The sequence below is a fragment of a genome, unplaced genomic scaffold, assembly GCF_019419815.1.
Source record: "Pyrus x bretschneideri cultivar Hongxiangsu unplaced genomic scaffold, Pyrus_bretschneideri_v1 Contig63, whole genome shotgun sequence".
Taxonomy (NCBI): Eukaryota; Viridiplantae; Streptophyta; class Magnoliopsida; order Rosales; family Rosaceae; genus Pyrus; species Pyrus x bretschneideri.
The window spans coordinates 2,045,144-2,096,450 of NW_025999802.1; the positions used below are offsets into that span (position 1 = coordinate 2,045,144).

A 51,307-nucleotide genomic window follows, 5' to 3' on the forward strand; every position below is an offset into this window, starting at 1 on the left:
AATCATTGTCTTTTATACACGCCTTAAAAGTTCAAAGTTCATAATTCAATTATTAACTAGTGAAGAAACACATAGAGCTAGCGAGGAAACTCTGACTAAATCCCAATATCTCATCCGTTAATTGCAGGGGAACATGTATAAATACATATTCTTTCAACACTTTCTAACCTCAGCAGTACGAGAGAGTTTATTTGATATAAAATATTTTTTACACCTAGTCACAAGAACATAAATTTTACCTCTCATAACAAAAGAAAACCAAAATACCAAAAAAAAAAAAAAAAAAAAAAAATATGAAGAACATAAACCTTATCCCTTACAAAGCAAAACAAAATGGAAAATTCCAAAAGGATAATGAGAGGATTAAGTTAGGATTTCAACTAACATCTTGTTAATAAGTTTTTCAATTTCAAAATCGTCATATGCTAACATGTAAATAATTTAATATTAAAATAATGATACTAATATTTGGATATTTTAAAAGGAATTTTAACGAAAAACTTCTGGTATTGTTCACTTCAACGAAAAACCATATTTTTACACTAAAAAATTAATCATGATACTATTCATTTTATCCTTTATTTTGTACTTATTATTAAAACTCAAAATTTTCAAATTTTTTTCATTAGTTTTTTTAATTTTAAAATAAGACGGCTAGAATATTTGATAATATAAAAGTTTGTGATGGTATAATGTCATCTAATTAATTAATTCGTGAAATGTTGAAAATTCAGTAGGATTCAGGTTCAGAGATACAGACAAAGAGAAGCACAAAACGAAAAATGAAATCTTTGGGAGGCCTAGAGATCATTCTTTCAAGCCTTCTGTGTCTGCTCCTTCTCTTAGCTCTCATCAAGATCTTTCACAAACTATGGTGGTCTCCCATTCGACTACAGAATCTGGTGGCTATGCAGGGAATCAAAGGCCCTTCTTACCGATTCGTCCATGGAAACACCAAAGAGATCTCCAGCATGCAAGAGGAAGCCATGAGCAGGCCCAAAAGCTTATCACATGACATATTTTCTCGAGTTCAACCTCACATCCACTTGTGGACCAAGACATATGGTAAACGAACTTTTACCCGTTGATAGTTTTTAAATCTTTGTTCTAATCAAAACTTTTATCTGTTGAGTTAACGGAAGACTTAAGCGCAAAACCGTGTATAATGGCGTTCTAGATTCATGCTGCCGATCCCACTTAGTGTGGGATAAAGCTTGTTGATTGTTGCTGTTGTAATCTAAATTTATTTCGTCTTTGGCAACAGGAGCAAATTTTCTTCAATGGTATGGTTCTCAAGCCCAGTTGGTCATCACAGAGCCAGAACTGTGCAAAGAGATACTTACTAACAAAGATAGAGCTTATCCCAAAAGCGAGCCGAAAAGCTTTCTGAGAAGGCTATTAGGAGATGGACTTGTGGTAAGTGATGGTGAAAAATGGGCTAAGATGAGAAAGTTAGCCAACTATGCCTTCCACGGAGAGATCTTAAAGGTAATATTACTTATATATATGGATTAAATTAGTTGGTCAAGGCAGTGTGCCCTTCTCTTGCACTTGATTTTGAATTCTTCTCATCGTACAATAATCTAAGAGCAAATAGGGAACACATATGCTAATTGCTTTTGCTAGGGTATGGCTCCAACAGTGATAGCTAGTGCTGAGACGATGCTAGAAACTTGGAAAGAACACGACGGGCAAGAGATCGATGTGTTTGAAGAATTTAGGTTGTACACCTAAGAAGTGATTTACCAAGACGGCCTTTGGCAGCAGCTACTTAGAAGGGAAGAACATTTTCGAGATTCTGGACAAGTTAGGTCACTTATCATTCAAAAATGCGTTCAAGCTCAGGTTTCCCGGCATCAGGTAATTACTTCCTTTTAGCTAATTCATCATGAATTGGAACATTGCATTACTTAGGTTCTGATGTTTAATCTGTCGTTGATCAATGCTGCAGTATGTTTATTAAATCCAATGATGAGATCGAATCAGCAAAGCTCGAGAAAAGTATACGCGACTCCATCATGGAGATGATCAAGAATAGAGAAAATAAGGCAATGGCTGGAGAAGAAGACAGCTTTGGGAATGATTTTCTTGGGGTACTTTTAAAAGCTCATCAGGACACCGACGAGAGAAAGAGGATTTCGATTGATGAAATTGTTGACGAGTGCAAGACATTTTACTTTGCTGGACAAGAAACCACTAATAGTGCACTTGCTTGGACTGTGTTTCTTCTAGCAATCCATACCGATTGGCAAGAGGATGCAAGAAAGGAGGTGATCCAAATATTTGGGAAACAAAATCCGAATCTTGATGGCATTGCCAAGCTAAAAACTGTAAGAATGTCAACAGCTCAATCAATTTTTGTCTTTGTTATGGCATATAGGTTCTCTCGCACTCAAGGTTATGTGTTCGATTATTCATTTTCATGCAGATGAGTATGATATTCAACGAGTCGCTAAGGTTATATCCACCGGTAGTTACCATTGAGAGGAAAATTGGAAGGGAAGTTAAGCTGGGAAAACATGTTCTTCCTGCTAATGTTGAAATAACCATTCCATGCTTAGCCCTTCAGCACGAGCCTCAAATTTGGGGAGAAGATGTGCTACTTTTCAAACCGGAGCGATTCTCAGAAGGGGTTGCTAAGGCTACAAAGAACAACATAGCCGCATTCTTACCATGGGGATTGGGACCTCGGAGTTGTGTGGGATCAAATTTTGCAGCCATTGAAACAAAGATTGTTCTGTCGATGATTCTACAACGCTTCTCTTTCACACTTTCCCCAGCCTACATCCACTCCCCCTATCGGCTTCTTACAGTTCGGCCGCAACATGGAGTTCAAGTAATGCTACACTCGCTCACATTATGATCAATGTATCAGCACTGCGGTTTAGGTTACAAGTAATCCAAGCGCTGCTTTGAGCTTCAGTTAAAAGGGAAAAATAAGAGTTGCAATGGTAAATAGCCACAATATTTTTCTTTTCCTGTCAGTTTTTGGAGAATGTGGAGATCAAAAGTGATGGCTCATTTGGAACAACATCTGTAAAAGTACTTTTGTTTAGAAGTGCGATTGCTAGAAGTGATTTTACTAAAATATGTTGAAATGTTTACTAAACATCCAAGTGTTCTAATGAAAAAAAAAAAACTAAAAAATGCCTCTTGAAGAAGCATCTGACGCTTGCCTAAAAACGCTTTTATATTAGCGGTTAATCCTTCACTGCTGAAAAACTGAAGTCAGTTCTTGCCCAACCATAGTGGGCCTATATAAATTTTCCCGCCGAACCAGGGAAGGTGTGGTCCAGACTCGGGGCACAGACAGATGTTATATTGGCTTTTTTATTCTTTCAATTTTATGAATATTATCAAAGAAAATCCTTTTGACCTTCTTCCTCCTTCCAACAATAATGCGATGCAAAAGTTTAAACTATATCTGGGAAAACAAGAAATCTGTAAATAATATATAATAACTTATACAAATGATAATATATATTTATAAACAATTCACGTTTTGGTAAATTGGTAAGTTGGTAACGTCAAAAGCAAGTGACCATTAGACATTACGGACAGCCCCGTGTTTAGACACATTGAAAATTTTCTTTAATTACGGGTATATTATTATATTATAATAAACCATGAATACATGAATTATGAAGGTCGGGAACAATGGTCGATTTTTTGCCCTTTATGTATAAGATACATTTTTCTGTTTTTGGAATGGACAAAAATACGCTTCTAGCGATCTCGCAATTTTCGCCCAAGATCTGGATTATCATTATATTTGGTAAAATTACAAAATTTTAGCCAAAACCCGAACTTATTTAAAGTAATCAACGATTAATTATCAAAGTATCAAAGTGCAGAAAAGGGAAAGGGAAAGCATGGAATTTCCATGCTGTCATGCTTTCAGAGAATTCAGATTCTACTTTGAATCAGCATCTAGCTAGAACAAGAGAGACAACACCAGAAACAAAAAGGGAAAAGAAGGTTAAAGAGGGAGAGAGACAAAAGATCGAGAAGAAAATTAAAGTTCTTAATTCTTGATAACAAACCAAATTACATGATAGGTGTAAGTGATGCATGCCCAGCAGCTTTACAAACAAACAAGAACAACGTAATTAAACAGACTGGCTACCTCGTATGCATCTCTTACATCCCATGTTTTATAACATTAAGCATGCAAAAAAAAGAAAAATAAAAAGAGAACTAATCGAGAGCAAATACTTACATATTCAAGCACAAAGAGGCCAAAGTTAAGTAAGTAATAAAAGAAAAATTAAAGACCTAAGTTGTTAAGGTAAACTCGGACCGCTACCCTCAATTCCCCGCAATGCAATAATACCCGCTCTCCCGACTCTACCCGGCACTTTGGTGCTAGCAGGCTAGAGATTCAGGAGAGCGCGCAATTGCAAAGCCTGTTTTGTATGTTGTTCTTTCGTCACTTTTCATTTATATTTACAGCACAACCCTTCTCCTCCACGCTGCTGCCGCTGCCAACCGGCACCACCTTCACGCACTTCACCCAAGTAGACGAAATCCCACTGGTGGCAGCTGGCCATCATGGTCGATTTTGCTTCGTAAATTGCCAATGAGGTGAAATTTTATGGGTAGCAAGAATGGAGGACTAAAAGAGACTGATGAGTATAGAGCTGAGGGGACATGGTAGGTCGTATATAAAGACGAGACTGTAAGCTTTTTGTTGAAACATGAGTGTCACGGTATTTTTTGTTTTTTTATTTATTTGATAAAATTTAATTTTCGTAAAGTGAGGTTGAAATTCTTGGTCCAAACTGGTTAAGGCACGTTTGTGGGGAATGCAAATAACTCCACTAACTCGGTTTCCAAGGCTCTCGGAATTTTCATATTATTCTCTCATGGGAGAGAAAAAAAAAAAAAGAGTAACGTCAAGGGGACTCAATATAAATTTTTGGATATTTCACAGTTAATGTTAATTTTTATGTTAATGTTATAACCATTATCCTAAAAATATGAGATGATAAAAAGTTGAGTTTCACTTTTGCAATAATCTTCTTAACTTTTGGATGGGGTTGATTTGTCTGGGTGTGTAAACGTGGCTTGTTTTGCTGCATACAAAAGTTGGGAATAGAATCCTATTTGGATTCTCTTTGTGAGGATTCAGATGATCAATCATTTATGTTTGTTCATTATCTATCGTGCGATAAAATATTATTTTTAAATTTATTATTTAAAATTAAATATAAACAATAATAATAAAACTAACAGCATGATATATGATAACGATACATAATTGATTCATATTTCAGATCCTAAGAGAATTCAGATAGAATCCTCAACCCAAAAGTTGCAAATTTTCCACAGAGCTCAAGACAAAAAATTAAATAAAATAAACTAAGGGACAACTTTATGGATTTATTACCTTATTATTGTTTAGATAGGGTTAGGGTTTAGGGAGGAGGAGGTGAGTGCGTGGTGGTGGGTCATTTGCATGGAACCGTGTGCATGCATGGAACTTCGAAGCGGACAAATGGGCCGGATAAATTTCAGCCGAATCCGACCTGTCTGTCGAAGTAAAAGGCTGGATGATTTAGAGCAATAAAACACCGTCAGTTTAAAACATGTATTTAACGTTAATTATATAAGAAAACTAACGTTTTTAAAATTTTTAGTTTTTAATCAAAATAACAAAATAAAGGTGTAAATAAATAATATCATAAGTAACTTTTCAAGCTAAAAATATCATTAACGTTAAAAATGAATAATATCAGAAGTTTTTCATTAAGATTTCCTAATTATATTCATCAAGATAAATGAAGCTAATTAAGAATGAAATAATAATAAACAAGGGAAGGAAAAGAAAGGGTTCCCAACTTAAGCAACGTTAAGATGATCCTTTCTGTAGAGTTAGCATGCATATTCCTACCCCCATCATCAAACCGTATCACACACACACACACACATATATAAATATATATATATTTCGTTTTGCCCATGCACGTTTGATGCTTCAAACTTTATAGCCAAATCATTATATTTTCAATTTCAGTGGGTTTAATGATATAGACCTTTTCTAATCAAATGTCCTAGGTTTTCCTCTTTTCACACTGTTTTAGCAAGGAATGAGGTATAAATGTCTTTTCACACTATGCATTTTTCTCACTGCTCACAAGCAATGGTAATACTCATCACTCTACTTAGTATTATTAAATGAGTTTAAATTTTGAGATTTGTGTCTATCCATTACACAAAAATCTCACAACTCTTGAAAAATTAAACTTGTCCAACGTTAATAAATACGGTGGTAAAAACTACCATCACTCAAAGGTGGTGAGCAAATAGATATCCATAAAAATATCTTCCAATTAGTGATGGTTTGTATGGGTGCAACTTGGGTTGGATCAACTCGAATCCACCATGCCTAACTCGATTTCAAATCCGACCGGAAGGTTAAAATATAAAATAAATAAATAAATAAACTCGCCCAAACCCAACCAGATCTCAACCCAATCATTATTGAGTTGGGTTGGGATGATGCATTGTCTGCCCATGTGTTTGGCCCCAAAATATTGGTGTGGGCCAAGTTAGGAGTTGTTCTCTACCCGGCAGTATGTTTCTAGAATCATCATGGGCTGCTTGGTTAAGATCGGCCGAGTTCAAGTATGAGGCGGATTGATGGGGTGAGTCGAATTCTAGTATAATAAGGAGTCTCAATGGAATGAGGATGCTGAGATCTGAGAAGTGAATGTGGCCGGATAAAGAGGTTGGTTCAAAGTCCTAATAGAGGAAGGATTGGCCGAGATCTGGTTAGATTAGGATGAAGAATCCTAATATGAGTGTAGTTCTGGTTCGGTCATATCGAGTATGGATGCTATAAATACAGAGTCGTAGGCAACATTTCAAGCCTCTCGAATTCAACACACAAACTGCACTGTGCAAACCCTCGCTCTACGTGAAACCTCTCAAACATCTTGAGATTTTTTATTTTCTTTTTCGCCAACACATCTTCAGTTTGGATAAACAGCACTGTGAAGGCAACCGGCGACATCTTCAGTTTGGATAAACATTATTGTTGTCGTAAAATCAGCCGACCCCGGAGCACCTTCAGTTTGGATAAATAACACTACGTCGAGGCCGATTGGTTACCTATCCAAGTCTCAGCCAAGAAGGATTTTCGAGTTCTTATTGGCAGAGGTCATCTCATTAGTCTTCTCGGCGAAGTGAGGTGTTACATATTATTGGGCTTGGCACATTGAAAACCTAGTTGTTTATGATTGGATATTCACAAGTAAGTTTTAGAGTTCGGCATTCTGACGGCCTAATGACATTCACTATCAAGACATACATCTCTTTTGAGTACTTGTGTCCGTATAGTTTGATGCCAATTTTGCGTGCTTATACTCTCATAAATATAATCACCGCAACCGAACCCAGCACCGACGATCTGTGAACTTCGTAAGACTAGCAGCCTTGTCTTCAGACTCTCAAACCCAAAGGCCGAAACGTGTTCCTTCCTCGGTCGCAGTTGCAAGATCAAGAAGTCAGCAGCGCACTCAACACAACATCAACACATTTTACTCCTCGGTCGACGAGTTGGCAATCCCCGCATCAACCGAATGACGTAGTTAGCTTATTAATTACTCGGCATGTGCGCCACGTAGGCTTTGTAGTTTTTAGGGTCAACACGATGTCAACCCAAATTGATTTTAGCCCCAATTCGCTCATGCACATATTACCAATCCCACTTCATACTATATGAGTTATGTATAAGTTATGGAATGACTATATACTAGAAGTTTATTGTCGGTTTTCATATGGATAATGAATTTTAATGTTACTTTTTTATATTTCTTTTGGTTGAAGCTTTGTATACGTCATGTAGTTTAATTTCAAGTTTGCATTGTTGAAATATAGTCTCCAAGTTGGTTGTTTAACTTTTGTGTACATGACGATGTGTACATGGAACTTTAATTAACTAATATTGATGTTGTTTGGTTTGAAATTTGAAAAGTTATGCTTATAAGATTGAACATGATAAAGTTGGTTGAACCCAAACCTAGACCCAATCCGAATAAGTCCGAACTCAACTCAAATTTGAATTGGGAAGGTTGGATTAAAATTGTGTTGACGATCGATCCAACCTGCCAATCCGCGGAGTTGCCCCCTAATGGTTTGTCAAAGGCTGATCGTGTAAGTGGTTTGAACAAATGCTTGCATTATTAGATCAGTTGATTACCTTAATGCAAACGGAAGCGAACATTTGAGTTTGGCTTATACAATGGGGTAATTTAAGTAAACCAACCGACAAAGAAAATGGATACACACGGACATGATAAGGCAAAAGTCTATGAAGACGAAACATTAGTCAGCGCTCAGATTCTCTTTCTTTTTATAAATTTTTAATTATGATAGAAATACAGGTGGTACATTACGTGTTTATATAAGTGATGAAAACTTTTACTTTTTAAGTTATTAATCTTTTAACACATAAATCTCATTATTTATATAATAATACATTATATACCACCTTATATAACGATCATACTGAAAAATCTTTCACCTCTTCCACTTTGCCTATTATTTCCTCTATTAATTGTATAAAACAAATATTTCGTATTTTGAATTGTCAAGGAACAGGTGGATAAGTTGGTGGAAGTTGATATTGATTAAACGACTTGTGTTTTGACAACAAATATGTCTGGTAATTGTCGAGAAAGTTGACAATATGATCCATCATGGAGCAATAGTAGATGGGACCCATTACGCATTAGGGTTGGGGGCCCCAGCTCCTACTCGTAGAATTTGTGGCCTAGCATTTTTTTATGCTCTGCCTCACTGAGTGGCCTCCTACAGTCCTACTACATCTGGGCCGTCAAAATACATTTAAAAGTTGATCATCGTCATTAATTAAATTATTAAACAACACCATGTTTTACGTCTTGATTACGTCATTTTTACATCAATTGAACACTGATAACCTTTAAAAAAATTATTGTGAATGTAATTATGGTATTTACTCACACAAAATTAATCATATTGTCGATCAATTTACTAAAAGTATAACTTATAGATAATATGGAGAACGTAACTGTATTAGGAGAAAAGAGAGTTGATCAAGAATTTAGTTAATTTTCTGCATCTAAACACCGTACATATATTCAAACCCACTACACGAAATTCATGTTTAAGATTTCAGATTTAAGTTGCAAGGCAAATGAATAATGTGAATATGATTATAAGAGAAATGCTAGTAGTACTATCTCAAAAGTGAAACTCTCTATAGATTTTTTGTAATATTTATAACACAACGTTTTATAATGTTGGCACGAGATTTAAAGTTAACTTTGACAAAGAGTTCATAAAGAGTCGCCGTTCTGAGAGAATCCCTTAGCATTCCTCCGTCTATATTTAAGGAAGTAAAACGCTAAGGAGACTTTGTTAAGTAAAGCCGGATTCTTCATGGAGTCTCTGCCACCTCATATTTTTTGCATAATATTTTATATTATTAGCACGTGAATTATGCAAAATACATGAAGTGGAGAAGAATCGCAATTTTGAGAAAGTATTCTTAACAGAAAACTAGATAACAAATTAAGATTATCCATCAACATCCCGAGTCCCAACCCCAATTTCAGGATTCAACATCATTCCAACCAGAAAAAGGAGGAGAGAAAGCAAGCAACATCCATAAGGAGTTAATAAAAGGAAGTGTTATTGACACTTTAAAATTTTCATTTTACACTACTTACAAGTGTATTTTTCTTTCCAAATATAAAAAATTTGAAGTGTAAAATAAGATTTTTGAAGTGCTAATAACAATTCCCTTAATAAAAAAGAAAATAAAATTACAATCATTGGATACTCGAGATATATCGAGTTGCCGTCGTCCTCGTGAGGAAAAACCAATAAAGCGCCATGTGTCCCTTGACTGTCCAGTGATTGGTGGACAGGAAGCGGCGCGTGAGGCCTCGATAGTCCATTTCATCTAGCACGGCGTGGGTTTCCACTCCCCAATCCCCCGATTTAGCCGTTTCCGGTCAAATACGGCGCCATATTGGACCAGAAAGCAGCGTCCAACCGAGCCAACACCCACGCTTCCGCATTGGATCCCTCGTAGGCTCATAGATCATAGGCATGTAAAAGCCAAAATAAACAAAGGAAAAGAGTTACTTTTCTTCTTTTTTTAACTATGGTTAATGGATGCCACGTAACACTGCCCACCAAAAACTCAACGGTGATAATGCATGTGTCTTTTTGTACTAATTTGTGCGTTAAATATTGTGACACGTTTTATAATTATTTTTTGTTACAGTAATTAATTAAGTATCTATTTAATTTAAAGAGTTTTAACGTAATCTCACATTTTCATCTTTTAATCTTTTACTGATACTAATATTTTTATTTGTCATTTTTCATTAAAATTAAAGTTTTTTTTTTTTTTAACATTTTATTAGTTTTCCTTTTAATTTAATGTACAAACTTGATTGTTGTCACATTATTTCTTGCACAAATTCAATGTAAAATTTTGATGCGTCTAATATTATTCAATCAATGAATTAGAGTATTTTTGTTATTTTAATTCATACTTAATAGAAATTTTTTATGAAATGATCCAAATAAATGATAATGGACAAATTCAGTCACCACTTTTATTAATTTCAAATATCAAGATCAAAGTACGGAATTATATCTATCTCATAAACTATTTTAGCTAAAATACTGTTTATCAATGTGTAGTGGTTAAGAAGAGAGATTGGCCAAGATTAAAATTTAAAGGACAAGTAACAATAAACTGTAAGTTCTTGATGTGTTTTTGTAAGATTTGGATGAAGTCTCTTTCTCATGCATCATCATATCATGTACTAAAATATAAATGTTTTAATATTTTAATAGAACTGGATTCAAAGCATTTTCTATGAATTTATCATCTTGGATTCTTAGGCTTGGAAGAATGATTGGCTTGATTATAAATCCCATCTTAAAAATATATTTACTTTACTTGGCCTTCCCCTTTCTTTTGTGGGGCCGTATATTTATTCGTTTGTCTTGTCTTGGATTGAATTGTCATCTTTGATATGTCATTGGAGGATACTCAAACATGATTCGCATCAAGTGCCATAATAAAATTGATGGCATTTTTTAATTTTTAGTCGTAAATTAATTGTATTATAACATTTATTTATCTTTGAAACAAAAAAATAATTGGCAACTAACGGGAGCAATTTGTGTGAAATTAGTTCACTGCCATTGTGTGGTTTCATCCAGAACATGATGTAACACTAAGGGCTGGTTTGGAACTGAGGTGCTTTTATAAAAAGTGAGTATAAAAAAAAACTGAGCTCAAAAACATGTTTGGTAAAAACTTAAAAATAACTTATTTTCATAGGTTTTGGTGAAAAGAAAGTTGAAAACGTGAAGTAGTAAAAATGAGTTTATTCTCACAGCACACTAAAAACAATTTTTTTTTAAAAACACAACAATACCAAACCAGCCCTAACCTCTTTCCATATAAGTCATACTTGAGGCTAATTGGCACCGCTCAAAACCCTTGGTCCAAGGATTGTTTGCCCTTCCACTTCCGGTGCCCTTCTGTACCATCCTATTTGTATGGTCACGGTTAAACCATGTCAACATTTTATATTACTATTCATTTTTGTCTTATTATCTCTATAAAAAAATATATAATATTGATGTGACTTAACTGTAACCACACAAAACGGGAAAACATCGAAAGTAGGAAGATAGACAAAACTGAAACCCGGTCTTTGGATTCGTATAAACTCACCTAGCAACCAGTAATTAGTTTTTCTCCGGAAAATAAGAAATGATTTCAGAAAGCCTTAAAATAACAAATAATAAAATTAGAGGGTTAAAAAAAAAAAAAAAAAAAAAAAAAAAAGGTATGAAACAATTATGAAACGCGAAGAATATATGTAAAGCTATAAAAGTTCAAAATGAACATTTAAATCTGAAAACTAGCTCATAGTAGGGATGACAATTCTAACCATTAAACTCGATAACCGTGGATAATTGTGAATGGATTGGATTTGGATATGAAAATTCAGGTATGGTTTGGATATGGGGAAAAACCGTTAACTTTATTCGATTATGGTTTTGGATATGGTTATAGAGGTACCTAATTCATATCCGTACCCGAATCCGATCGGAATATTATATATATGTATATATTTGATATATATTATATTTTATTCAATTATGCCTTTCGAAATCTTGGAATCATGCCCACAACGTATTCAATTATTCCTATCCCTATATTACTAATTCATTATATATGCATCAAACCCTATACTATCTTTATTATGCATTAAACATCATACATGGGGCATACCAACAACCTTATCAATTCAATACTCTTATTGTTATACTCAACCCAATTAATTCATTGAATCATTTTATATATCAATTATCAAATGTTCCAAGGTTATCAGATTCATCTCTCTTCAAAAGTCCCACTGTCAAGAAATTGATGCATGTTGTAAGCTCAATAGGTAATCTTTCATTCTTTTTCATGTTATTTGATTCATGCAAATTATCAATTAGCGTCAGTTTTTCAGTTTATTACATATGTTATGAGCCCATAGAATTATGCAAAATTAAATCAATAATTGTCTTCTTGTTTGTTGTCATATATTTAGTTTACATGTTTATCTTCCCTTCATATTTGTTTATGTCCTATTTTTCTTTTTTATTGGACCAATGTATCATATTGGCTTATCATGAACAACTTCAAATATATATTGTTATGTTTTTTGTAATTGGATGTGGCTATTTAATGGCAAAATTAGTATCTACTAAAATTTATAGTGTGTCAATTGGATGAATATAATTTTTTTAATTTTTTTTTTACGAAGATGGATATAACCGATAACCGATTGAAAATCCGTTACTCGGTGGATATGGTTATGGATAATCCCCGATGGTTATTTTGCGGTTATGGGTATGGTTAATTTTCATGGTTATGGGATGAATATAACATTTTTGTCCCCAAACCAAACCGTTGCCATCCTCATAGTCACCTATAGCATTTCAGCACGCAAGTTGTTGATGGAACAAGTAGGAAAAGATACAAAAAGAGGGAAAAGGATCTTGTCGGATCTTTTTTTTGGGGATCTTGAGAATTTAGTGATAGTGATTATTAATCGTACATCGTACAATCATAAATTATTTTAAAATTTAAAATTAAATATAGGTAGTACCTAACGAAAACTGATACAATGGATCATCATCATGGAATTCTCAAGATTCTCATAAAAATAGATTAGGCGACAATCCTTTTTGCAAAAAGAGATAAAAAGACAAGAAATCACCAGCTTTCGTGATTTCAAAGAGAGGAGAAAACCCTATTATATCAGAAATTTAAAATATTAGGATTTTCCTTCTTTTTTTTTTGATAAAAAGTAATGAAAATGATTTAAAAACATTGAATTTTAACCATAAGGATAGAATAAAGGATAAAATAAATAGTACTATAATTAACTTTTTAATATAAAGATATAGTATTTCGTTAAAATGAATAATACCGAAATTTTTTTGTTAAAGTACTTTTCTATCCTACCAAAGCCGATAACTTCCTGTCATTTCCATTTTTCACCCCTTGCTCCTTGCTCTGTACTACTTTCCCTCACACGACCGGCCTAATTATTAATAGAACAAGCTAAAGCAGGAAAAGTTAAGGCGTTCAAAAAAAAAAAAAAAAAAAGCAGGAAAAGTTAAGGAAAGTGACGAAAAGGCATGAAATCATTGGCCTCGATGGTTTTGGGAAGAGGAGAATAACCCATTATATAGTAAATAGTAAGTTTTCTCTTCTTCTTAACCCACACAGGCCGATAACTCCATGCCATTTCTGTCTTTCCTCTTACTCCTTTCTCTCTATTTTACTACCCACTTTTTTTCTAGAGTAATTTTATTCATACTATATTTTTATACCACATTTCTATACAACCTTAGGTGATATCTGATGTGGACAACCACATCGTTTAAAAAATACGGTACAAAAACATGGTATGAATAAAATTACTTTTTTTCCTAAGCATGAAAAGTTAGTGAAAGAGACGGAAAGGCAAGAAGTCATTGACCTGAGTGGTTACGGAGAGGAGGAGGAGAGACATGGAGTTATTTGGTTTAGTGAATTGAGAAGAAAAAACAATCCATCTTGACTCTTCTCTCTTGCTAATTTACCAGAGCATGGGCTTTCTGTTTTAAAAATAACAAAAGATAGGCCCATATACTGTTGGTATTGGGGAGAAGCAGACTATATTTCTCTCTTTTTTTATGGAAATAAAATCATTTAGTACTATATAACTTATTTTCCAGGTATGATTTTTAATGGTCTAATGGTTTTGGCCATTTGTTATCGAACGTTTTTGACATAAGGCTATCGATCCCCCTTCTTCTTTTGGTTCCCGCCCTCCGGACCTGGTTTTATATGGCGTTTTCTTTACGTTTTACTTGATATGATTCGAAAATGTTTCTCATTTTCGTGCTCGATTGACAAAAGAAAAAAGGAAAACAAAAGTAAATGGGTAAAACGCAACACAATACGACACCACATATTGTCAAATTTATAACTAGGCACGATAAGTTAACATATTCGTTTGACTTAAGCATAATCTCACCTAACAATATGACGAGTCATATTGTTAGCTATGAAGATTTTATGAAATCCACTGTCTGCTAAAGCCCATAATCTCATGGAATTGGAAATTTTTTAGGGCTAAACTACCAATTTGCCCCTCGAACTATCACTCAACTTTCGATTTCCTCTTGAACTTTTTAATTGGAAAATTAAGGACTTAAACTAATTTTTTTGGCCAATTTCCCCCTACCGTTAGTTTTTCATCGATTTTATCCAATTTAACGTTAACTCTTATCATGTGCACACTACGTAACTCTCCTTTGTGGACAAAAGTGTCACTTCACTAGACCTTTAAACACAAAAGTTATAGAATCACACATATTTGCATAGGTTTATACTTTAGAAATCTAAGGTTTTCAATTATTTTAAAGAATGAAGCGACCAAACTACCCACACTTGTTATGCACATGCTTCCATTTAACAGAAATTTGGATGGAATGAATGAAGATTAACAGTAGGGGGTAAATCGGCCAAAAAAATTAGTTTAAGTCCTTAATTTTTCAATTAAAAAGTTCAGGGAGGAAATTGAAAGTAAGGTGATAGTTCAAGAGGCATATCGGCAGTTTACTCAAATTTTTAGTGTATCCGTAAACTGATGCAAAAATATCAAAAATCATAATATAATTAGTTAACATCTTTTATTTCAAGTTTCTAATTAATTATATTATTACTCTATGCAACCTCACCGAATAACAATAACTAAGGAAAAAAAATGGTTTTGCGGTGTGGTGGAGGATCTTTTAGGGTCAAATTCAATGTCAATTTCACTCACAAATAAGTAGTTTTATTATAAATAAATAAAAAAAGAATTAATGAAAATAGTTAGAAAACTTTGAGTTTTAACGATAATGATAAAATAAAAAATAAAGTGAATAGTATAAGGATTGATTTTTTAGTGTAAAAATATATTTTTTTGTTAAAATAAATAATACCGCGAGTTTTTCGTTAAAACTTCGTAAAAATAAAAAGAAAATAGTCAAGGCAGACACAAGCCAAACTTTACACTTACCATTACAAAGGTTAACTTATTTAAAAGGGTAATGTAGAAGCTTTACATCGTCACAATAATATTAAACAATGTGGAATCATAACTTACAAGGACATGAGCGACTTGATTACTTTCTTTAAAAACGTGAGAAGACTGAAAATGCATTTGGGACTTGATTTGCAAGGTTATCGTGTTATTGCACATTTTTTTTGTTTTTGTATGCTGAAAATACTGTTCAGTATATTAAAATGTCGTAACATTAGTAATTGAAAATTTAGAAAATATTGAATCACTTAAATTATTGTATCAAATCACTTTTCACATCAGTATTTCACTTTCACTTGCCCTGCCTGTTTTCAAAAGGTTACAGACAAATTCATTGGAATTGCCACAGACAGGCGTGCCTTGTACGCCACCAGACTTTTTTTTTAATATTTCATTGGCCTTTTGACCTTTCCTGAGTCCGAAGATATTTGATTCGAATTCTTGAATTCTTTTGATTCCCAAAACAAAACGTAATACGAAATGGAATAGGATCCTTTTTGTGTAGATCGAAAAAATCAAATCGTATTCGTTAATTCCACATCTTCTTATTAAAAATTATATTAAAATTTTAATTTAAAATTAAATATAAATAATATTTCATAAAAATTAATTGCATGATACTTGAAAAATATACATGATTAATTAATTCTCGAATCTTCACAATAATAATCCGAAGAAGATCCTTGTTCATATGAAATATTCATTTATCAAAAACATAAAAGGTTCGGGTATAATAAAGAAAATAGTACAAGTGACTTGTACCATAAGGAATTAGATCCGTTCTGGACTTTCGTGTCCATAACTTAAGAATCAATTCATTAATTGGTGTGAAAAAAATGAAACTTGTTGATTTTGTGTGATGGGTCAAGAAAATGAGTTAATAAGGACCGTTAGATTAAATTTGTGCGGTCCAGATGAATTGATACTTATACTCTGAACATTAAGATCAAGAGCCGATTCAATTCCTTACCTTAATTAACTAAGAGTACCCACCGTAACATACATCTAAGAGTATTCGCCATCATCTAAATCGTAAAAAATTATTGACCATTAATGAGGACATGTTCATCTTTAAACTATTTCTCCTCTCTAATATTTGTTTTCTGTTCAAATCCCCTCTTTTGCTTCAGTTTCTTTAGTTTATTATAAATTATTGGGTAATACAGAACCACCTCAACTATTAGGTCATTAACAATTTTATAACTCATTTTTAAAAAATTTTAATGTCATATCTTATCTATGAATTTGTTACAATTTCATACATTCCGTCAGTTGTCTATCAATTTCTCTATTAAAGTACTGACGTGACATAAGACGAAATCCACTTTATATTAAAAAAATTAATTAAAAAAAAAAAAAAACGAAACTCAAATCTCATCACCCCCACCCCCAAAACCCCATCATCTTCATCTTCTCGTCCACCCTCCCCTCCCCCGTCCCCCGTCCCCCTTAAAAACCTTCCTTCCAAATCTAGAACCCCACCCCCACCTCCCCCACAATCCCTCCTTTCTCTCTTCCGAGCCTCCCACCCACCTCCCTCTCCTCCACTCTCTTCACCTTCCCTCCCATTCAAAAGCTAACAAAAAAAAAAACGAGTTGAGGTGGTGTGGGGAAGGAAGGGTTGGTTGGGGTGTGACGATCTGGACAATCTGGATTCAAATTTGTTTCTGATTTTTTTTATTTTTGGTTAGATTTTGAATGGGAGGGAAGATGAAGAGAGTGGAGGAAAGGGAGGCGGGTGGACGCTCGGGAGGGAGAAAGGGGTGTGGGGGTGCGGTTCTAGGTTTGGAGGGAAGGTTTTTTTTTTTTTTGGGGGGGGGGAGGTGTTGATGGAGGGGGTGATGGGATTTGGGTTTTTTTGTTTTTTTTGTAATAATTAATATATAAAATGGGTCCGTCTCATGTTCGTATTTAACAGAATAATTGACAACTAACTGATAGAAAGTGTAACATTGCAACAAATTCGAAGATAAGGTATGACATTGAAACTTTTTAAAAATGAGGTATGAAACTATTAATGATCAATAGTGAAAGTGGTTATGTGTAATTTACCTTAAATTATTCTAATCACATAGTATTAAAGATCTAATAGTATTCTTTTTTACTTATTGTAAGTAAGAGATTTAAGTTCGATACTCTTCAAAACTAAACTTAAATTACATTATTACTAGTTAATCATAAAACTTAACTTACTATCTACTTAATTAATGTATATAATATCATTTTGTTAAAATCAAAAAATATAATTATCCTATTAGTTGTGTAAAAAATACAAAAGAGAAATTGATACTTTCCGGGAGGAAAATCTGGGGGCTGGTCCAGTTCCAACCGGAAAAAAGTCTTTTAATTTATTTGATCTTCAAGCAAAACGGTCTTTGCTTCTTGCTGTATCTGCACTAGACGGACTTACTAATTAATTACTCTAACTGGAAATAAATTATATAACAAAAGAGTTCAAACAACTCCTCGTATTGCCAATTGAATTCTATAACAGAACCTCAATTTTATTCATGGTATCAGATTGATCAGGAAGCTGCAAACGTCTTGTAGATTTCTTGAAAAGAGATTCAACACAAATTTTTTAGCATAAGATAATTGGAGAACGTAACACAGAAATATAATTAAGAAGCTGCAAAGAGACTAAATTCTCACTGATAAAGTTACCATACCTTCCAGCTTTTAAATTAATAGATAAATTAGAAAATTGTAAACAAGGCATAAGATCAGAAAATGGGCAAATTAAAGTAACAATTAACCAAAAACAGAACAAGCAAAAATAGCTTTCTACCAAAAAACACAGATTAAAATTATTCCGATAAAATTATTATACATTTTATGAAACTCATCTCTTTCGCCTTACTCCGTAAATTATCTCTTTTCGCTCCCGCTTCCTCTCTCAACTTAAAAAAACAAAGAAACGATTTGCTAGTATGTAAGTTAAAATACGCAAGAGGGGAAAGGGAAAGGGAGAAACTTTAGCAAATTGAAGGAATGGGAGGGATAGGAAAGAAATTCTCTCTTGAATTTGGAAAATAGAAGAGAAGTTTCTTCTTTCCTACCCTTCCATTCCAACAACTTCCTTAAAGCCTTCCTATCCCACCCGTCTTTCTCACTGGAATTATGTGGATTTTGTTCACCTCCTTCTGTTTATATACGCAGGGAATGGTTGTGAGGAAGAAACGCGAAGCTTCCTTTTTTTACCCTTTACCATGCTGCTACCCACCAAACCCTAATCTTTTTAAAATTTTATTTTTGAGAGATTATATTCCCATTTCCCACACCTTTTTATTTTTTAATACTCTACACGTCGTTAACACTTATTAAAAAATATTAAAATTTCAAAAGACGTAGAAAAAGTAATTTAAAATGTGAATATAATCTCTTTTATTTTTTTAATGTGAAAATTAACCTTTTCAAATTTCAAGTTCATCTTTTCCAACTTGACTAATAACAAATGTAGATGGCATCGCAATCCTGTTTGTACATTATGGTCTGGTTCGGTTTCCAACTTGATTAGTAACAAAGCGTCACATGGATTGTGAAATTTGAACGTCACGTTTAAAATTTGTTATCTGATTTAGAGATACTTTAACGTTATTATTTGATAAATGATGAGTTTCTCAATATATGTACTCATTCTTAAAGTCCTAGTATCATTTTGTTAACAACTAATATTATCTATATTAAGGGGTAGAGAAGTAAGTTAGGCTTTACAATAACCTTTTGAATTCACTTTTGGCAAGAATCGAACTTGTGACCTCTCATTTACCAGTGAAAGAAATATTACTAGACTGCAATACCAAGCGGCATCCACTAGTGCGTATATTATATGTATTATTTGCTTAAATCCTAAAGGTATCAAATGTATGCTCATTTTGATCTCTTGAATTTTGAAAATTGTCCAAATATAATCCAAACGGAAAAATTATGTACTTTTGACACTCAATAAGTGTTTAATATTTTAGATACTCATTAGTATGTTACTAGTAGCATATTATATATTTTCATTTGCTTAAGTTTTTAAAAGTGTCAAACGCAGGCGGTCATAAATGTAACAATTGGCTTGAAGCCAATAAAAGTTACACTTGTATGAATAAAGAAAATAAAACGAAAATTTGTTTAAAAATTAAAAAGTTAGGAAATAATAGGTTAGTCATATTATATATTTACTTACCATATAAGGATTTCCCCTTAGCTTCGGCAATTTTGCAGTGTTCTGAGTGTTGTGATCGGTGAGCCCGTGATTGCATGTCTTCAACGGACATTTCAGGTGCTACGTGGAGCCCCTGGATCTGTCGACGTGATTGGGATCATTAGTAAACCTTTGATTAACGTGATTTTTGATAGACTAAATTTTACAAACCAAGCACCAATAAATGCTTAAGAGACGGCACAGACACGGACACGGACATGGCACGCGTAGGTTATAAAAGGTCCCACGCGCAGAAGAATTTGGCTAAACATTTGTCTTGTAAATGTCAATGGACCACACGGACACGGCATGGGTTCACCTTTAAGATGATGGAGAGAAGGTGGTGGGACATAAAAAGTAGTGGTTAGTAATGAGCCACTTTTTGGTGCTTCTTGTCACAATATGGCCACACCGAAAAAGATTCCTTCAATTCAGAGTTTGAGCGTTACGAACAATAAATTTTCTTTCTCAAACAATTCATCTCTCACCAAGTATAAGAATTCGTCTGAATATGTATTTATAATTACTGAAAACATTTTTAGAAAAATTATTTTTGAATTTCAAAAGCATTTAAAGTGTTTTTACAAAAAACACTAGTTATGTGTTTCTTGCAGAAATATCAATTATGTGCTTTTTCTATGAATCACTTTAAATATTTTTCTAAAATTTACTTCCATCTCTAAAAATTAGTTCTAAAAATATTTTCACCAAAAACGATTTCAGTTATATTAAAAGTACATTCAAACGAGCTCTAAACGTTAAGAAGAATCTTAAAATGAAACTTTTGTTTAACTCTCCGTCATTTTATGTTTTTAACATAATTATAATGCTAATATTACAAAATAATGTACAAAAAAATATGAGATAGTAAATGATCCGTTGAGAGTTTTACTTTAAAATAGTCTATTTAGCATTTCCCATCAATTAATGGCATTTTCCGTCTAAATGTCAAACGGACCCCACGGCATGGAATAACTTTTAAGAAGATGGAGCGAAAGGTGGAGGTGGGGACACAAGAAATCCAGCGGCTAGCAATGGGAAAGGAATCATCTTCCTCATAATTCATCAAAATTATGGGATATATGCTATTGACGGCTACAAACAAAGACTCATTTTATAAGTTATAATAATTTCAACTGGTTGATAGATTTTTATCGGTACGAATCTCTTGATTTGATGGATTAAGAGGAAATGATCCGGAGAGTTCAAGCATTGCAGACAATAAATTGTCATTTGCTTATGGTACACCTAAACTCTATCTATTATTATAGAGCAAAAATTTTCATTGTGACCGAAACACGAATAATACATTACGTGTTTTTATATAAATAGTGAAAAATTTTGTTTTTCAAGTTATTAATTTTTTAACCCATATATTTTATTATTTGTATAACAATACGCAATGTACCATCTCGTGTTATAGTTAAATTGAAAAAATTTCTCCATTATAGAGAGAAAATAGTAAACTTTTTATTTAAGTCTTCAATTGCGTCTATAATTCAAACTATCCTTTCTCTTAATAGAAATTAAAAGAGAAATATCGTTTGTCATTTTGAAAAAAATAGTAATCATTTACTAACAAATAAATAGAAAAAAAAAAGAAAAAAAAGCTTCTCAAATGTTTAGTGGCATAGGAAAACTTTGCCTAAAGTTACTCTCTTTTGTTTTGCTTGTACTCGGAAAAATAGTTTTGGTTCACATTTTCGGCCAAGATAAAAAGAAGAAAAAAAAAAACTAATAAAAAGGATTTTAAATCTTTGCATTTTAATAAAAAACCATACACAAACTTTATTTAATAATAAGAACAAAAACATAAAAGAAAGGAAAAAAAAAAAAAAATTCTCTGTGCGCGCGTCCAAAAACTCCATCAAACAACTTCGCTTCTAACCAACTACTACCCCCCAGCTTAGACAGTTCTGTCTTCTGGATCATTCTATTCACAACCGCATCAGCTCTCCCACCTTGTAAGTTTCCTTCATGTCCCGTTCCCTTCACAGACCACGAAATACAAAGCTTGGCGGGAAGATCAAGCACCACATCATGAACATCAACCTGGGCACTACCACCAAGCTTCACATCCTTTTGTTCTTGCTATAAAATGCGCTTTCGTTTCGGCTTTACCATTTTTTATAGTATCCTACAAAAAGATAACAGCATAAACAAACCCAAATGAACAGAAACGCGGAGTGTCATACTAAGTACTGAGATATACCCGCAAACGTGTACCAAGGGAGAGTGGAGGAGGAGCGCATGACATGTTCGCAGAAGGTGGACTTGCCGGTTCCAGGCGCACCCACCAATATTACTACGACAGGCTTTCCTTGCTTTTCTGACCCTGTCAAAAGCGCATACTGATTTTGTTATCACCGAAGGTGACGACGACCCAGGATGATATCCATGTCCATGTTTTGGAAGACTCTGCGTGGCACGTTTGAATTAGTAGTATAATAAGTTTTATAAACAGTATCCTAAATTTTTATAACTAGTGCAGTAAATTTCATAAACAGTGTGAAAACGTATGCGTCAGCACATCAGATTTTTTTTAATATTAAAATTTTATCTTTTTCATTAAAATTTAAGTTCTTTTGTCATTTTTATTAAAATTTAAGAATTTTTCATTAACATTTAAATATTTTTCATTAAATAAAATTATACCATAATTTTTTATTAAAATAAACTTGATCCAAACCTTTTCCAAGAAGGTTCCAAACAAAAAAAAATACTAATATTAGGTAACATTGAAAGAAGTACAAAACTTAAAATAACTAGTCTAGCATTAGAAAATTCAGACCAGTCATTAGAAAGCGTTTGAACTTATTAAGAAGCTCCGCAAGCTCATGAAGATTCATTTAGCAATTTAAATCTAATTCGGCAAGCCTATCAGCCGTAAAGTTAAGCTTTAATACTGCAAATTACAACTTTAGTTCTCTATGAACAAATTTCTACACTCCGAGAGAAGAACCGTAGAGAAGATGACTGAATCCACAAAATGGGCAAATCAAAGTGACTAATAACCATTTTACCAAATAAATGTAACTAATAACCAAAAGCATAACGAATAAAGATGGAATAGAATTTTCTCCCATTCTAATTTCTATCATTTTTCTTCCCCTTCTATTTGAAGGTTTGAAGGGTTACGTTTAAGTCACGTTAATATTTTATGTTAATTTTTTAATTAGCAGAATAACACAAAAAACAATCTGTGAGAGAAAGGGTAGGAAAATGATGAGAATAAGAGGGAACATAATCCTATCTGCAAAAGACATATATTAACGAAGGAAGACAAACAATAAAAATGAAAATGAGATCACATCAGACAAGTTCAGAGCAGAAGGAGAAGCTGATGGAGGATAAGCAAGGGAAAGAGAAACAGATGCAGAGGGTCATTAGAATAAGCAGTTTTGGGGATAGCTCTTGAAATAATTTCGTGTTCTTCCCAAAATCCCTGTTCTTACAGATTTATGCAACTCATCTCTTTCCCCGTACTTCATAATTTTCTCTTTTCACTCACGCTTCCTCCCTCAACCAAACAAACGATTTGCTGGTATGTGTGTTAAAATCCGCAAGAGGGGAAAGGAAAAGAGAGAAACTTTAGGAAATTGAAGGAATGGGAGGGTTAGGAAAGAAATTCGATCTTTAGGATTTGAGACCAAAAAGAGAAGTTGCTTCTTTCCTACCCTTCCACTCCATAAACCTCCTCATCGCCTTCCTATTCCACCCCTCTTTTTCCATGTCTTTAGGGTTCTCCGATGCTGCACACCCCTCCTTTATATATGGGAATTGGGACGTAGAAGAAGGGCCAAGGCTATTTTTCGTTTCCTTTTTTGCCCTTTCTTCTGTTACTACCCTGCCCTAACCCTACCTACCTCTCGATTTAACCTTTTAAGTTTTTTTATTTTTTATTTTTTTATGTGAATATTAGCTTTTTGAACTTTCTCTTTTCGTTTCCATCTTTCCTTTTTTCCAACTTGACTAATGATGGATGTGTATGGCTCTTTATCTAACGTCAAAAGAGAATCACATCTGTACAGGATAATGCTATATTTATAATTTATTTATTCATCATTTATATTAGGCATCACCTACTAACATATGTAGATTCCATTTTTATCACAGAAGTAAAATAAGTGATGGTATGAATAATATTTTTGATCTATGCATCTTAGTTTGATTAATATCAATTTTTTTCTCTTTTAACAACTGGTAATTTAACTAAAGTTATTTATAATAGAAAATAATACATGATGAGTTTGATGATAGGAATAACATTTTGGATCTATGCATCTTAGTTTGATTCATATCAATTTTTTTTCTCTTAACAACTGATAATTTAACTAAAGTTATTTATAATAAAAAATAATACATGATGAGTTTGATGATAGAACTAAGTGTAACTTGTAGAAGTAGAACTAATGTGGAGACATAAAATAGCTTGCTTTCTCGTTCAATGGAATCATATCTACCGTGACGCAAATTTTGTGTCAAATGCCATTACCTTTTTAGAATATAGTTGCAACAATCTGTATATTTAGGATGGCTGTATTCTCTATCAAGCTAAAAATGCTCTGTTATATTGCTCAAGTCTCGGGAGTGCACCCGAGACTACTCCTTTATTAAATTTCCTTTTATCCTAAAAAAAAAAAAACCAAAATACAGGACACTTTGCAGGTAAGGCGTGAGGTGTCTTTGGTAAATTCGCAATAAGATATAACTGAAAATAAAAAATTTTTTGGGATAAGGGACATTGAACGAAAGGTCATGATTTGGATTGGAATTTGGAATCCGAGGCGGATGCTTTGGTATTATTCTTCCTCCACCAAATTATAATAATAAATGGTCTATAAAAAACCAAGCACATATTAAAAAAATAAAAAGCTCACGAGAAATTGTGAATTTTAATTTACCAGGATGCGTCGAGACTCTGAACAAAGCACATTTCTCGCGTGCAACAAAAACAATTGTTCACTTACGTATTTACCCATAAATATGGGTAGTTTCAGTTTCAACCTGTTCGATTCAAACTTGTTTAATTTTTGTTTGATTCGATTTATTTTCGATTTTATTTTTTCCTGTTCGATTTCAACTTTTTCCTTTCGGTTCAGTTATATACATTTAATTTATCGACCTAAGAATGCAATTATGCTTGCCTTTTCAGGGATTACATGCATGAAAATGTGATAAAATTTCAGTGTGCCCTGTCTAGGTTTTACAGTACATCAAATCTTGAATGCTATCTCTTTTACCTTCAATAATTCTTTGTATAGTCCTTTGATTATGGGTGCAATGATTTTGATGGGTGTCATGGTGTCATCCACCATGTGATGTACCTGGTTATCCAAGAATGGAGAATCCATGATCTATGAGCATGCTGCTCTGGCTACCAAAAATATTTGAAATAGGAAAATTGGCAAAGGTATCCGGAATAGAAAATCTGGTAATTAATTACACACACACACATACATACATACATACATATATCAGTTCGGTTTGATCTAGTTCAATTTCTAAATCACTAAAATCAAAATCAAACCAAGCAATTTTAAAAAAAAAAAAGCGTATGATAAGGTCCCAAGAGACATTCTTTGGAGGATTTTAGAGACAAAATGAGTATGAGTAGCATATATCTAAGCTATAAAGGATATGTATGATGGAGTAAGGATTGCCGTAAAAACTCATGAAGAACAATCAAAAGCTTCTCGATAACTGTAGGGTTACATCAAGGTTCATCTTTAAGTCCTTTCATTTTTGCATTGGTAATGGATGAGTTAACGGGACATATTCGAGATGATATTCCTTGGTGTATGCTTTTCGCAGACGATATAGTGTTGATAGATGAAACTTAGGAATAAGTAAATGCGAAGCTTAACCTTTGGAGAAAAGTGTTGGAATTTAAAGGTCTTTGCTTAAGTCGGTCAAAGACAGAGTATATGGAGTGCAAGTTCAGTGCAAACAGAGGCTCGAATGAGTTAGGGATGAGGATTGGAGATCAGGAAGTACCAAAGAGTGACCGATTTCGCTACCTAGAATCTATCTTGCAAAAGAACGAAGAGTTGGATGGAGACCTCAACTATATAATATAAGCTGGATATATGAAGTGGAAGAGTGCATCCGGCATGTTGTGTGACCGTTGTATGCTACTGAAGCTCAAGGAAATTTTTTATAGGATGACAATAAGGACAACAATGCTACATGGCACATAATGTTGAGTGATGAAACATCAACACGTACATAAATATGGTATATCAGAGATGAGAATGTTTCGTTGGATGTGTGGGCACACAAGAAATGATAAGATTAGAAATGAGAATATTCGAGGTAAAGTAGAAGGAAATTGAAGGAAAGATGAGAGAATATTGGTTATGGTAGTTTGGACATGTAAAACGAAAGCCTACTGACACCTTGGTTAAAAAATGCGATTACGAGACATAAGTTCAGGGGCGAAAGGGTAGAGGAAGACTTAAGAAGATTTTGGAAGGGACTCTAAGAAAATATTTAGAGTATGTGGATTTAACAGAAGATGTGACACAAAATCGAGAGCAATGACGTTTTAGGATTCATACAGTTGACTTCACTTAATAGAAAAATGCTTTGTTGTTGTTGTTTTGGTTTGGGTTTGATATACGGTTCGCTTTTTTGAAACCACTCAAATAAGTATGGAGTTCTACGACAACCATCACACAGTAACAACACAACGGTTTTTTAGCCAAAATGATCCTTGAGGTTTGCATAACACATCACTTTGGTCCATGGGATTGAAAATCAATATAAATGGTCCCTGAGATTGTCCACCATCCATTATTTTGGCCATTCTGTTAAAAACTTTGTTAAGTGTTCTAAAGCTCTTGGCCGGAAGTTTGATCAATTTTCAAAGCTTCATAACTCAATCATTTCTTAACCAAATTCGACTCATAATATATCAAAATGAAGATAGGAAAGTGTAGAACAAGATTATACTTATCTCGAAGCCCAATGGTTTCTGAAGATGACCAGAAAATAGCCTGAAAGGTGACTGGTTTGCGGGAAAACTGGGAAACTCGCGGGAAACTAGGTAAACTTCAAACGTTCATAACTTATTCAATACTCAACGAAATCGAGTGATTTAAAAACGAAAATCACAATTCTCAATAAGAAAAAGATAATGATGCCTTTATCGAAGGCTAATTCACCCTGGTTTGGTCAAAAAAGGGCTCGAAAGTGGCTAACTTGAGACCAAGACATCAACTTTCAAGCTGTTTACCGGCCAAAGCGCGATGATTTGGCCATCAAGAAAGGTACCATTCTTCGCGTCTTGTCGAGAAGTATGATTTTCATTTTTGAATCACTTGATTTCGTTGAGTATTGAAGAAGTTATGAACATTTAAAGTTTACCCAGTTTCAGACGAATTTTCCAATTTTCCCTCGGATCAGTCACATTTCAAACTATTTTCCGGTCATCTCCGGCAACCATTGGGCTTCCAAATAGGTATAATCTTGTTTGACACTTTCCTATCTTCATTTTGATATATTATAGGTCGAATTTGGTTAAGAAACGATTGAGTTACGAAATTTTAAAAATTGTTCAAACTTTCGGCCAAGAACGGAACTTAACAGAGTTTTTAACGGAAGGACAAAACTAATGGATGTTGGACAATCTCAGGGACCATTTCTACTGATTTTCAATCTCAGAGACCAAAGTGATGTGTTATGCAAATCTTATGAACCATTTTGACTAAAAAGCCTAACGTAGCCTAATTAAAAATGTTTTCCAATCACAAACGTTATTTTAGACCAGTTTCTGGAGAAATTTTTAGTTGTGACGGGAACACAAGTGGTACACCATGTGTTTTAATAGGAGTGGTGAGAAATTTTATTTTTTAAGTTATTAACTTTTTAGCATACATATCGCACACTTTGTTACATCCCGGCCCGGGGCGGATCACTTCTCGGCCCCGCTCCACCACCGTAGTATGATATTGTCCGCTTTGGGCTTACCATTCCCTCACGGTTTTGTTTTTGGGAACTCACGAGCAACTTCCTGGTGGGTCACCCATCATGGGATTGCTCTAGCCCCTTCTCGCTTAACTTCGGAGTTTCTACGGAACCCGAAGCTAGTGAGCTCCCAAAAGGCCTCGTGCTAGGTAGAGATGAGAATATACATATAAGGATCACTCCCTTGGGCGATGTGGGATGTCACAATCCACCCCCCTTAGGGGCCCGACGTCCTCGTCCGCACACTCGCGACCAGGGTTAAGTTCTGATACCAAATTTGTCACATCCCCGCCCGGGACGGATCACTTCCCGGGCCTGCTCCACCACCGTAGCACGATATTGTCTGCTTTGGGCTTACCAAAGCCTCACGGTTTTGTTTTTGGGAACTCAATAGCAACTTTCCGGTGGGTCACCCATCATAGGATTGCTCTAGCCCCCTTCTCGCTTAACTTCGGAGTTCCTACGGAACCCGAAGCCAGTGAGCTCCCAAAAGGCCTCGTGCTAGGTAGAGATGAGAATATACATATAATGATCACTCCCCTGGACGATGTGGGATGTCACACACTTTATATAATAACATGTAATGTACCATTCCGTGTACCGATTATATTAAAAAATCTCTTTAGTTTTTTATACATAGAAATATCATTGTTTCTAAATTTCCGATTAGAATCATTTCTTATTTCTGAATAGATATTTTTTGTCCACATAGCACCCATTATCTTGAGATGGTTTTGGGGTGTCCGTCATATTTATTTTACCGTTCCAACCGCTTCAATTCCACAATACTTTAACATCAAACACAGAGCCTGGTCGTGGCTGTAGCCGTAGGTCGGCAAAGGCAATAGAATTTCATGCATTTTCTCGATGGCCTTGGAAATTCCATGTCAAAATATTGCTGGATATACAGTTTGCACCATAAAATAAAATATAACGAGAAACAATTTCAGGGAAGTGAAACGAATATGATGTAAATTTAATCAATTTCATTTATGATTGAATCCAACATATTTATAACTAATTAACAGAAAATAAAGGAAAAACACAGGAAATAGAAAAGGAGAGGGTAAGAGATCTGACGACTTTACCAGCACCCCAAAACGCATAAAATAGTGAGAACTATTTATTTAGAGAAAAGGTGGGAAAAGGAGGAGGCAGAGGAAATCATGGGACTTAGTGGCATCGGTAGGAGGAGATGGAGGACTCCAGATCATCAGGTTTTCTCACCGAGCAACTAAGTCCAATAACTTCCTCAACCTCTTTCTCCTTTTCCCCTTCTCTCATATCGTATTTTTCATTTCTCCCTTTTTTCTTTTCCTTTCTTCACCAGACGACGAAAACAATGCTCGCCTTACTCCCTCCCATTTATATACACACACAGCGTGACGTAGCCCTAGTTTCATATATGGGCCGGGTTTTTTGACCTAATGAATATGATTCATGTTTGGGCTGAGCATGGGCCTTCTTTATTATTTCATGTTTTTATTGTCTAATATGCTCTTAACTTTTTTTGCTCCATATTTTCAATCTACAAGTTTTACGTTTGAGCAAAAATAATATATGGTTTTATCTACACACCGTCTTTTACTTCTCACAAACTTCTCTTATTTTTCGATCGCCAGATTTAACAATTGAAGAATATCAATGGATAAATATTAATTTAACAAAAGTGTGTAAGAGGTAAAACTGAGTGATACCACTACACAAAATAAATTCATCGGGTCTAAAATTCATTTGGTGGGCCTAATGGCCCCATATGAATGGGCTTTTAGTTGCCCCTCGAAAAACACATTTTACAGAATAAATAATAAAAATAAAAATATAAATAAAGAAGTTGTAGTATCATATGCAGGGCAACAAAATAAATTCATTCAAAGAGAATGTGCAATTTAAAAGATACATAAACGTGCAAAATTCATTCCTTATAGTGGAACAATATAACAATATTAAAAAAACAAAAGAGGCTTAAGAGCTCATATCTATGAAGAAACACCAAACACCTCATGCATGAAGAAGTATATACGATGATACTTCCAAATGTTCAAATTTAGTTGAACCCGAATCAACTTGTACAAAAATGAGATAGGAGCTCATATCTCTCTGGGTAGAAACCACGTCTTTTCTTCACCTTCCAGACCATTTTTCTTCGCCTTCCACACCATTGCCATTGAGTCTTTACACATTTTACCTCAACATATTTATTATTTACCGCAGGATATCATATGAGACTAATTAGTTTTTATTTTGTTTAAGTCCGTATTTATACTTACTTCATACCCGATATATACCATTATATACGATATCTGCCGATAGGAGGCATATGTAACGTAAACATTTGGCTCTTCATCATCATACTTATTTACTTTGCCTGTCCAGATTGAACTGCCTTTGACTGGGCTTGTTTGGAACCATCAACTTCTCATTCTCGGTGAGGGCGTGGCGGAAATGGCAGCGGTGACCGTATGGGCAGACAATACCGGAAAGCACCATCCTGCAGACGTTGGTCTTGTAGCGCGGGTGGCGGATCACAGGGCGGAGCTCCTCAATCCCATGTGCAAACTGGCAGTGATCGCCGTAAGGACACTCTCCAACCTCCTGCCACTTGTTGCACAGCTCTGTCTTGAACATGCCTTGGTTGTAAACTTCCAATTCCACCGGTGGCTCCTCCTCTTTCACCCCTATCGGAACGAACACTTTTTGCTGCACCAACCATCGTCATCATCAGTTCCCACCACCATCATTACACAAAATCAAACTGAAAGTTAATACACTGTTTATTCAACAACTGTTTGTCCGCATCGAAATTAGATTAAGAATTAAGCAAATTAAAAAAGCCTAAACTAAAATAAAAACCGCATTAAAATTAGACTGAAAATTATAATTTTATGAATTAAATTAAATAAAATTCAATAGTGAGGATATAGGAAATGGGCTTACCGAAGCATTGAATGTAGTGGCGGTCCCAGTCCGGGTGGCAGTGCTAGCACCGGCTTGAGCGGCCTGAGCAGCCTTCACGTATCCGTTAGACCTCACAGAAATGCTCTTAGGCAGCGAAAACCTCTCCGCATCAATATTCTCGGCGTCGCCGCCTTCGCTCTCAATCACACTCGTAGGGCTCTCGTCGGACACGTCCTGCTCTGCTCGTTTGTCATCAGTTCTCATGTCGCCAAGTCCGCTTACGATCCCAAACGGCGTCGTTGTCCGCATAGAGGAAGGGGAACCGAATTTTTTCTGTACTGAGGCGTGGATGAGTAGACTGAGGTGCTTGTTGAGCTCGAGATTGAGAGAGCGGAGATGAACGTTCTCGCGACGGAGCGCGTCGGCTTCCTCGGAGGTTTCTTGGAGGTGCTTGAGGCAGCGGCTGTGGCGGTTCACCATCTCCTGATGATCTTGAACGAGGATCGAATGGTAGAGTTGGCGGTGGCGGTGAGCTGAAGACGAGTCGTGGTCCGATTCTTCGACGTCGTATCGACTTACCGAAGGCTTGCTATCGAATATAGCGGAGTAGAGGGAAGCGAACACGGCATCGTCTGCGCTAGATTGCGATTTGAGTGGCGATTTCGGCATTGCAGATGTGGCGTGGCCGCCATAGGCGGTGGAGGAAGTGTCGTTTTGCATCTCCACTGTCGTCGTTTTACTGCACCTGAATTACAGAGCCAACGCAAAAAAGCGTTTAGTTCAATTCGCGAAAGAAAAACAAGAAATCTATCGCTTTATAATCAAGAAAAGCACGTAAGCAAACAGGAATTGTACCTTTTCTCGAAATTCCGGTTCAATTTCTTCAATTTTACTCTGAAATTTAACAGAGGAGCAGTGTTCTGAATCTCTGAAGCAATCTAATTAATTATTGGAAACAGATCTAGATTCAATTTCACATATATTGAAAAATAAATAGAATTTTCAAAAAAATTGATGAGAAATCGATCGAACGAGGAATTAAAGCAGAGACTAAAAAGCTGTTTGGATCGAGAGAAAACGAAGAGCAGTTGTTTACCTTCAGAAGCAACAGAAGATCTTCTCCTCTTCCTCCTCCTCCTCCTCCGGTTGGAGTGAGAAGAGTGACGAATGGAGGTGCTCAGGTACGGTGGAGGAGAGATTTGGAGGGAAAGGGGAGGAGCAAAACGGATTTGAAACTGTTTTAGACAAAGCGCTTAGCTGAATGCTTTATCAGCTTCTCAACCGAAGCATCCTAGTGTTTTTTACCTGATCTGTCCTCATTGTTAGACCGGCTTTGTTGTATTATGCAGGGTTTTTTGGTCATTTACTAACATCGGTTGGTTAGGACTGAACTACTGAAGAGCAGGAAGTTATATCTTCAGCTACTTTGAGCCATTGGATTTTGATGGATTTGATCGAACGGTTTTCAAACCTTTCCGGCCCGCCAGATGCGGGGCATGATGAGATTCAACATACACGCGCCCGCAGTAGATAATTTATTCAGTGTGTTCACCCACGAGGTTAGATTGACTGAGTGAGTGCCAACTCGTAACTAGTTCGCAACAAATGTTACAATTATCAAAGGGGTAGAGAAATGCCTAAGGAGACTTGAAAATAGATATGAAATATTTGGAGTTAACGAAAAATTTGATCCAAAACGAGCGTAATAAAGTTTTAAGATTCATACAGTCGATCTATTTAATAGAATAAAACTTTATTATTGCTGTTACTTGTTTTGGGTCAACAAATGGGTTGATCAACCCGCAAATTGTTACCTAAAATAATCCAACACCTCATATTTTTACTTAGAAGATTTAGAAATGTTATTGCGTTCTTAATATAATATCAGCTTTATTTGTCCAATATATATATATATATATATATATCAGCTTTATTTTGTGAACAATGTACATGTTGGATCTTATATTCGTACGAATTTCAAATCAAGCAACATGTTTTTATTCATAATTGGCGTCCTTACACACGTGCACATTGTACTTTATTTTGCCTTTTGGGTAAACCGGTTTTCAATTAACTTTTAATTAAGGTGGTTAATTATTTAAAAAACCGATTAGGACGTGAGTAGCATTCAAATGAAAGACGGAATCCAATCATCGCTTTCTATCGGTTATGGTTATGGGGAGGAGGTTGCTTGTTTAACACATCCACTGGCATAACAACCTGCCATCAAAATCTACTATCCAATGTTTGGTAAGATCGATCCCGAATGCCTCCCTCCCAATAGCATGTTTTCTCAGCATAATTAAGCTTCTTCTTTATTCAAACAAACTGCTAAATGGTTTTACTGTCATTTTCTTTACAGTTTGGCTGTGTTTTCCACGTAGCTTCTTATGATTCAAACATTATCTATGAAATCAAATTGGAAATCATTAGTCTTCCATATGTAACAAATCAATGGTAACAATTAAGATTATTCTCATGATACTGATGATTAAAATATCATCAACTTGATTGTTTTTTACAAAGGTGATCTTTAAACGTGAATTAAGAACTCGATTATGACATGTGTACGGTGAAATTCGTTATCACAATTGGGTGGACAATGAGGCACACTCTCAGAGTGGACGTAAGTAATTCCTTAATTAAGGCAGTGAATTTTGTACAACCAATATGTCACGTACCCTTTCATACGTTGTGTACATTATACTAGTACATAAATGAAACACAAACACTATCTCCTATTTTTTATTCATGGAATACTCATTACTAAGATAGATAACGAGAAATGTGTTGGATCTTATAGCTTCTATGAATGGTAAGAGCAAATACTTAACTTCCGCCCAAGAGAATAATGGATTATCTTCCCTTTGAATTTGCAGCATAACTTTCATGAATTGCGGCTCTGCATTTGTAATCGTACTTCTGCTAAAAGGAAAAAAAAAAACAAAAACACCACACAACATATACGTTATATTTATTTAAGAAAGAAATAAAAGAAATGAATTTGATTGATGTTCAGAGACCTCCTTTGCTCTAGCATGGCCCTCATATGGTACATATTGATCAGCTCCAAATGACTCCTCGAAGTTTCGGAAAATCGAATCAACGTCAGGAGTATTGAGATCAGCATGATCGTAAGTTTGTTCTTCACAAACGCCGAGATCTTGCATATTCTGAGACCACAGCTGCAAAATCAATCAATTGAAAATTCTTCAGTGCACATTCAGCCGAATAATTCATAGATGTATGTTATGGATTGATTTACTACCCGCAATTTCAATTATTTACCTGACTATTTTGCACTGGACTTCTGCAATGCCAAAATGATTCTGTATAAAATGGAAGTTCTTCATTAGATTCGAATTTCCGGCTTGAAGTAGTACCGTTGTGATGATGCACTAAAGAACGTTTATCATGACTTTGTTGATCATGAGCAGATACCAGAAGCGAATTAGGGTTATTCTCCTCACACAGCTGAAGCCTTTTCAAATCAAGAATCTGATCCAGAATAAAACTGTTACTAGAGCTTTTCTGATATTTACCTCCATCTCCATGGGAAGATATCTGCAAAAGATATTAATACCAAAAAAAAAAAAAAAAAAAAAACCCTAACTTTTAGGAACCGAAAAGTAAAGTTTGGCTCGTCATAGAAATTCCAAGTTTACCGCATTTCTGCCAGTACTGGTGGACAGATTCTCATTCAGTTTGAACCCCCAAAATGCTGCAAATTCCTTGGCGGACGGGCAACCGGTATAACTGCTGATCATGGTCCGTTTCTGATGCGGCCTTGAAGAGTGCCGGTGCAGGCTCTGGTCGCATACACGGCACATAAACATCCGGTGATCCAAACACTGATCGTCGGCTGAACGGTATTTGCACGAATCGCATAAGAGGGTTCGCTGATGGGAGTCGACAATTGGGTTAGCAGAATGGACTTTTGCATCGCAGGAGAGGCAAAGACGTGCAGCGTCGGCTTCACAGTACACAACTGGCCTCAAATCCAAGCACAAATCACAACTTTTCTTCATTGGGTTTGACCTCTGTATATACTTCACCAAATTCCTCCAAAGATTCAAATTGCTGCAGCAGATATTCATCACATCAGTGGTCACTGGACTTGAACTGACCTGTTTTGACTTAATTAAACAAAGTATAAACTTGCCTTTCTTTTTAATTAACTAGCAATTGTGCACATACTATGCATGTGCTTATCAATTCAACATTTATAAACCTCAACATACAGCTTTGTTTTTATTAATTCATCGTTACTAAATTAAACACTTTACTAATGATTATACGTAATTTATGCAGCAACGAAATGCTCTTGCAAACAAATAGAGCGTCGTTAGTTCATAAAAATAACGTCAGCATTTTATTAAAGTTAAGCCTTTGAAACGAACAAAGACAACTCTCCCTACGCAGCGTTTTATTAAACTCAAGCCTTCAAAATGTCAGTGTGTTGAGTTTTAAAAGAGAAAGCAAAACAACTCCTCTTCTTCGCGAGTTGTAGCGACCCCCGCATGCATTGCATCTAAATTCAGCTAGCACAACCTGCACAGATAATTGAGGAGTGCTCGGAGGTCCTCTCAAGCCTTTCTCCATGACTCCCGTTGCTCCCGGGACCACCGAGTCCCTCTCTAGATCCGGCCCTAACCCAATCGATGGATAAGCTAAATGTGTAAATGTCAAAAAAAAAAAAAGCCTAACTTCAAAACAAATTGAAGGAAAAAAAGGGATAAACAGCAACCTCAATTCGTCTTAGGCGATCCAAAGATTCCAAACTGAAAGAAAACACTAAAAAAATCCCCTGCATGCGTATAAATTAATCCCAAAAATAATTGTAGTTTAAAATTCAGAAACTTAATTAAAAACCCTAATAAGTAAAGATAAACTAAAACCTATCATTTTATTTCCTGAGAAAAAAAAAAAAAAAAAAGCAGTCTCAGAACGTCTACTGCGTAGAATTTTGCACTAAGAAATACAATTTTTCCCCGGAAAAAAATCAAGGCTCATGAGGCTGACCTTCTTCTCTTGTGAAGGAGCTGCCGCTCAAATGTTCATGGCCTCTTCGAAATTATCTTTGGCTATATGGGGGGACGTATAAAAGTGAACCTTTTTTATAAGCGTAATATTCCGACATGGGTAATGGACAGCGGGTCCCACCGGCGGTCTGAAGGGATGTTCTTATTGGTGGATGAAGAGACGGACCTGCTTCCACCAATGGGGATTTGACAGCACTTGAGCTCTGTTAGGTATTTCGGCGCGGGAGTTAGGACTGAGTTGTGGGCTCCATATACCCAACCACACGAATAGCCAGCTGCCAAGTACGGATTTCCGTACCTCCTTTATCCATACTCCTCTTTTGTTGATCTTTTAATTTTTTTAAATACAAATAGTTGATGTCATATTTACTTTTCGACGTTACATCCATTGTAATTTTTTTTCAATTTTTTCAGTCAAAATCTTTTCTATGATTCTATACTTCAATTTGTGAGATTTAAAATTATTGAAAGTGGTCTATGAAAAATTAGGGGTGTGCTATTATACATCATACTTTACTTCTCACATACCTTTTAATAATTTATGTCTGTTAATCTTTTTCAATTCATCCGATTCAATGGTTGAAAATTAAAAACGTGTGTGAGAAATAAATAGTGTGTGTATATCACACCCCGACAAATTATCCTATTCAAAGTGCTATAAAAATCTGTTAAATAAAACAAAAATAATCTTAATTTTATCAAATCATAATGTGCTACAAAATTATCTTATTCAATTAATAAATTTAGTGTTTTTTTTTAAATAATACATTCAGTAATGTGCGACCAACCTACTCTACAATTTTTTTTTATCAAATCCAATTTTATCACATGGTAACGCCCAACTCTGTGTAAATATACCAAAATGCCCCTTATCGCTTGCACATTTGAATACATAGTGATAAATTTTATTTAAAAAATAGTATAAATGTAGTAAGAAAAAAAATATATTAAACATAGCAGTTTTGAACACATTTATTCACCACCCTCTTCCAAATTATATTTGCACAGATCCGAAAATAAAGGAAAAGAAGCGAAAAGATGAATTTGACATTCCCATTAAAGTCTAAAGCTAGCATAAGGAGTCAAGCATGACTAATCACACAACCAGCTGGGAGTGGGAACTCTTGTGCGGAAGCACACCAACAGGCTTCATACATCCAAATCGGTATTGCCAATATTCTTCCATTTTAACCACAAAAAATAAACGATATAGAATTTTACCAAAAGATATCGACAATATATGTGTTACTATTCCTTATAAACCATAGATGGCTCACCTCACCCACCGATTTGGGACTCAGTTGTGGCTCTAATCTCAGCCACCAAACCCAACAGGAGCTATGATTAATTAGGCAAAACCTAGTACTTGATACGATATTAGAGGAGACAAATTAAAAAAATATCCTACCTAAATTCTATAAAGTGACGTTTGACATGACATAAGCTTGTTCATGCTTTCATTTGAATCAAAACATTAACTTTACCAACAAGGAAATCATATTGCATTAACTCAAGTAATTTTTTTTTTTTATGAATGCGTGCAAGAAATGAATGTAGCAAAGATGAAAATACTTCGTAGACTTTTGGATAGATGAGAAATGACATGATTAAGAATGAGGTTATCCGCAATTAAAGATAAGATAAGAGAAAATCAGTTAAGGTGATTTGAACATGTGAAACGAAGACCTACATATATTCTGGTTAAAAAATGTGATATGAGATTAAGGCTCAAGGCAAAAAGTGTACAGAAAAACTTAGGAAGACTTGGACAAAGACTTTAAGAAAAAACATGGAATATTTGGAGATAACAGAAGACTTGCCGCAAAACTAAGTGGAATGACATTCTAAAATTTATATGGCTAGTGAGATAAGACTTTGTTGTTGTTGATTACTGTAATGTGAGACGATATCAAGATTTTCAAACGAAGCATGAATTGTGATGTATTTTCCAACCAGAAAATCAAACTGTACAGTTATATGCAGAAGACCAAGATGCATCCAATGCAAAAGTTTAATCAACTTCTTCTTGTGATCAGAAGTCACAGAGAATCCATGTTCTGCTGATGGTTTTGAGGTTCGTTACAAGCCTTATCGTTGTCAAAGTCAGGTGACCGATTAATGAAAACAGACGAAACCTCAGATGCATCATGTTCCTGCCAAATGATCATATAGGAACAGCAACGAGAAGAGAGTATAAGCCACAAACCAGAAGAGAAGGTAAATCAAAATTCACACCACGACTGCACTTGCATTGCCATTATCTGATTTGTCAACGGATATGCCCTTCTCCACCAACGAGTATGACACATCTTTATCATGAAGCACTGCAGCTCTGATAGGATCTTGATCACCTCCGAATAATTCTTCGAAGTTTTGAAATGTCATATCAACATCAGGTATATTGAAATCATCAGGACAAACAAGTTCTTTACAAACCCCTATGTCATGCATATTTTGAGGCCACAACTGCAAAACCAATACATGACCATATGGTAAAACAAAATGAAATGTGTTCTTATTTCTAACTAACAAGGCCTAAAGTTTTCAGTTGTTGTTGAACATAATTAAACCTTATTGTTTCTATCGCGGCACTTCTAAACGGTATCAGATCAGTGTTTAAACGAATAACAAGGGATAAATAGCTACATATCATTCCAAGAATCCAAATAAATCAATTTCACTGGCATTAATCGAACCTGATTACTTTGAACCATACTTCTGCATTGCCAAAAGGATTCTGTATGCAATAGAAGTCCAGTAGTTGAAGATGGTTGCATATGCTCGATTTGAGAAAATGGAAATGATAAATGATCAACTTTCAGCTCCTGAACTAGACTGTCCCTTTGCCTAAATTTAGTGCCGGAATTCTGGGAATGTTGTAAACGCTGATCAAGATGAACATTGAGCCTCTTTGATGTCTGAAGTACTGAGGAAGATAGGTCAATTTGTTCTGTACCGCGTATCAGCAGCGAAGGTGTATTCCCCTGGGCAAGCTGAAGCCTTTTCAAGTCAAGAATCTGATTGCATAAATCAAAGCATACTAGGAACACTCAACTGACCTGTGTAACTGCTGATTGCCTTTTTCTGATGTTGGGAAGCGATCATGTGCAAAGCACTCTCGCAGGCACAGCACATAAACATCTTGTGATCCAAACACTGAATATAAGCCGGGTCTCTGCACGAATCACACAAGATACTGCGCATATGCCGGTTAAAGAGTGTGTTTGCCGAATGGACCTTCGCATCGCAGGAAAGGCAAAGATGTGCTGCATCGGCTTTACAGTACACAACTGGCCTCAATGCCAAGCAGAACTCACAAAATCTCTCCATTTTTCTGTCCTTCAAAACTTTGAAACCCCAATTCTGCCGAGCCCTATTGCTGTCACAGATAACCAACATTAAATATACAATCTTTCTTGCACGTATATATATACAAACATACTATTTATGATTTTCCATTTAGATCTTAATAAGATCAGGGCTTCATGTTTCTCAGCTTTTACTTTTTAGATCAGATACGGATGGTTGAGACACAAGTCACCAAATCTTTATGCATTAACCGAATGATTAAATGATTTCTGATTTTCGGTGAATTTTTATAATGATGATCTTTGAATGAGAATCTAGAAGATGAATCGATTGTATTGTATCGTGTAATTAAACTGTGATGCGTTCTTACGTTCTGCATTAACTAATTAGCAAAGTTTGAAATTTTATCATCATATAGAAATTCAATTATAATTTAAAAAAAAGTAGACAAAATTCGGAGAAAAAGTACCTCTTTACGTAGAGAGGGTGAATGAGAGCACTGAGCTCTTTGTTTTGGTTATCTGGTACTTCTTCCTCCTCCTTCTGATCACTTTTGAAACTTTATGGGTCCGACGTGGACATCTAAGAGCGGAAACTTTTCCAGCGTGGATTCGGATACGTGGTTCGTGCCGAATCTGGATTCTAGCCGAATCCTCTTTGTGAGGATTCTAAAAATCCTTGAATCGTATCTGTTAATGTATATCGTGTAGTTAGAAATCATTTTAAATATTTTTAATTTAAATTAAACACGAACAATATCTGATAAAAACTGATTGCATGATGTATAATAAACTGGTACAATTCACAAATCTCCAAAATCTTTACAAAGAATCTGAAGAGGATCCTGTTGGGCTCGTGGCAGTGGGATCATCATCCACGTCATCCAATTCCCATTGACTGAGAGACAAGTGTGAGTGCTTACGCGATCCATGCGATCCGAACTCTCACCTGTTGCCGTCGATGGCTGTTTCATTTTCTCTACTTTTTTCTTGCGGTTTTTATTCCCCCCACCAATTTTAGGGAAATACCTTATTTAAAACAACTATTTTTTTTGTTAAAAAAAAAACAATTATTTTTCCTTATAGATAAATGAGAATTTGAAACGTGTTTAGAAACGTTTTATTTCCATGTATTTAAACATGTAATTTGTTTACAGGTTAAACAATCATTTGCAGGTTACTAACCTGAGGTTAGTATAAATAACTTGCATGTACAGAATCAAGCAGTGTTTGAAAATGTAATTGTAAATATACTTTGACTTTGCACCGAGAAGAACTCCCTTGCTTGCATTTTATCAAGCTAGTCTCATACTATCAAGTAAAAAAATTAAAAAAGTGTGATATTGTATTATTAGTTTGAAACACTATGACAATCGCGTTGAAATCGTAGGTAGGTTTTTCTTAAGTAGAGACACTACGACAGTCGCGTTGCTATCGTAGGTTGGCTTTTCTTAAGTCGTTCTCGACTTGCATTTGGGATTTTGGTTTCTGATTGCGAATGGCAAAGGAGATGGAAATAGCATCTCAAAAATTGACATAACTAAATAATGGTCCGGTCTTGGCAGCTAACAAATAATGCAGAACAAAGTTAGGGAATACTCTCAATCGGGTCCTCTGTCAACGTTCACATAAGATTCGTGAAGAGTTAAAACATAATTTCAAAATATAATGACACACTATACAGTTAAAGAGCAGGTACTGCACAACAAACTACGAACGTACACCAAAAGACGGCCGCCAAAGGCCCTTCTAGTCCCCATCAAAGATCCACCAAGATGACGGTTTTCGTGCTTTTGTCGAAGAAAAACCTGAATTCAAAGAAGCAATATTCATAACACTGCAATTTAACAAATAAACATCTAAAACAAAGGTATATTGAGAGCAGCAGTAACAAAGAAAGTGAAAAGAGCGTGAATCTAGATTAAGGTTTTCTTTCCCCAAAACAACACGCATTCAGTTTCTACTTTCTATACATCCCGGGTACTCCCCCTTCTGAATGAATTCGTCAGGGACTACAACAGCCTTTAGCAGACCCACCTTGCTGCTCAAATGTTGTCATTTTTACAACTAAAAACAGGTCTAAAACTAACGGAAATCAAAGCTTCGTATTTCCATTCTACACGGTGAAAAACTTCAAACTAGTATAGTAGCTGCTTAAATTGGCACATCAAATGATTTTAGTGTGGCAACATGTTTATAACATTCCCCCAGTCCTGAAGTCAGTAAAACAGGTTCTTGCTCTTAACCACTCCAAACCATGTCCACCCTTTCAAATTTAAGCATAGCCAAGTAAGGCTTATGCACCTAATTTCTTTTTGTCCGGTAAATTTGATGTATCTATACTTTTATTCCTAAAACGCTAGGATCATGAGTGTAAGGATATACGCTAAAGCCAGAATGTAAAAAGGGATACAAGTGGAAAGATTGATTGCGAAATCATCATGATTGATGCATTACCATGTCACCTCGAGGTAACATGCACTTCAATAATGTCATTTTCCTCCATCCCAAGGGCATCAGGCGTAGCAGCTGGACCTATTTTGTCGCCATCAAAACAAAACACCAGACTCTGAAGGTCAAGCTTAACATTATCTGCATACATTTTGAAGAGCCGCTCAAACTTGTCGTCCTGTTGAAGTAGAAGTAGAAGGAAACATAATTAAAAATATTACAATGTTTAATATCACATAGCCTGTATATACATCAGAGATTAGGCCAAAGAGTACTAGACAAACATTGAAGGTTAATACTTCTGGCACAACATACCGCATAAATACGAAACTGCTTAACTCCATCTTTGTCTTGAATAGATACAACTATTTTGTTTCTTTCAGGGCGGGGCTTTGGAGGTTGTTCTTCAACTGCCTCAGATGAGATACTAAGTTCTTTTATCACAGACTCCTCTACCGATCTCAGCACATTTTCAGCTGATTGTGCATACGATGCCAGCTCTTTCTTCTTTTTCCTACATACATAGACCACATTTAATTGGAAAATTTGAATTGCAACAGAAAAACCAAAACGATAAAGGGTAAACCAATATCAACAAGCATAACTAGCCATCACTATTTACGAGACCCAAATAAAGCCTTAATGTTCTAAGATAACTGGCCGCATTAAAGTATACTTCCTTCAATACAAGATAAAAGCGTAAATTTCCAGTTACCAACTGGAATCTAATGAACGGGAAAGCGCACGCACTAGCCACTAATTTGTCAAATTTCTTCTCGAGGCAAAGAAATATGTTTGAGAGATAAAATAATTACAATAAAAACCCAAAATTCAAATACCTCAGTTCCTTTATGGTAGAATCCTCACCCTTCCGCTTAGCCCCGGCAGAAACCTTGGGTGGAGGAGGTAACCAGTCCTCCTCCTCCTTATCTTCACAACTAATAACATTTACTAACTTCACAGGTTCATCAACCTTCTCAATCTAACCACAATATTATCCAAAATATCAATGTCAATAGAGTGCAATTTACAACAATTCCTCTTACCAAATGGAATTTAACACACACACACATAGCACATATGAACGTCAATAACAAATTCGGTACCGCGGAATCCGAAATTTCCCTCATTTTCGGAGGAGAAGCTGACGGAGCATCTAATTCATCGTCTATACAAACATATAAACAAAAACAAAAATCAAATCAAGTTTTTTTTTTTTTATGAAAAAAGTTGAGTAATTTATGTTTCCTATCAACTGAATCGACCGAAATTAGCAGGAAAGAGCTCACCGTCGAGGCAAATTAGACTGACGGGCTGAACGCGTCTGTAATCGAATAAGGGCTCGAGCTCTTCGGAAAAATCCTCCTGGAAAATCAGAAATTGCAGTCAGATATGCTTCCGCTGCTGAATATAATTATAGAATAACCAGTGAAAATTGAAAAAATTAAAACCCCATGGAGTGAGCCTCTCACCATTGTCGACCCGAAATCAGACTCTGCGAATTTTCGATTCAATTTAATTCGAGAGAATCTTAAGCGTCCCGCCGAAAGAAGAAGCCTAAAAATCAAACACAGATTGCAACAACAAAAAGGGAAAGAACAAAAAAAAATATCAAAGAGAGATCGGGTTAGTAATTTGTTGTTGGGTTTGGTCCTAGCCTAATTCCTAACATGGGCTTCATTTGGGCTGGGCTTTATCTATCAATTGAATTACCCAACACATCTTAACATCACATGGTCAATGGTCAGAAATACCTTCAAAATATATACACGAAATAGAAGAAAATAAATTTGTATCAAATCTTCTGTTCACGATATTCAAGCCAAGAATCTCTTACTTACAAGTGAAGAGAAATGTCACTAAATCGTAATACTAAGTAGTGAAAACTTTAGGATTATAGAGTAATGACATCTCCCTTCAACCTTTCTTTAATGTGACATTTAAAATTGTTGTATGCATTGAAGTGACATATAAAAAATTTCTTAAAAAGATAATCATAAATTTTTATTTTGGTAAACTACTTAAGACTAACCAAATTGTAAGGTTGATTTCAAACAAGTCCAAGAAATTTGATGACTCGTTGATTAATGTACCTAAATATCGAGTTTTCGCGTGTTGCATATGAATTTGTTGAGATCAAAGTTCAAGGAACAGTGTGAAATTAATCCTAAAGTTTGAATAATTTTAGTTCATTCACCCTTTGCCTTTTTAATATGGCATATAATGAGAAGTTTCTTTTGTAAAAGAGGAGGTTGTGTTGAATTAGTAATATTTGAAAGTTTTACATTCTTTTCCCTGACGGACGGGTAGCAAATCACCTTGTGTAATCAAAATATATGAACGTTTAGCAAATTTGAAAAACTGTTGGAGTGCGGGAGCACCTACCAAGAGGCTCGAGGCTAGTCCCGTCGGCGCCAATGGGCGCAAGCTTAGTTCTTAAATTTTAATGAAACGAGTTATTCACACTAGTCATGGCTAAACTAATTGCTCAGAGGTTTTTTTTTTTTTTTTTTTTTTGTTTTTGTTTTTAAGTGTTGAGTAAGCTGACTCTAATTGATGTTTAATTTCCAGATTTAGTAACATTATTTGGCACTCATGAGTAATCAGCCTCAGTCGCAGCATGATTTTTAATTTTTTTCCCGCAACATAGGAATGGTAAAAACATGGTATGTAAAGAGATATAATTATTTCTCGTTTTTTTTAAATAAAACTAGTCAATTCTAAATATTGCAAGAAATTAAGTTCAAAAAACCTCATTAAACCCCAAATAACTAACTCATGGACTCACCATTAGAGCAACTTTATCTTTTTAAGAAAAGTCGGGATTGAGTTTGACCAATACGACACTATGAAGTTAGTCGGTGCTGTGATATGACTCTCTCTATCTTCTTATTATTTTAATTTCAAGTTTTAACCACGTCACATTGGTCAACACTCCGTTGACCAGAGCGTAATCCCTCACAATTTCACAATTTCACTTCTTCAGTTTTATAGATAAATGTGAGCTCCCCCAACAAAATATTTCAATTTTGCTTAAGCACCTGAGTTCATGCTTCTGGTAACTCTCATCTTCTCTCTCTATATCTTTCTCTCTCTAAATCTCTCTCTAGGTTAAAGGCTTAAAGCTTCTTAATCTATATCTAATCTTTTTCTAAGATATCAATCTCCTCATCTAATTTCTAAATCATTTTTATCTTTAGATTCAAACTTCTATCTCTCATGCTTTCTCTGTTGCACTCAATCTTGTTCTAATTGTTTTGGTATCCATGGAACACATGAGCCCTAAAGAGACTAATGGTCTCCCTAGCTTTGCACGTGACCTCCGAATCTTAGTGGTAGATCATCATACATTGCCCCTCATGTCCACAGCGTCGAGGTTAAAAAAATACTCATTCAAAGGCAAATCATTCCAGAAATTTCACACACTAATATATGGTGTCATGTTGATCTATGAGATAAGACTGACATGGATACAAAATTCCATCTATATTTTATGTATACACATGCCTATAACGAATTAACTGATTTTAGATGGAAAATTTGAACTTGTTTGTGTGGATCTAAAGGTTGAGGCAATCCATGAAAACAAAACCAAGAATGACAAGGTTATATGATGAACAAGGAGTCATTAAATGATTAAAAGTAGTTATCGCATACAAAACGATATAAGATTTATCCTGATTTATCTGTTATGTTTGTGTAATTTTTTGTCTTTATATTGAGCTAAATCTTTCTTAACATAAGATATATATTAAGATAAATTTTTTATTATATTCTTTGTTTGTTTGTCTCTGTAATTTTTGTTGATAATCATCACTTGAACGTTTTTTGTGTCTATGCATTTGTATATAATTTTCTTTGATATACATGATTTGTTTGTACATAAAAGGGCGATCCCAAGCCAACAAGGTCTTAGGCCTTGCAAAGTTAGGGGGAATGTCTATCGTACACATCCTTACTTGACTTTGCAAAGAGACTATTTCCATGATTCTAACTTGTGACATTTGGGTCACAAATGAGCAACATTTCGGTTTCAAAAAGAATTATCTTTATTTTTCACAACTTGGTTAATAACTCTCTCTCTCTCTCTCTCTCTCTCTCGTTTCTCCTCTAGTTACCACAACCGCGCTGGCTTCTGTTGCATTGTCGATGATTCGAGAACAAAAGGATCACTATGATCTAGTAATGGCTAACATCAGTATGCCAGATAAACACAGATTTTCGTTTCTACGGGTGCTGCATAAGAACAAAATTCCTGTCATATGTAAGCTTCAATGGATCTAAAATTTTTCCTATTTGGATCGATTGGCTTATAGAAATTCCTTCTGGTTGTGTACTAATTGTTGCATAACTTATATTTCAACGCAGTCATGTCCTCGGAAGTGAATATTAATGTAGCCAAGAAGGCCCTAGCTGAAGGAGCATGCTTTTTTCTTCAGAAACCAATCTCCTTAGAGGATCTGAAAAACGTGTGGCAACACGTTTATCGGAAGGTAAGAAACCCAAGGAAGGACACACATAAACCAAATTGTGCAAAGAAGATTGATAAGGCTGGTAATGTTCTTAGACTTCCCACTGGAGGTATTAGAATCCATGAGGTTGGAGGTGTGTGTAGGCCTACCGCTGTACACGATTTGTGCCTTGACGCGCAAGACACTTGCTCATTGAGATGCAAATCGGAAAAAGTTAGGAGAGGTGAGGGAAATCGTCAGAGAGAACTACAGTGCTCTCACGCTGAACAGCAGATAGCCACAGAGAACCATACAAAAGGAGCATTTGGGATAAAGAGACCGGTCGATGATAAAGAAGAGCAAGAAAAAGCGAAGAAAGTTAAACTAAACATAGAGCAAACTGTTTCTGGAAGTACAAATAAGGACGAGGAAGGAAAGGAAAATAAGGATTGCAATGGCAGCTCCGAAGATAGAAGGTGCCGCACCATTTGGACTCCGGAACTTCATCTCAAGTTTACAGCAGCCCTAAGTGCATTAGGAGATCAAAGTAATTCTTCCCTTCTCATAAAACAATCTAGTTTTCCTTTTTTTTATCTTCACCTTTAAGAAGTGCTAAATTATTTTCGTTTCTTGTTTTCTTTTGGACACAGATGCTCGTCCTAAATCGATTCTGAAATGGATGAACGTGCCTAATATAACGCTGCGCCAGGTTGCAAGCCATCTACAGGTTTCTCTTCAACTTATATCTTAAGAACTTCTTTTCACATTGTAATTGTTTTCAGAAGGATTTATGTTAGGTTCTTTATCCTTCTAGAAATACAGGAAACAAGTACAAGAAATTCAGGAGGCTGGCACAACGAGCTTACCTTCATTAAGCAGACCATACAGTTGGAATAGCAGAAATGAATTTCCACCAGCAAGGAAAACTTATCTAATATGCCGCCCATATGAACAAGGGACTTCAACTTTTGGAGTTCAAGGCAATCCAGCGCAATTAATGACTCCGAATTCTTTCACCAGATTCAGTGACTACAGAAGGCAGAATCCGTATTCAGAACCCACAGTCATGTCTCACAACACAAATCATCAAAGCGAAAGCCTCTATGACTTTTATTTGAGAACTCATGGAAAGTTTCAGAATTTGGACCAGATAATAGAAACAAACGGCTTCACATTAGGTGCAGGCATGAATGAAATCGAGAAGAGAAACCACCCACTTGGATTAGAAGAGAGCAGGTTTCAAGTACGCGAAACAACCTTACCGATTACGAACTACATGACTCCAGGGTTTACTTCTCCCTACATATCAGCAAATACTTTTCAGCTCCCAAATGCGTCTACCAGCATGAATCAAGCGCAGTTTTATACTCCAGCGCCGACCACTTACATCAATTCCCATAATCGAAACCACTTTTTCGCAGAAATCACGGGAACAACTGAAGTTGGCATGAATCAAGCACATTATTACACTCCAACCCCGACTACCCCTATCAATTTCCAAAATCAGAACCACTTTTCAGCGGAAGTCACCGGAACAACTGAGGTACCTGAGGTTGGGCCGGAACATATAGCTTCAGGCAATGCAGCCAATGCAGAAACATTTCCAGCAGACTTCAATGGTGGAAGCCAGCAGCTGGATGCTGCAGCAAGAGAGGCTTCTCCAGCTAGTTCAAACAATAACCAACCCATGTTGGAGTATGATGATCTGTTGAAGCTGCTTGAAGAAGATCCAGAGGAGTTCAACTGGTTTGACAGTGCACCAAATGCAGGTGATGCCAATGGTTACTGTGAATTGCTAACGGAAACTTCAAAATAGCCCGAATTCACCGTAGTTTATCAGTTCCAAATACAGGGTTTCATTCAAGCATGCATTATATTTCCCTTCAAGATGGTAATATTAGTTTCCTTATAAACAAGACTTCCTGTTTGTCTTCCATCTTTTATGTTGGTAAAGTTAGTTTGTATCAAATCGAATATTTGTAGCCAAATGAGACTTCATTTCTATAATCTCGAATATTACCATACAATGAGTAATTTGTACAAATTAAACCAATCAGTTTTTGTAAAAAAATAAAAAAAAATGTAAATTGCATGAGCATATTTTCTTAAAGAATAATCATAGTCTATAGATGATTGCAAGAAATGAAAATCACTGAATATACACAAGTTCATGCTTCTATGTTCGTTATAGGACCTTCAAACCAGTGTCGAGCGCTGAGGATCCAAGCTAAAACTGTGATGACCAACAAACTGCCAACAGCAATGGGTTACGGGAGGGAGTATACTATAGTTGAGTGTCCTGTTGGTAACTGGATAGGCCACGGGGATTGAGAAGAGGACGGAGATGATTGCTACCCAATTAACTGAAATTCAACCAACAAAAGTACCCCGTAGTGTCCCAAGTTGACAGGTCCTGGGACAAGGGATTTGCGTGCCAAGGTCACCCTAAAGAAGATGGGTAGGGCATAAGCAATGTACAGTCCGATGCTTGTGATAGAAACCATGGCATTGAATGCCACAAGGCTTCCGAGAGAATGCAAAGATATCGAAACAAACATGGTTACCAGTTGCCGAAGAAAGCAGAGATAGAATCTTGCTGCAAGTGATCATGTGCTTACTGTTAGTTCCCTGCAAAACGATATTAAAGCTGAAAGCCAAACAGCGTTTATGAGGACTTCGGTTTGTTCACTTTATGCCAAAGTGGTGAAAATGGCATGGCTGCATCTCTAGAGAATGCGTACGCCATCCTGAGAACAAAAATGTAAGATTTGTTGCCGACTCCCTCCCCATTATCAGTGTTGAAGTGAGTGAATACAAACTTAGCACTAGCTAGCCCTTTCCGTTGCAACGAAAACGTAAAAATTATAAAATCGCCTGCTAACTTCTTAAATAATAGTGACCTTAATTTATTATTAGATTGAAATATTGGCACAGTGATATCTTAGAAGTCCCCTGCAAATGATCCACATCCTGTATATTCTTTTTCTACTTACCCTTTTTGAGCAAGACCGGAACAGTAACATTCTGTTTAATTAATGGGCCTTATGTTAATCACAAAGTTATCTTTTGTCAAAAAAAAAAAAAAAAAAACACAAATTTATACAATTCCGAACGCTTTAGTTGTTACAACATCACTGTCTCAAACAGCCCAACTTTCAGACTTGTAATAAACAGGAAGAAAAATGAAGTAAATGAAATGAAGCTAAATGTACATATATATATATATATATATATATGAATTCGAATCCGCAATCAGCTAGTTGGCGAGATGCTGTCAACTAATTCGTCACCACAAGAAGCCATTGAAATCTGGTCATGAGGTTTAGCAATCTTCTTCGCGGCAATCCTTCCCACACCGCGGCCTTTCCCTCGATCCGAATCATCATGTCAACGTAACCGTTATGCAACTTAGCCAAAAAGCTTTATGGGGGAAACAAACTTCAGCAACCTCAGCTTGGTCTCGAGCTTCGAACTCCGCCTAGGACTGTTGCTCCCTTTAGATCCGCCACCGTGCCTCACTACCCTCATCTTCTTTCTGGTCTCACCATTCAGCCTCTGGTACCTTCTCCTCCTCCAGTACCTCTTCAAGTTGTCGTAGTAAGTGGTCGAAACGATCTCCATTTTAATTGATTAATTTCTACCGGTACTAGGGTTTCTTAATTTGTGTGGGTACAAATGGCTCGAGAGAGGTGTGTGAAGAGAGGAAGTCAGAGGGGGTTTTTATAGAGGAGGAGAAGACTTGTGTGCCAAGTCAAAGTGGTAGGCTAGGTCTTATGGTTTCTCCAGGAATGAATGAGCTGGCCATTACAAAAACAAACAAAACAAAAGGGTACAAAATTAACATCAACAAATTCACACCACATTCCGATGGAAAAACGGCATCAACAATATTCTCTTGTCAAATAATTTTATAAGCAAAAAAGAAGATTTGGCACATAGAACAACAGCTGGTATCTGAAAGGCCAAATATATTCCAGTTAGAAACTCAGATTAACCCACAAATTAGCCGTCCTAAAATTAGCATGCGTGCAGATTCTGATCATAATCCGTATATGTTTATGTGTTAAGAAGACTGCGAGTACGACATTTTCTACCAGATAGGAGAATTGAGTTATAATTTCATAGCGGTCCTGTATCCAGTCAAAACGTGGCGACTGCATGCATTAACCTTGTGCAACAATTTCAGCAGTAGATCCATCTCGCCCATATACGTGGTTTGACTCGCGACGCATAATTAAGTTTTATTTCTAATCCAAATTCCAAACACATAAAAATCATAGGCACAAATGTACGAAAAATTCAACCAATATATTGAGTTTCTGTAAAGGCCAGCTTCCACGAGTACGTATGAACATTTTACAATTTCTGTAGATGTTCAAACTTTTGTATAAGAACTAACAAATAGAATTAATCAAATCTGTGACACTGAAAGTGAAACTAACTACATATCCGTCAAGTTGAAGAAGTTGCTTTGGCTTTCAACTATCAATCCATGCTCAGCTAATTGGCGGGAAGCAGCCAATCTCTTGTAAATCTCCAAAACCAGTCTGCTGTCAACTAACTCGTTGCCACAAGTAGCCACTGAAACCTGATCTTGGGGTTTTGCGATCTTCTTCGCGGCAATCCTCCCGACACCGCCGGCCTTGCCCGCCATCCGAATCATCATGTCAGCGTAACCATTATGCAACTTAGCCAAAAACTTGATAGGGGAAACATACTTCAGCAGCCTCAGCTTGGTCTTGAGCTTCCAACTACGTTTAGGACTAGTGCTCCCCTTAGCTCCTCCGCCGAGCCTCGCAACCCTCATCTTCTTTCTGGTCTCGCCATGCAGCCTCTGGTAGCTCCTCCTCCTCCAGTACCTCTTCAAGCTGTCGTGGTACGTAGTCGGAACAATCTCCATAGTAGGATCGAATAGCTCGCATTGGTGTTTACTTCAAATCGTCGTAGCTAGCAACCGGAACAGACGAACAAGTTGAGAGCTGATGTTTTTGGGTTTTGAGGTTTGAGAGAGGAAGCAAAGAGGGGTTTATATAGAGAGGAGAGGAGAAGAATTGGGTGCCAAGTCAAAACATGAGAGCTTGGTCTTAGTGCACAGCGTGTGCTTGGTCAATATTGTCTGTCTGTGACAGTGTGACTGCGACCAGGCAAACGCTAATCTTTCATGCAATTGAATTAATAATTAATTAGGTTTGATTAAGTATGCTTCTAGTTACTAAATCGAGTAATAAATCCAATGCGTGGTATCAGTTTGTCCAGTATTCTCATGCTTGGCACCTTGGACCGGATTAAAAAGTCCAATCCACAATAATCCAATCCATGGTCCAATCTCAAATAATGCTCC

The 51,307-nt window shown here is 35.7% G+C and overlaps 6 protein-coding genes, 1 long non-coding RNA gene and 1 pseudogene across 11 annotated transcripts; 2 read left to right on the forward strand and 6 right to left on the reverse strand.

The window, feature by feature from the left end:
* Positions 1-699: 699 nt before the first annotated feature.
* Positions 700-3,174, forward strand: LOC103947082 (cytochrome P450 CYP749A22). Its single transcript, XM_009357927.3, is given in 6 exon segments — positions 700-1,065; positions 1,265-1,488; positions 1,627-1,743; positions 1,745-1,860; positions 1,952-2,330; positions 2,429-3,174. Coding segments are annotated over 6 exon segments (1,554 nt in total). The 5' UTR covers positions 700-782; the 3' UTR covers positions 2,864-3,174.
* An 18,419-nt stretch (positions 3,175-21,593) lies between these two features.
* LOC125471908 lies at positions 21,594-24,014 on the reverse strand. Its single transcript, XR_007254005.1, has 2 exons — positions 22,061-24,014; positions 21,594-21,985 (listed from the first exon to the last, which is right to left on the reverse strand). It is a non-coding gene; the product is annotated as an uncharacterized LOC125471908 (long non-coding RNA).
* A 5,649-nt stretch (positions 24,015-29,663) lies between these two features.
* On the reverse strand, positions 29,664-32,349 carry LOC103947083 (zinc finger CCCH domain-containing protein 15-like). 2 transcript variants are annotated; one of them, XM_048573086.1, is made up of 4 exons: positions 31,811-32,349; positions 31,570-31,608; positions 30,754-31,459; positions 29,664-30,516 (listed from the first exon to the last, which is right to left on the reverse strand). In XM_048573086.1, exons 3-4 carry the CDS (start codon positions 31,432-31,434, stop codon positions 30,172-30,174), a joined length of 1,026 nt encoding a protein of 341 aa, XP_048429043.1. In that variant the 5' UTR covers positions 31,435-31,459; positions 31,570-31,608; positions 31,811-32,349; the 3' UTR covers positions 29,664-30,171. The 2 variants fall into 2 exon arrangements, with proteins under 2 accessions (XP_048429043.1, XP_009356203.2); XM_009357928.3 differs by having other exon boundaries at positions 31,570-31,652.
* A 986-nt stretch (positions 32,350-33,335) lies between these two features.
* On the reverse strand, positions 33,336-35,810 carry LOC103947084 (putative zinc finger protein At1g68190). Of its 4 annotated transcripts, XM_048572883.1 has the most exons (7): positions 35,737-35,780; positions 35,462-35,521; positions 35,266-35,363; positions 34,380-34,794; positions 34,003-34,278; positions 33,738-33,899; positions 33,336-33,639 (listed from the first exon to the last, which is right to left on the reverse strand). In XM_048572883.1, the coding sequence occupies exons 4-7, from the start codon at positions 34,740-34,742 to the stop codon at positions 33,571-33,573; spliced, it is 870 nt and encodes a 289-aa protein (XP_048428840.1). In that variant the 5' UTR covers positions 34,743-34,794; positions 35,266-35,363; positions 35,462-35,521; positions 35,737-35,780; the 3' UTR covers positions 33,336-33,570. The 4 variants fall into 4 exon arrangements, with proteins under 4 accessions (XP_048428840.1, XP_048428842.1, XP_048428841.1 ...); XM_048572885.1 differs by lacking the exons at positions 35,266-35,363; positions 35,462-35,521 and having other exon boundaries at positions 34,003-34,212; positions 35,737-35,810; XM_048572884.1 differs by lacking the exons at positions 35,266-35,363; positions 35,462-35,521 and having other exon boundaries at positions 33,336-33,636; positions 35,737-35,810.
* Positions 35,811-37,749: 1,939 nt separating this feature from the next.
* Positions 37,750-39,242, reverse strand: LOC103947169 (putative zinc finger protein At1g68190). Its single transcript, XM_048572919.1, has 3 exons — positions 38,816-39,242; positions 38,453-38,706; positions 37,750-38,222 (listed from the first exon to the last, which is right to left on the reverse strand). The coding sequence occupies exons 1-3, from the start codon at positions 39,153-39,155 to the stop codon at positions 37,986-37,988; spliced, it is 831 nt and encodes a 276-aa protein (XP_048428876.1). The 5' UTR covers positions 39,156-39,242; the 3' UTR covers positions 37,750-37,985.
* A 1,333-nt stretch (positions 39,243-40,575) lies between these two features.
* Positions 40,576-43,125, reverse strand: LOC103947086. The gene is made up of 7 exons (XM_009357941.3): positions 42,988-43,125; positions 42,805-42,880; positions 42,622-42,683; positions 42,355-42,497; positions 41,831-42,029; positions 41,522-41,693; positions 40,576-40,872 (listed from the first exon to the last, which is right to left on the reverse strand). The coding sequence occupies exons 1-6, from the start codon at positions 42,988-42,990 to the stop codon at positions 41,526-41,528; spliced, it is 651 nt and encodes a 216-aa protein (XP_009356216.2). The 5' UTR covers positions 42,991-43,125; the 3' UTR covers positions 40,576-40,872; positions 41,522-41,525.
* A 2,575-nt stretch (positions 43,126-45,700) lies between these two features.
* On the forward strand, positions 45,701-47,782 carry LOC108867222 (annotated as a pseudogene).
* A 2,625-nt stretch (positions 47,783-50,407) lies between these two features.
* Positions 50,408-50,866, reverse strand: LOC103947087. The gene has a single exon (XM_009357943.3). It carries the CDS (start codon positions 50,864-50,866, stop codon positions 50,408-50,410), a length of 459 nt encoding a protein of 152 aa, XP_009356218.2.
* Between the last annotated feature and the right edge of the window lie 441 nt (positions 50,867-51,307).

What these genes read in the sequence shown, in the direction of transcription:
- LOC103947083 (XM_048573086.1), bottom strand. Translation starts at nt 31,434, where the DNA reads ATGCAAAACGACACTTCCTCCACCGCCTATGGCGGCCACGCCACATCT. An exon ending in CCACTACATTCAATGCTTCG is followed by an intron (nt 30,517 to 30,753) that starts GTAAGCCCATTT and finishes TGGTTGGTGCAG; the next exon opens with CAAAAAGTGTTCGTTCCGAT.
- LOC103947084 (XM_009357932.3), bottom strand. Translation starts at nt 34,742, where the DNA reads ATGAAGAAAAGTTGTGATTTGTGCTTGGATTTGAGGCCAGTTGTGTAC. An exon ending in CCAGTACTGGCAGAAATGCG is followed by an intron (nt 34,279 to 34,379) that starts GTAAACTTGGAA and finishes TATCTTTTGCAG; the next exon opens with ATATCTTCCCATGGAGATGG. An exon ending in GTCCAGTGCAAAATAGTCAG is followed by an intron (nt 33,900 to 34,002) that starts GTAAATAATTGA and finishes TTGATTTTGCAG; the next exon opens with CTGTGGTCTCAGAATATGCA.
- LOC103947169 (XM_048572919.1), bottom strand. Translation starts at nt 39,155, where the DNA reads ATGTTGGTTATCTGTGACAGCAATAGGGCTCGGCAGAATTGGGGTTTC. An exon ending in GGCAATCAGCAGTTACACAG is followed by an intron (nt 38,707 to 38,815) that starts GTCAGTTGAGTG and finishes TACGCGGTACAG; the next exon opens with AACAAATTGACCTATCTTCC. An exon ending in GTATGGTTCAAAGTAATCAG is followed by an intron (nt 38,223 to 38,452) that starts GTTCGATTAATG and finishes TTGGTTTTGCAG; the next exon opens with TTGTGGCCTCAAAATATGCA.
- LOC103947086 (XM_009357941.3), bottom strand. An exon ending in CAGTCTAATTTGCCTCGACG is followed by an intron (nt 42,684 to 42,804) that starts GTGAGCTCTTTC and finishes ATGTTTGTATAG; the next exon opens with ACGATGAATTAGATGCTCCG. An exon ending in GGGAAATTTCGGATTCCGCG is followed by an intron (nt 42,498 to 42,621) that starts GTACCGAATTTG and finishes TATTGTGGTTAG; the next exon opens with ATTGAGAAGGTTGATGAACC.
- LOC103947087 (XM_009357943.3), bottom strand. Translation starts at nt 50,866, where the DNA reads ATGGAGATTGTTCCGACTACGTACCACGACAGCTTGAAGAGGTACTGG.